This window comes from Porites lutea, chromosome 9 (genome assembly GCF_958299795.1).
Source record: "Porites lutea chromosome 9, jaPorLute2.1, whole genome shotgun sequence".
Classification (NCBI taxonomy): domain Eukaryota; kingdom Metazoa; phylum Cnidaria; class Anthozoa; order Scleractinia; family Poritidae; genus Porites; species Porites lutea.
In genome coordinates this window covers 23,207,386-23,279,474 of record NC_133209.1, presented here as the reverse complement: position 1 = coordinate 23,279,474, position 72,089 = coordinate 23,207,386, and the positions used below count along the sequence as shown (strand labels likewise).

The 72,089-nt window shown below is 40.0% G+C and overlaps 1 protein-coding gene and 5 long non-coding RNA genes across 6 annotated transcripts; all 6 read left to right on the top strand.

The window, feature by feature from the left end:
• Window positions 1-15,987: 15,987 nt before the first annotated feature.
• LOC140949059 (protein mono-ADP-ribosyltransferase PARP14-like) lies at window positions 15,988-18,968 on the top strand. Its single transcript, XM_073398306.1, has 3 exons — window positions 15,988-16,205; window positions 16,837-17,058; window positions 17,421-18,968. The coding sequence occupies exons 1-3, from the start codon at window positions 16,146-16,148 to the stop codon at window positions 18,966-18,968; spliced, it is 1,830 nt and encodes a 609-aa protein (XP_073254407.1). The 5' UTR covers window positions 15,988-16,145.
• A 1,239-nt stretch (window positions 18,969-20,207) lies between these two features.
• Window positions 20,208-26,303, top strand: LOC140948198 (uncharacterized). Its single transcript, XR_012167018.1, has 2 exons — window positions 20,208-20,524; window positions 22,320-26,303. It is a non-coding gene; the product is annotated as an uncharacterized lncRNA (long non-coding RNA).
• Window positions 26,304-27,303: 1,000 nt separating this feature from the next.
• Window positions 27,304-28,722, top strand: LOC140948673 (uncharacterized). The gene is made up of 4 exons (XR_012167072.1): window positions 27,304-27,557; window positions 27,726-27,790; window positions 27,900-27,933; window positions 28,248-28,722. It is a non-coding gene; the product is annotated as an uncharacterized lncRNA (long non-coding RNA).
• A 1,118-nt stretch (window positions 28,723-29,840) lies between these two features.
• Window positions 29,841-31,856, top strand: LOC140949256 (uncharacterized). The gene is made up of 4 exons (XR_012167104.1): window positions 29,841-29,965; window positions 30,262-30,327; window positions 31,096-31,117; window positions 31,552-31,856. It is a non-coding gene; the product is annotated as an uncharacterized lncRNA (long non-coding RNA).
• A 4,206-nt stretch (window positions 31,857-36,062) lies between these two features.
• Window positions 36,063-38,473, top strand: LOC140948263 (uncharacterized). Its single transcript, XR_012167021.1, has 4 exons — window positions 36,063-36,187; window positions 36,485-36,550; window positions 37,359-37,380; window positions 38,169-38,473. It is a non-coding gene; the product is annotated as an uncharacterized lncRNA (long non-coding RNA).
• A 20,737-nt stretch (window positions 38,474-59,210) lies between these two features.
• LOC140949223 (uncharacterized) lies at window positions 59,211-60,120 on the top strand. Its single transcript, XR_012167096.1, has 2 exons — window positions 59,211-59,380; window positions 59,816-60,120. It is a non-coding gene; the product is annotated as an uncharacterized lncRNA (long non-coding RNA).
• Window positions 60,121-72,089: the final 11,969 nt, after the last annotated feature.

Here is a 72,089-nt window from a genome sequence, read left to right as displayed (position 1 = left end):
AAGTATGATTTCCGGGACTTTCGACTTTAACACGTGGAAGATTATAAAGGTCGCACACTTTTTAAAACCTTATAAGTTAAGGTTTTAGTAAAGAGGGCCTACCATCAAAAGTCAAGAGAAGTAAATCATCTGTTGATGACGTGACCACAAAGTCACGTAGATAAATTCAAAGAACACTTTATGATTTTCCAATTTTCGCCGTAACTCGTGCCTAGTGGAGAAAGTAGGGGTGCGCTGAAAGGTATAGAACTGAACTTCAGGGTCTCTTCCCTTGATACTTCATGCTCAAGAGGAAACTTACTAACCTATACATGAATTGTCACGTGCTGAGTTTTAATTAGCGTTAAGGTCTTTCCCGGTTGAGTTTGTACTTTTGAGATGCAATAAAATTAATTCATCTTACTCGAGTGAGGTAGACAATTTAGCTGGGGACTTAACGAATGTTCTTAACTGCTATTGCGTCTTCTTTTTCTGTCACCCATACATTCACCGTCAGGCTAGTGTTGTTTTCATCCGTGGACTCTCCGATAATACAACTGAAGATGGCCTGTGGAACTATTTGGAAAACACGAGGCGTTCAGGTGGAGGGCCAGTGGAGGAATTGGAAATAACTGGAAATTCAGCAAGAGTCAAGTTTGAGTCATCAGAAGGTAATCACACCTTTTGCAAGGACGGTAGAAACGTGAATTAAGGAAGACGTGACTTAAGATGCAAGTAAACAAGTTTGGTGTTCTAGAAATATCTCTTGTAATTCACAAACTGAAATTAAACTGCTGTTAAAGGGTAAAACACGTCAGTAAGATGCCTTGCAGTGCGATGCAAGAACAATAGTGACCTTAAGAAAGGGATAAGCATGAATAAAACCCTGTTTTTCAGATCCTGAGTTTATGTCTCATGAAGTCACACATGAGCTTGTCAATTTTGTGATCAGCGGGGAGGTTAAAATATACTTTATTCAAAGCCACTCTCGGTAACTAGTGTTAGAGTTCCGAAAATCAACATCACATTCGATCATTGAGCCAAGAATATCGGCTACGCAAAGTCGGTCACGTTTCTTGCTACCCTTTATGAAGGTTTAGAGGTCCTGGTTATTTGAAGCGGAATAAAGATTGTAGTAGTAGTGTAACAGGTATCTAGGAAGTTTAAGTGATAAAGAAAACACACTTGTGGGAAACAAGTAATTTTGAGTAAGTAGAAGGAGCTGTGTCACGAAATTTATCATAATTCAAACAGTGGAAATTTTCCACTAAATTGAGTGAAACGTAAAACAACTGCTCAAAAAGCTGGAAGAAGGGATTAAATAATACCACAAATAAAGACGGATGTGCGGATGGACAAACTTGAAGACGATTAAAACAGATTGTATTTACGGTTTTTGAAAACTTGTTAGCCGATCAGTTTTCCAAAGTGATCTCTTTTGGTGTTCGTAACATTTTGATACAATGCTATGGGAGACATACTAGTATGACACAAGGCTGTAATTTTGTAATTCACTAGTGATTTCTCAAGTTCAGTATCTAAAAAGGACATGTAATTGGGATTATAAGCAAAATGAACTAGCCATAAATGACACAACCCCTTAAGCAAAAGGCGATAATAATTGCATTTCTTTCTTGGTAGTTGCTAGAGAAGTGACTCTCAGAACACATACGGTCAATGGAGTACAAGTTGAAATGTCATCCCATCCGTTTACCGAGGAAAACTCTCAATTGTCGTCAAGTCAGGTTAGCCACTGAAGTGAAATCTCTTGTAAAAGCAATAATGACTCCATGATTGCCCTAACTTGGTTTCCAGGCCAAGGGTAATAATGGGTCGGGTTAGTCACTCAGGAGCAATCTCAACAGTGCTGACTCTACTGAGTAGGAAGTACAACGTTCTTGTGAAAAGGAGAAGGGTTCGGGACAGGAAACTCCTTTAATAATCAACCCTTCTGACATACAATGCTCCAAAATTAACGCAATTATAAATTATTAATTTTGAGGGAGTTGCCAGTAGCTCATCTGAATGGCTATAAGGTTTTTTCTACTTTGGATTTGCTTTTGGCCAATGCAACGCATCATCAAGTCTTAACGTGTAACACTTTGACTCAATAGATATGATCACTTAACCCTCGGACTTACCAGGGGGGTGGTTGGCACCCCCCCCCCCCCCACCTTCCTCCATCTGAGGTTTTTCGGAGTTTTTTTCCTAGACGATAAAACATCAGCACTTGACGTTTTCAATAGCTGTTCGTTTATCCCTCGCACGCAATTTGAGACCAGTTTAGTGATGGTCAGTTGCTATGGTTACGAGGCGTGACGTCACAAGTAGCCGATTGTCAAGCCATTTTTGAGTGAAAATGCATGTTTCCTTAACTTGTTTCAATAATAAAAGTAAAGATTGTGGATAAAATGATGCAAAATGCTTATTTATGTTATTTTATATGTCAAGCACAAAAAATTACCATTTCTTGCGGTTTTAACCAGATTTCTGATTCTTGGTATAGTCCAAGATGGCGACCCCTGTTGGTGACGTCACAGGCTTCCAGCAGCGCCACCACCCATAAAAATTTACCTTATCTTGTTTGGAAGATTAAAGGCTTTCCACTTAAGGGAAAATCGTTTCGAAATACTGCAACAAATCAAAAAGAACTCTGGGGAGGGGTTCCATCAAGCGCCCCTTGTACCACGGTGGGGGTATGAATTTGCGTGTACGTCCTAGGGTTAATCGACCAGAATCCGTAAGGTAGATGATTTAGCTGAAACGAATATGTCTCAACCTCGTTAATATGTTCACTGTCACCCAAATTTACCTTCAGTCCAGTGTTGTTTTTATCCGTGGACTCTCAGAGGTTACAACCGAAGACGGCCTGTGGAACTATTTGGAAAACACAAGGCGTTCGGGTGGCGGGGCAGTGGAGGAAGTCAAAATCACTGGAGATACTGCAAGAGTCAAGTTTCAGTCAGCAGAAGGTACTTTCACCTTTTGATTTTAAAAATGACTGGAAAATAAACTATCACGGACACAAATTTTGGAAACAATCCGTTACTTGAGCATAAAGGCAAACATGGACATTTGCCTCAAAAATCTTCTAAACAAGTATTGGATGAGATTTTTGTGATAACCGGAATAATAAAGGTCGAGGAAGTTTTATCAGCAGAGCCGAAGGCCGAGGCCGATAGCTCTAACCAAGACCTTGATTTTTCGGGATATCACAAAAAAAACGAACCTGATAATTGTTTTATTATACATTGTTTTGAAGAAAATAAGGCAAACACAGCATCGCATGGAATACAGTTTGACATTGCTCTTTGAAATCATGCATTGCGCGCACAACCTGCAGATTAGTCACTAATCTTCTAGCTAATATATAGATTTAGCCAGGGCTAAAAGCGATGCTCCCATTAATAAATTCATAATTTAAATCAAACAATAAACTTGTATTCCACAATTCAGTTAACTTTAGAGCACATTCATGTGACTTTTCAGGGAAAAGCAAAGTGATTTTAGAGAAAAGTAATTTGCAAACAGGCCAAGAGTGAATCAAATCTTACATCGATTTGATAGCCTCATATGTACACCCAACAACTGGCAATCATCTTCGATCACATTTATTAAGAGCCATAATGGCTTTTGTCACCGTAGATTAATTAGGCGTGGAAAAAGATTTCGACCGAATTTTTTGCGTTCGACAAATTTACTTTACAAAATCTTGCCAACAAATCTGGGTGCGTGTAAACCAACCTCACCGCTTTTATATCATTTATACATCACATCTGAGGTGAAACCGTAGAGTACTATGAGGCACTGTTTTTATCATACAGACCTCGGACAACGGAATGTAGTATTTCACAATTTTGCAATACAAATTGCTATCATTCAATATTCAGGACGATCGAAGCACGCGTGGGCTTTAGCTCATGTTACCCTGAAATTCATCCGATTGCCTCGAGTCGTTTTCTCCTCTCAACAACGTCGTTACTGAGGGAGTAATAACGACTCGAAGTAATCGGATGAAAATCAGGCTATAGTTCGTGTAAGCCGTTAACAAAAATTCCAAATCACCTATACGGCCAGCCGGTTCTGACTTTTCTAGTGCTAGCTGTGGCGAGTGTTTGAATGAACATTAACAGAGTTACGCTCCAACATAATAAGGAATTTATTATGTTTATTTGTTATTTTAACATGGTTTAACGCGCGGCATTTTGAGTACTCCGGGAAGCGCTGTTCACTGAACAACTGAAAAGAATCGGCACAGCGATTAAATTACAAGAGAGACTAGTACGCATGCGTTAATTTTTGGCGCGCCACGTTGAATTGCCGTTACTACGGGTAACATTCACATGAAAACGAGTCAAGACAGAAATAAGACGCGAACCATTTATACGACTGTTTACGTCTTAGATAAGACATGCTCGTATAAATGGTACAGTTCGCGTCTTATTTAAGACGCGTCTTATTTTGTCTCGTATAAGTGGCCCTATTGTCTCAAATCTTACAAACGTGCGTAAACAAAATAGCCGCGTAAACTACGCTCGAGATAGAAAACAAACATCAAATACAATAATTACTCAGGCTTACCACTCGAGATGCAGCTCCTGAAAGGTATCAAGGAAGGCGCTTCAGACTTTGCAATCCTCTTACGCGTTAAGCAAGGTGAAAACGAAAACGATGCAATCCGAAATCGGATTTCCGACTTTGACAAGTGACGTATTTTTCAACCAAAACCCCAATAAACAAACTAGTCATGAATGACAGAAGACTCCTGAGAGCAGCTGAATTTCATTTTGTACATCCAGTGGAAAAAGACAGTTAAAAACACCACAAGTTGACACAAAACTCTGCCAGCTTCAGCTGTCGAAGTAAACAAGATTCAAGATGCTGCATAAATTTTCCACATGAACTCACCTGTCAAATTTTGACCAATCAGAGCATAAAAATTGGACGTAGAGCGTGACCAACGCGTGAACATGGTGAGAAAAGTCAAAAGCAACTGTCTTCCCGGCCCGTAGCAGCTGGCTTAATTTTCGCGTCCGAGGTCAGTCAAATTTTAATTGTGCGGCACATAAACACAACATATTTCATATGAATTTTAAAAAAAATAAACTTGAGCCTGCGATCATTTGGAAACCAGTACGTTGTCAGCGGATAACTTCCAAAAAATACTTGACCTCGATGGGTCGACAATGAGCCTGCGATACGGTCACGTGATACTGCTCAGCGGATACCTTGTTTTGACAGATATCAATTGATCACAACATTGATGCCCAATATATGTATCAGTTTTCCTGTGCTCCGATCCCAAACTAGCTAGAAAGTATGAGATCGAACATTATATAGTAAAACAATTAACTGGTCAGCGGACAGCTTCCAAATAAATCACGTCACCTCAATGAGTTGACAAATGAGCCTGCGATATGGTAATGGGATACTGGTCAGTGGCTATCCTGTTTTGACAGCTGTCAATTGACCATGTTGTGAATGTCCAATGTAAAGATGTGGACTTGCCAAGACACGCCTAAGACACCCCTCCCTTCCTTTTGATAGTCTCCCCTACCCCACCCGCATAATCCGTAGACGCGTACCTACGTACGTACGCTCGGTCAATCACGTGACAACCAAACGAAAAGAGGTTGACCATATTCTATGAGTATGGGGCTCTGTCCCACGCGGGCGAAGCGCGCGTGGGAGCCCCGCTATAACTAACTAATCTGAAGGTTGCGCTGATTTCCAAAATTAACTGTAGAAGAAGACAGTTAGTGAGTACGATGTATAATACATACACCTTATTCGATGGTTTAGCATATAATACGTGCGGATATTTTGCGAGTTGCGTTGTATTTTTCCGAGCCCCGCAGGGGTGAGGAAAAAGACGAGCAATGATAAGAGGTTTATTATTCCACTACAAAAAATTGTTTTTTTGCAATTGGCTTCTATTTTTTGGTAAGAGTATTCAGAATCATCCTGATTCCGTCTGTGAGAATGATGTTAATAATGAGCAAAATCTTTGCGCGTATTATATGCCAAACCGTTGAATGAAGGGTTAATTATTCTACTGCAAAAATATGTTATTTTGGCTTCTATTTTTTATATTATATTTTGGTCCGCCAGTTCGTCCAGTTCAGCCATAGTTGCTTCTTTTGCACCCGCCGGTATTCGCCCTGTTGTAAACAGGTTAAACCAGGACACTATATTGTATTACGGCCTCGTATTTTGCGCGTTCTCTTAACCTTATTTGGTAAAATGACATAATAGTGGAATAATAATAACAGATATCTGTCAAGTTTCACTGAGGGCAGCAACCAATAACATGGAACGATATTGTCTTCTTCTCTTGGCAGATGCAAGAAATGTGACTCTCAGAAAACATACTATTAATGGTGCGCAAGTTGAGATGTCGTACCATCCGTCCCCTAGTGAGGAACCTGAATTACAGGTTGGTCGCTGAGATAAAATCTCCGGCTCGCAAGAAGTCGTAGCCCGGTAAAAATAGTAATGGGTTTGGAAGAGAACATTTTAATGCACTATAGAGCTACATGTAAATTGCATTTTTAATGCTGAGTTAACAAGTTAATGAATCAATATTTTGAACGGTTGTGTTTGTTTGTAAAATGAAGTTTTCTCCGCTTGCGTCGAAAGAGATTCGTAATTGCTGGTATCTCGGAATACACGCGTTGGAGCTCTTTAATTCAGCTTTTCTCGTTTATCAGAGTCGCTTTTAAGACAAAAATTGTGCCATACAGTAGAGCAATAATTAAGCTACAAAAGAATACAGCGGGTTTTTAACTCAAAGAGCTTAGAGTCACTACTAAAGAATAAGACGTTTAAATATTATTATCAAGTTCTTTGTCAACCGCTTTAAACTTCGATCTGTAGATGAAGATCTTCGAAGAGCAAGACCAAAACTTTGAAACCTTTAAATCTGAACTTGTAACTTTTTAAAATCAAATCAGTATACAAAACGACGTCATGCACGAGGCCCCTATGGCTTCATCTCCGCTTTGATAAAGCCACTGATGCATCTGCCAGTGTGCCAAGGTGAATCGTCAGACCGGCAGTTTTGCACGATTGGCATAGGTCTCTCGTACCTCGTAGGTGTTTCTCAAGTTATACTAAGATCGAGTTATTAAAAATCCGTGTTCTTTTTTATTATACAGCAGACAGGCTCTAATTATGTTTACTGGTCTTAAACCTCGGAGAAGTAAGGATTTCACAGCGTTGAATTGTTTACTTACCTTCACTTGCAGTCCAGTGTTGTTCTCATCCGTGGACTCGCTAAGAATACGACTGAAGATGGCCTGTGGAACTATTTGGAAAACACTAGGCGTTCATGTGGCGGGCCAGTTAAGGAACTGAAAATCAACGGAAATTCAGCAAGAGTCGAGTTTGAATCATCAGAAGGTAATTTGAAACACACAATTTCCACAAATTTAAGACAGTTTTATTGTCCGAGATGAGTCTACTTTAAAGGTAGCTTCATAACTTTAACTGAAGCTTAAAACTGTAACTGTAACGATTCTAAAAAAAAAGCAGCAACGATAAAGAGAAAGTCATAAACTCAATTTAAAGAATCGTATTCTAAATTCGTATTCTATCTATTAAATAGTATTCTAATAGTATTATCGTATTCTATTTATTAAAATCGTATTCTAAAAGGCAACAGCTTTATTTGTGGCAATGCGTAATTGAAACATCAATTTGCTTAGAGAACTAATTTAAATTTCAAATCGTAACTCAACAATAGTGTATAATTTATCAGGGTACAGACAGAACGAGTTTATTTCTGTAAAATCACAGTTGTTTTTCGTTTTCTTTTATTTGTCTTTTATATTAAAGTAGTCCCAAAAACTTTTTCTTGTTCCTGATAATAATTTTATGGATGTGTTAATTGACCACCAACCGCAACATAAAATCTTGTTGTTCTAGTGGCCAAACGTGTTGTTGAAAAAGACAAGCACATTTTTAATGGAGCTAATCTCGAAGTCACCAAAGAGATGGCTGAAAAACTCAAGGAAGCTTCCAGGACCATCATGGTCACTTGCCTTGCAGCAAAAACCACTGAAGACTCCCTTTGGAACTACTTTGAAAACCAGCGGCGATCTGGTGGTGGAGCGGTAGAAAGTGTAAACATTCAACATGACACAGGCACGGCTTTTGTGACCTTCGAGGATGCAGATGGTAAGTCATTCTGTTGTTTACCCTGCTCCAAGACCCCAGTTAGCCAGGAAGAGCGAAAACAGGAAAAAAGTAACAAAAGAAACATTGTGTGCTATTGAAAAGATGTGAAACTGTTAGTAGTTATAGGAGCATGAAGACACTACTGGGCGTGGCCGCATTTCGAACCTACTTTGAAATGTTTCCATTGATTCATCCATTTTAAACCACCTAATTTCCTCATTTGTTGGTCTTGTCACTTATTGGCTTTCTTCCGTTCAACCCTCAGATGTACACTCTACCCTCTTAACAATTTTTCCTAGGATTTTTGTCAAAATGTCTTTAAACGAGACCTTTCTCTTTTCAGCAGCTAGTCATTTTTTTTTATTTTCCTCAAACACATTTTGCACATGTAAAAATTGGGGTTTTTAAATTTTATCAAAATCTAAACTGGCGACCATCCTGATTGACGTCAAAGGTCCAGCCCCAGCATCGCAATATACAGTTGCGTTAAAGAACTCCTACTGTGAGGAATTTCTTTCATAAAAGACCGTTTTCTTTGCCGTGATAAAAAAATCTATAAGCTTCCTTTTAAATTATAACCCGCTTATTATAAAGACAACGTTTGATATCCACAACGAACACGCTACTGTGACACTGACAACCTGGCCCCTGTTTCAAGCTCAGATCGCCTGTCAGTCTTGAAGAAAGGTCCAGCTTTTAATAGAATCCAGTCTTTCTGGCTGACATCCTCAAATCAAACGACAGTGTAAAGAAAATGCCTTACTCCTCTTCCCCACACACACATCTTACCGTAATAACAGTTTGCAGTTTTTTGACAATCTTTCGTAAAAGGACACCGTCTGACTGAGTCAGACCCTTCCAAAATTTCACCCTGTTGAAACCTGAACGGAGAAAGAAGTGAAAAATTGAAGTAATTACGGTACACGTTCTGTATTCACTACCTAAAAGTGAAAAAAAATCTAACAACCAGTCGTTGGATTTCTTCACTTCTAGTTCTGAAGACTGTGTTACAACGTCGACAGCATTGCTTGGACGGAGCTTCCCTAGCCGTTAAAGTAAGCGTTCTGGCACCTGAGCAGAAAGACCAAGAAGATATGGAAGAATCTCTTACCATTGAATTAAATGGCCTTGCTCCGATAACAACCAAAGATTCTATCAGAAACTTTTTTGAAAACAATCGGCGATCCGGCGGCGGAGATATAGATAGCGTGGAATTCAATCCTGAAGAAGGATTTGCTGTCATAACGTTTAAGTCAGCTGAAAGTGAGTTTGTTGATATCCCAAACTAGGCCCTACTAAAAAATTATTAGCCTATTTTCTTTTTTGTCCTTTTTTTTTCTATCCCTTAATTGATCAACCAGAAACGAGGTGCACTTAATTTTCATACGATAGGCGAAAATGTTCATAAAGAAGAAAATGGGACCTGATTTCCTTCCTTATTTTCTACAATACATCCATTGGGCAACCTGGTAATCCCGGCCCTACAAGACAGCTCAATGTCTCGAAAAGAAAATAAGGTACTCACGATGGTCAAAAAATTCCTGTGCTAATTTTTTTTAAGAGGAGTTTGAGGAATAATATGAATAAAAAGCTTCTAAATACAAGGAGTTCTGGCTTTTGTATGTCCCGTGGTCTAATATTATCACTCACGTAGTTATTTGTTCCCTAGTCGTCGATAATTCGTAGTTACCTATCATTCATGATCAAGATCGACATGCATTTCTGTGGCGGAATTTGTTCATTAACGATTTTTTTAATGTTATATTTAAGGTGCACGAGGAGTTTTGAATAAAGAAATTCTCACCCTTGACAAAGCAAAGCTGACGGTCACACTGCGCAAACCAACCAAGAAACTGCCAGTTGATACTAAGAGGCTTTTTGTGAAAGGTCTGAGTGAAAAAACTACCAGGGACGGCTTAGAGTCGTTCATGGAAGTAGCGAGTCGACTGGAAGTATCAGATATACAATTTGGAGAGCAAGGCTGTGCACTGGTTGTATTCAAGGAAACATATAGTACGTTAGTTTATTTAGTTTAATAATTAGTTGTTGGATGAGGCTGAGTATTACGTAACTGATTGAAAAAACACATTTTCGCTTTAAAAAAAGTATAAGCCATGAATGATGAGGCTTCAAGGATTTATGGGTATACGTTCAAGCAGATTCAAAGTTCGCCCTTCTCGTGCGGCTGCAAATCCCTAGTAAAGTACTTTGTAAGGCATGCCGTTGTCTTTTTATGTCTTCCAAGATGAAAGCTTTTGTGTCCTATCTTATGATTTTCATATGGCTATGTACAGCTCCTTGATGTGCCCTGCACAGGTGAAATTGTGAGCTTACCTCCAAGAAAACTTGAAACCATTTGACCTTTTAGGAATGCATCATCGCGAAAAGCTTGGATAATGTAAACCTTTTTCTAGCCTTTGAACGGCAGACGTTTCTCCTCGCTCATCGCCGCTGAGGGACGTTTCAAGAGATGGAAAGTCTGCGACTCAGCGACAGAAATTCCATGCTGATGACGTAAATCAATGTTTACATAATAAATCAAGTAGTCATGGGGTTCCAAATGCTATTTTCTGAAATTTGTTCAACTTTACGTTTCTCCTGGTCGATTTTGGTAAAGTGTAGGGTTGATCTGCGAACGAGCTCCAGCAAAACTCAAATGCTTCTTTTAGAGGAAACTATATTCCACAGATATTGATTCTTTTGTCTGAGAGATTCATCGCGTTTACATTTGACCTTTGCGGCCTTTTGTCTTTTTTCTGTCATTAATAAACAATAGCTAAAACAATGAAACTACTCCTTCGACCAATTAGCGCTTCTGACCGGATTCCGGACACATTTTGCGTCATCAGTATGGAATTTCTGTCGCTGAGTCGCAGACGTTCCTCCTTCGGTCAACGTCCTTCACCGGCGATGAGCGAGGAGAAACGTCTGCCGTTCGCAGGCTAAACTGTTTCTGGAAAAAACATTAAATTTTCAATGCAATAATTAATGTTCTACCCATAAATCCATTAGGTCTCATCGTTGATGGTTTATACTTTTAAAGAGACAACGTTTTTTCAATCAGGTGTGTAAAACATTATGTAGTTCAAGGGAGATGGGATCGTCCGAGGTGAATAGCACTCTAAGATCTGCAATTAAACATTTCCAACTTCAGCAAAAACGTCTGTTACCCGGCAGGTTAATGATATGCAGGGTTGTGTATTCCTGTGAAAGGTTTGAACCCAGGAGTCTTTTTAAAAGTAGGTTGAGTTTGAACGTCCGGGTGAACGTAGTCCTGAATAGGACTGTTGTTGTTAACAGTGACTGACGTTTCGACAACCTGTGTGGTAGTCATCTTCAGAGTCAAAGTGAGTTGTATCACGTCAGTTGATGGTATTATACTCTGGTTATTGATCTGATTGGTCAATTACGTCGCGATGTTATTGGTCGTCTGTCAGTTAAGCCGTGATTTTATTGGCTATGAAGTCTCGTAATCAGTAATTAGTGCGTTTCGATCCGTCTATTGTCACATTGTTTATTCCGTTGAAGACATCGTGTTAAATAACAGTAGTCATCCGTTGAGTGTTTTTGCTTTAGTTTTGTTGTTGTTGTTTGCTTTTTCCATTTCCGTGCTATGTTTTTAGGCAGCAATTTAGCTATTTCTTCTTTGTATTACGTGTGAAGTCGTGTACCATTTTCCCCAGTCCTGCCAAAAGTGGCTTAGCTACGTTTTCTTCTGCTGTTCTTTTTTTGTTTACATTAATACAGTGGACGTCAATTGCTTAATTCATATCGTTAAATATCTTTCAAATTTGGTCAATGCTACCAGCGTCTGTAGAAATATCCGGGGGAGTTTAGCTAATCAGAAACGAAGAAATATTTTCAATGAATAATTACCAATCTTAAAACACAGTTGATAAGTACATATGTTATATATTACTCCTGTTTGTTCCAGTTTAAAGTAAAAAGTATAACCTCTACTTTCTTCCTCTTTCTTGCGCCCAATGCACCCAACGTCTTCGTACACCGGTTAAAAATAGAGGCCTAGCTGGTCCTGTTTTAGGGGAAACATTTTTTATAACAAAATGTCTTAAGTAAATAATAGAGGATTCTCTCAAGATTATTTTCACAGCCCATCCAAAAACAAGGAAGGGAAGGTACTGCGAAATACGAAATATTCCCTCTTGTCAAACGATTTGCCTAATCTCTGAGCATAAAAAAATTATAATTAGGAGAACAAGTTCAAGTTACACCGGCTTGTTTTTGTGAAAACCACAAACAAAAACTTTACACCCAAGACAAATAAGAAGAGTACATATGAAAATTATGCCACTCTCAGTTATTAAGAAGTTTGAAACGTTAGTGAAACATCTATTTGAAGAAGGCTAAGGGCGTTGCAGAGATTACAAGTCTTATTCAAAATATCTACTCTGGAAACATTGAAAGAGACTGCATGCACCAGATGTTATTTTTTTTTACACTTTCAGGCTACGACACTATTACTCAGGAAGTAGCCAAGAAACCTCTTGATGGCAATATGCTGGCAGTAGAGCAAGTGCCTGTCTGTCACTGCGTGCAAGTAACAGGGGTGAACAGGGAAATCACGACAGAAGATGCCCTTCGTTACTACTTTGAGAATCCCAAGAGCAGTGGCGGTGAAGTCAGCAGCGTAGAACTGAATATAAAGGATGGCTGGGCTCTAGTTTATTTCGAGAACCCAGAGGGTATGTAACGTCATCCAAAGAGGAGGGTCTCAATGGGGTGGTGGCTTTTACGGTTATCGGCTAAAATTTTGGTTCTTTTACGGCTATCGGTTAATATTTTTCAGTTACGATTAACAAAAAAGTTAAAGACCTCTAAAAAGTTAAAAACCTTTATTTTGTTTCAAAGAGTTAAATATTAATAAACCTGTATTTTTCGTATCTTTAAAGCAAAATAAAGGTCTTAGGATCATCTCGCGATGAAATGCTATGTTTTTGAAAAATTTTAACATTTGATAGATCATCACCTCATTATTCCGCGCGGCTAATGCGTTTCGGTTCACGTGGTCACAGCGAGTAGCTTTTCTCAGATACGCCACCGAAATGCCTTGAACGACATTGCGTGGGAAGACGCCTCACAGGGATTAGGCATGACAATGTCTAACGTAGCGTCAGAGAAAAACAGGGAATTTTTGTTTATCAGTGACATATCTCTGCGTGTTGTTTCACTAGTATTTCGAGGGCTCGACCTCCTGAAAATCGCAAATATTAATCTCCAACAAAAAGCCAGATTTTCGCTATGGAAAAAATTAGTTCTTCGAGAGAGCGGCGAAAATGGAGTTTAGGTCTAAGCTACATAAAAGGCTTGGCCTAACGTGCATACGGAGTCAAAGTAGCCGGGAAATAAAAACGTAACCATAAGTGAGTTTAGCATCTTTCTTAAATTAACAAACCTAGCTAGGGAACAATTTACTTTACGGTTAACTCTTTTTACCCTATCAGTTACGGCTAACGGTTAAATTTTTTCAATTTTTACGTCTATCGACTAAATTTTAGGCCGTTTTACGCCTATCGATTAACCCCATTGAGACCCTCAAAGAGCACAGTCATTGCAGCCGTTTTCAGAGCAGCTCAGATATCTTTCGTAACCTGTTACCAATCGAATTGTTGCTTGTGGAAATCAAAACAAGGAGTTGTTATGTTTCTTGTTTTATTGCAGTTGTTAATGGCGTTGTGACCAAGGAGCATACTGTCGACGGAGCGCGGCTGGAAGTTAAGCGCCACAACCCAGTCCTTGGTAAGCCTGCCTCTCTACCTGATGCAGCTATTGAGCTTCAAAAACAAATCCCCGTGGAAGGAAAAGTCATGCAGTTTATTTTTGAGCGCCATAAAACTGATTTTGCCCAACTCCAAGATAAACGTGGCGTCAAGGTACGCTGGGAAGATGGGTCCAACAATATAACTGTCCACAATTTGAGAACCGAAACTTCTGAAGATGAGTTTGAAGATGTGTGCACAGAAATTGTGTCCTTTGTCGCTGCGTTTCACACATCCGTCATACATGTCACGGCAGAAGCTTGGCAGACCGTTATGGAACATCTCAAGGAAAATAAAAGCTCCTTGAAAGACAGCATTAATGTGGAGTACCTGGATGAGCAGTGTAAAATTCTTTTAGCTGGGAAAAGGAAAGACGTAGAGGCGTTAAGTGGCGTATTGAGTGATTTGAAGATCGAGGTAGAGAAACAATTAGCACTGGAAGCATCTAAAGTAACAATCACCGTTAAAGAAGTTCCGCGACAACGCTTAGCGTTCTTGAGTGACTTCGACTTTCACAAAAAACTGGAAGTGAAATATGAAAACACAAAAGTGGACATTTTTGTGGACAAACGCGAAGTCCACATTCGAGGGCCCTCTGTTGTCGCTGAAAAAGCAAGAGCGGATATGTGGCAAGTAATTTCTAGCGTGAAGATAATAACCCTTGAAATGTCTCAAAATGCGATTGAAGTGCTTAAAGGTAAAGCTTGTCAGTCATTCATGAAAGAGCGATTTAAAGCCAACAATTTGCAGGCCCTTGTAACCTTTGATGTTGAAAAAGATGAAATATCCCCAGACACTGCAGCCGTCATGGGGATGAGTTCTGAGATAGCTCAAAAGGCGTCATGCTTAGTGAAAGCGATGATTGTCGAAGAAAGCCTTGTCTTAGAGGATGGTCAGGTTCAGCTAGAGAAAAGTGAAAAATGGCGCCTTTTTAGGGATGAGCTCATTGAAAATAACATTCTTAGCATCATGTTTGATAGAAGCAGCAAGAAGGTACAACTTGCAGGGAAAAAGGGGGAAGTTTCCGTTGCACTGGAAAGTGTCACGCGTTTCCTAAACGAGAACACAATTATCAGCCAAGTTTTGGAACTTCCAATGGGCTGTAGGCGGTTTCTGGCGAAGTACAGGGAACAGAACCTTCGCCAGATACAGGAAGAATTAAACAAGAATTCTACGATCTTTAAGGGGATAGCTGAGTGTGACGAAGATGGTGTCATAGTTACTGGAACAAGCGATGGAGTTGAAAAGGGAATGAAAATGATCAAAGACCTAGCTTCAACTGTTGAAAAAAAGAAGATACCACTTAACAAACCTGGAATGCGAAAAAATCTTCATCGAAGTAAGGGAAAAAAATTGTTGGCCCTACTGGAAAGCGAAAGCACGTGCGTGATTGAGTATTTTGATGTCGAGAAAGACATATCGTTAAGTAGAGTTAACGAAGAAGAAAAAAAAGACGCAAAGATATTAAAGAAGGATTACGAGTGCAGCTTCCTTACGCCAGAGGGTAAAACCATCAAGGTGTTTAAGGACAACATCTGCAATCGTGACGTAGATGTTATTGTTAATTCAGCCAACAAAAATCTCAAACACGACTCGACTGGTGTCGCAAAAGCTATACTTGATGCTGGTGGAGAAGCCATCCAGGAGGAATGTGACAGATTGGTAAAGGACCTAAGTCCCATTTTGGAAGGTCATGTTGTCTCTACGACTGCCGGAAAGTTGCCTTTCAAGAAAGTCATTCATGCAGTGGGGCCATTTTGGACACAGGAAGCAGCGCGGCAAAAGTCAATGGGAAAAACACCAAATGAGGAAAGGTTCCTTCGCTATGCAGTGACTAATGCCTTGAATGCTGCAATACAGTTCAGATCAATAGCCTTCCCTGCTATAAGTACAGGGGCCTATGAATTTCCACGTGACCTGTGCGCAAACATTACGGTCGATGCAACATTGTCGTTTTTTGAAAAAAACCTAGGCTGCCGGTTGTCCGAAATTCAGTTTACCAGTACCGACGATGCAGTTGTCAAAGCTTTTGTTACCGAGATGACAACCAGGTTTGGGGAAGATCCCAATTTTCAACATTCTTCGAAAGGGAAAGTCGCATTAGAAGTAAGCGGAAAATTAAAACGCAAAAGCAGGAAAGAGAAAAAGGAAAACCGTTCAACGCCGTTAGAAGTCTAGGATAATACCCCTAAAAAAACTCAATCAAATGAAATGATGTCAGCAGAAGGTTTAAAAGTAGTTGTTGTGCCTGGTGACATGACTCGTGAAGAGGTGAGCCATTGCTCCCTACTTAATTTAAACAGCATCTATAAAATTCACAGCTCGAAAGTTGAACTGCCTTGGGGAAAAAAGAAAAGTTGTACTTGCAAATAACCTAGGATTAATTATGAAATCAGTTTAATAAACATTCAGCTTAAGTTGGTACTCAATAACCACCACTGAACAGACAGTTAGACATCGCTACTACAAGCACTGCAAAATACAAATTGCTACTTTTTTACACCATAGAAGAAGTAGTGCTTCATCCGGTAACCTAAGACATAGTAGAGGGTTGAAAAAACGGAAAATGACGTTTGATAGAGCTTTTCAAATTATCCATAATTATTATTCGCAACATTGTATGGTAATTATTAGTATATTAGTATCGTGATTTCAGATCTTCTTTTCATGAAAAATGTTGAAAGAGAAGAATACCCAATTGTTTAAAGAAAACTGCTATTTTATTGCAAATGATTGTAGTCTTGCTTTTTATCTGGGTTGCATTTAGCACGCCCCATTCAACCCGGCAATTACGACTTTGTACCTTCTTCGTCGTTGCCTCTTTATACATTAGTAGACAATAACTTGACAAAATTGAGATAAATAATGATTGAGTATCGATGTTTTTTGTTTCCTTTGATAGGTTGACGCCATCGTAAACTCTACCTCTTCAGAGTTAAATCTCAGTAGAAACGCAAGTTCGAAAGCTCTAAGTGACGCGGCTGGCCCAACGCTACAGCTGGAATGTAACGCAATTGGTAAAGTAGAAACTGGTAATATTGTGGTGACCAGCGGAGGAAATCTGGGATGCGAGCATGTATTCCACACTTCGTGTGCTGGGTGGGAAAATGGAAAGGGTGAACAGGTACAGTATTCTTGTTTTTATTCGCTAAAAATCATTCATAATGCCAGATTTCGTTTTATGTAATGCCCCAATTTATGGTTACAATGTATCATGACTAACGGTAAACTTTTATCAAGATTTTAGTAAATGAGAGAAATTCAGTGTATACCCGTCCAAACAAAGCTGTATGAATAAATAAAAAATATATCATTAAAAAATTTTACAACAAATATCGTTGTATAAAATACAAAATACACTTCTTTCTTATCCCGAGCTGCTCTTCAGACAGCTGTTCAGACGCCATTTTCTCTGAGGGTAATATGACAACTACCTACACAAACAGTCTATCCGGTATATTAACGTTTTACCATCTGTTATTTCAGGTATTGCGCGATATCTTACAGAAGAGCTTGATGGAAGCACAGAAACGAAATCTTCTAAGTATTGCCATACCTGCCATTGGAACTGGAAACCTTCAGTTTCCTCGCGATCGAGTTGCTGCTATTTCCTTTGATGAGGTACTCACATTTAGTAAAAACAATCGAAGAAGCTGCGTGAAAGAGGTCCACTTGGTAGTTTATGACCAAGACTTGCCCACAGTTCAAGTCTTCCAAACTGAGCTGCAAAGTCGCAAAGGAAACTCTTCCCACACAGTAACACTGGCAACAGCGGTAAGTGAAAAGAAGAAACCCAAAACGTTGCGTGGATCGGCTGCAAAAAAGTCTCAAACTGATGAAACACCTGATGAAGTTGATATCAAAATACAAAGTGTCACTGTTCAAGCTGAGACTGGTGACCTCACCGAAGAGATAACAGATGCAATCGGCATATTATCAAGAAGATATTTAGATTATAGAGGAGGTGTCGGTAAGGCAATTATTTCTGTTGGAGGAGAAGAAATTCAAGAAGAATGTTCTTCTTTGGGAATCCAGCCACTAGGTTCAGTCGCAGTCACCGGGGCAGGCAAATTAAAAGTCAGAAAAATTTACCACATGGTGCCACAAGAAAGGACAATGGCTTCTATTAAAGGTTGCGTCGTGAAGTGTCTAAAATCAGCTGATAATGACGGGGTGACCTCCATATCTTTTCCAGCAATAGGAACTGGACATTTCAAAGTAGATGTACAAGAAGCTTTCAAAGAGATGCTAGCTGCAATTACAAAATTTGCTCAGGGACAGCCACAATCACTTCATCTCATTAGAATCGTCATCTATCAAAAGCACATGTTTCACGATTTGCGACAAGCAATGCAATCATGTGTCTCTTCGGAAGAGGGAGGGAAAAGTCTTTTTTCCAGGGTTGCTAATATCTTTGGATTTGGAAAAAGTGGCTCGTCTGCCGTTTATTCCCCTGTGTCAGTAAAACCGGGGCTTCAAGAAGTTGCCAGCTACCTAGAAATATTTGCCGGAACCGAACAAGACATCAAAAAAGCTGAAGAAGAAATACAGAGAGATTTGGCCGATAACTGCACTACGAAAGTGATTTTAAACGATGCCATTAGCCACCTGTCCGAAGAACAGACAAGTAAAATACATAACCTGGAAGTAACAAACGACGTTAGAATCATGATAGAAGATAGCGTCGGTCGTATATCCATAAGAGGCGACGCAGAAGACGTGCTAGATGCGGCCACCACTATCCTGAAAATTTTGAATGAGTACATAGAGGAAGAGCACCATAGAGGAATAGGAGAACTCCTGTGCAAAAACACGCAATGGTACTATCAAGATGACGATGAGGAGGATTGGCTGCCATATGACCCAAGGGTAAACTTTCAGATAGAGACCGCGCATAAGAATGGTCAAAAATCAGTACTTTTAATCATTGATGACGTCAGCTGTGAGATTGTTTTCGAAGACATGAAGGAAACTTGTCTGGAAGATGGAGAAGGGAGGAATGTGAAAAGGAAGGAGGTCGGAAAAGGTAATTAGTTCACTTGATTACTTCCTGGAAAGAACAATCGAGGATTGGGTTCAGTGAAAGTGATTTTAAATTGCTCTAACAAAAGTCCAAAAAATAGCAGCAAACAAAAAAAAGGGCACTCTTAAATAAAGAAACAAACAAACAGTGTTGATATTTAAACAAAAAGCGAGGAAAAACACGTAGCTTCGCGAGTTTCGCGCAAAAAATCATCGCAATGTTGCGATGTACCTAATAGACTGCAAAACAGTCGTTTTTTTTTCTCAAAATCAGTAAAGAAATTGGTAAGGCATGGCGTAAGAGTCATACACGCGCGAAGCGCGCGAGCCTCACACCCCCGTAGGGTGTGTAAGGCAAGAGAAAAAAAAACATATTTATAGCGTCTCTCCCCAGTCTCACTCTCCGTTTTCAGCCTCGTTCTAGACCTTTTGTTTGACCGCTCGCGCTTACTTGAATACGCCAAAATACGGGTTGTTTTGCAGTCTGTGTACCTAATTTTTGGAAGTTTGATACATTTTACTGAAAAAATACTTAAGAATTTTTGAGATACCTTTTAGACGGGGGGAGTTAAATATCCTTCTTATGGACAGAATTCGTCCCATAAACAACAGTGAAATTAGAGGAAAGGCATATTATGCGCGGCTTCAACAGACGATACGTGGACGGATTAACAAACTCAAAGTGTAACAATAAAGACTGCGCTTGCCGCTAAAAGATAGCTAATGATTTTACAGAGCAAGGGAGAACAGTGCTATATAAATCCAAGTTAAGTTCTGAAGGACTTTATCCAAGTGGAGAAAGAGAAAGAAAATCTCGTGATCGTGTGTTGCCGTCCTCCATGACGACTCATAACGAGGTCAGACGCCAAGGAAAATGTGCTAAAAAGGTGTGATGCACGAGCAGAGATGTTATTTCAGACATTAAACCCTGTAAGGATCAGGGGAAAGCTTCTCCGTGCAGTCCTTGCTTAAACTCCCCTAATCATTGCTGAAAAACGATGTCGATAGCCTACTTTAAGTCTCTTTATCTGATGCATATTACAGGCTAGCACGCATGCGTGCATAGCAAGTGACTAAGTTTAAGTTTACGTGCATGGCTAAGGAACTAAGTTCGATTTTATTTCTATGCATAACGAAAACTGAAATAACTGCGTTACCACCTAGAAAGGATGCGTTGAAATTAAGTGATATTGGAATAACTTTATTGTCTTCTATTTTACCTTTATTTATTTTTTTGTTTTACACAGGTGTTCCTCTACCTCTTAATTGGTGTGTACAACCAAAGGAAAGTTCAGGCAATGAAAAAGAAGTTCATTTAGTCGAGCTTGATCCTACTAGCAACGAATACAAAAAAGTAGCAGAAGAAATCCGCAAAACTGCTTCGATCTCGATCACTAAGATCGAGAGAGTGCAAAATCCTGGCCTTTACAAGGCATACTTGGTCAAAAACGATCAGATGGAACAAAAGAATGGTGCCAATGAAAAGTTGCTTTTCCATGGTACTGCTCAAGAAAGTTGTTCAAGCATTAGCACGTTTGGTTTTAATAGAAGCTACTGTGGGAAAAACGGTAAGTCATCAATCAATCAAAACCTTTATTTAAACACGATGAGCGTTAAAGTTTGGTAGCTTGAGTGGTCGTGTATAAATAGAGTGACTAGTTAAAAAGAGAGGATATATAATTACACTAATGTTTCGACTAAAATAAGTTTAAAAAAAAGCTAGAATAAAACAGTAAAAATATCTTGAAATACTTTGGAATTAACTCTTCTAAACAATTTCACAGAACATTCGACAGTGCAACTAATAGAAGCTTCTAAAACGTCTTACGGTACAGGTTACTAAAATCCAGCAATATCTATAATTGTATTCGACTCGTGTACGTGAATGCTTTTAATAAAACTACCCAGGAAGACTGCTTTGCGGCACTCTTCCGGTAAATCATTTAGGCTATTGAAGATTTCATGGTATTTGTTCAAAAAGACAAAATAACTATCAGATGGCTTTTTCTTAAACTATACAAGCACAAGCGCAAGCACATTCATGTTTGTCTTTTCCATCCTAAGGTTGTCCAGGAATGCTATTGAATGGCAAACAGTGTCATAAAAATGTTAATGAATAGTGTTAGCACTTTAATGTTTGTTTCTTGTCCTTATTGACTTTGAAGATGGTGTTAACGACTTTGATGTTGGCGTTAATGCAAGTTTATTTTTCTCTTTGTATGCCGATCCAAATGACGCATATGAATGCCCAAACGTGTTATTGAATGTTGATTAAAATGCGAAAATCGTAATTGGGTCTCATTTATGCGCAAATGTTCGTATTTTCGCGCTAATGAATGTGTCTTCGCATTATTGGTAGCCGTTTCACGCAAATGATTGCGGATTTTCTCGTAATGAACAGCAAAAGGAGTATGTAATTCTTAATGTTGTATAATGCTTTTAAATTCTTACATCAAATATTTATGAAAATTATGGACATATTTTTAAAGTTGAATAAAATTATTATTATCATTATTATTATTATTATTATTATTATTATTATTATTACTATTATTATTATTTTTGATATTATTATTATCGCAAGGCGAAGTAGAAACACGAGTCGACTTTATACACCTATTTCCATTAAGGTTGCTCCCGTGAACCATGTTTCATGGCCTGCAGTGCACCATGGTAAACCCTTTTGTAGCGGGAAGTTCAGTCTTGCTCACGTTCATTGAAATAATGGAGACCATTTGTGAGGAGGCGTTCAAGAGAACTTTCAACTCAAACGGTTGCGAAAATGCTTAAGCATGAGCGAGCTAAATAATTTCATTTTTAGAATCTCACAGCAAGAAATTAGAAGCCTCTTCCTTTAGCAACATTAATCGAATAGGGTTTTACCGCCCGATTAAGCTGCGCAGTTTTCGATGGGCAAGAATGCTGGCTTTTTTTATTCAGTTTTAAAAAACTTGCCTCAAAAATAAATAAACGCGTGATATTGAGTTATTTATTGTAGTTCAATAATCTTTTTTACAGAATGATTTTAAATACAAAAAGAAATCACAACTCCTTTTGAAGAAATCTCCCTGCAAGAACTAAACAAATGACTTCAAAAGTTTTATTTGTCGGCAACAAAAAGCGACGGGCTGCGGCCGCTTGGTCATTGCGCGCCAAAATTGTAATCGTTGGCAACAGTAAATGAGTTTAGAAAAACTTTTGCGTAACCATTGTTTTCGATTTTTCTTAGTACTTACACCATAGCCCCAAGAGAAACTGAAAACAATGCTTAATTGGCAAAATTTTTGAAAATAGTATTTTTAAAAAATGGTACCTTTGAAGAAGGCCTATTGCTGATAAGTGAATGATAAAATCTTCTTTCAGCCACTGTCTATGGGAATGGCGTATACTTTGCTCGAGATGCCTCCTATTCCACACAATTACGATATTCTCCAGCAGATGCAAATGGCGACCGCTATATGTACCTTGCTCGTGTTCTGGTGGGTGAATATGCGGCTGGACGACAGGGGATGATAACTCCCCCACCCAGAGGAAGCGACGCTACTGATGCATACGACAGTGTTGTAGACAACACCTCAGATCCAAGCATATTTGTTGTCTTTTATGATAACCAGTGCTACCCAGATTATCTCGTTACTTTTAAATAAACCTGAGAGTTCACGGTGCGTATACATTACTATTGTAATAGGGCAAAAGTGGAAGAAGTAGTTGCGATAGTCTCGATATAGTGAATGGTTTTAGAGATATGTAGATGGTTTCGCGGCAGCTCTCAAAACAGGCGCCTTCACAATGAAGCACGAGTGAGACTGCCACATTTTTAACTCCCATGATGTTCTTTTGACGTTCTTTTTTTCGGTGCTAAGCAAACAGTCTGTAGTTTGTACTGTAGTTCTTAAATGAACAAATTCTTCCCCATCGCTTGGCACCACAAAATGACTTCCTAAAATGCGAGGAGTAACAACTCTAAGTCGCCGTTTTCAAATGATGAGCAGGTCCTTAAAATACTGCTAGTGACTAGCTGATGTAAATGCAACGATAACAGTAGATTGCCTTGTGTCCAGTATCTGGAAGGTCCACAGAACAACTGAAGTGGCGTCACATGATGAGCTAGCGCACCCTTTTTTTGCTTGCTTGTAAGTTACTATTGCTTTTCATTTTTATACTCTTTCAGATAGAAGAGAACTTTAAATAATTTTTCCAACCATGGGAAAAATTGCCCTTCAATCAAAGTTTTGTCTTCTGCAATGTGTAACCTTCAACTTCGACTTGATATTTTTTTTGTATTCTTTTCGCTGTTTTTGCTAAACTCTCAGCGAACGACCTATGACTTTCTGAGAATCAGAATATACCATCTGATTCAGTAATTTCAGTTTTTCAGGCGGAATTTGCAAAGTTTCATTATCTTTGTCTTTTTTTTTATTTTATAAAGAGTCTCTGCCAGTTTACATAGTTGCGAGTGACACCACCTCACATATTTTGGGTTTTGATAACATTAACTTTGAATTAAGAAATAATTAGGAATGCCAAGTGTTATTATACAAATAGCTGCTAGTTAACGTCGTTTGCTTAACCATTATATTCCATCTTCCTTTATGGTATAGTCGAATAACTCCAGACCGGCCACCATGAGGATAATGGAAAGTGGCCTTTGCAGAGAGCTTTTCAAGCAATTTAGACGGCGAAGGTGGCGGATATGTAACTTAAAAAGTGTATTCGCGCTATTTCAAACCTCAGTGCCGTTATTCCAAATCGGTCAATTTATCAAATGTCGGTGAATTTTTCCAGAGTTAAGTTCTTAAAGACATTGGGGCCGTTTATACGAGAGAAAATAAGCCGCGGCTTACGTAAGACGCAAAACGAACCATTTCTACGAGTACGGCTTACATAAGACGCGAACTGCTCGTATAAATGATTCACGGTTTAGTTCGCCGCTAGACCGGTCCAATGAAGACGTAGTTTGTTTTTTTACCTCGCATGACTTTCAACAAGGGCTCGAGCGACCAAAACTGCGAAACGATTGGCTTCGATCAGGAAACCGCCATATTTTACACCATTTTTTTCTTTCAAATTTATATTTCGATCCCGATTACTGTGCGGGGCTGTTCAGCTAAACTTGTGCGGAAAACTCGACGAAAATTTCGTCAGCGATCAATCGGGTGGTCTGAAAGAGATGTTCCAGCAAATGGATGAGGTGGAGTTTAGACAATATTTTCGGCTCTCTCTCTCTCATTTTCCCGCCACTGCAGCGCGTGTCTCTCGGCTAGGAAGGTCTGGGATATAATTAAAAAGAGAGCATGCGCAGCATTTGTTCACCTCTTCAGTAAAGTCGCGGACAACGATTGAGTGCATTAACGAACACTTTCAAGTCCAAGGAAAGCCGTGACCTGGATAAGCCCAGCCCAAACTCCTCGGCCAGGATACCCCGCGGCTTGATCTGGCCGTGGGTTGAATAAGCCGTGAACCTAACGGATTTTGTGCCATTTACACGTGGTTTTCGCGTCTTATGTAAGCCACCGCCAGGGTAAGCCGCGGCTTATATTCTCTTGTATAAACTGCCCTATCATCTGATTTAAGAAAAAGAAAGAGAAAATTGTCGCCTTGTGTACTCGTTCTCCATAAAACGTGAAATTAAGAAGTTCCACGTCGTGGTCGTGCAACGAGAGCAGAGAAATGTACACAAAAAGCGTTATGCAAGTGCAAAATTGTTCTTCTGTTAATCTAAAGCTATCTCTTTCTGCGGTTATTTTTGCCGTCACCTTTGCCGTAAAGCTGTCCAGGGTAGAACAGTAACCCTTCCAGTAGGGTCAACTTAAGCGTGCTTTTGCAGTTATTTCGAGAAAGGTTGTCGGAAAAAGTGAGCAGACGACAATCCCGAAAGGTAATATGGGATATGATCAATACACTGTTCCTGACACTGTCACTGTCAAACCTACGTTTTCTGCTTTCCTTAAGCACTTGCAAACATAATTCCATGGCCTCTCGTGCCATTCTTTCAAATTTCTATCAAGAACAGAGAGCTCAAACCAACCAACAATACCTATCGGAATTGTCACGGGCACTTTTTCCGACAACCTTTCTCGAAATAGCTTAAATGCAAAAAACTTGACCACATTGACGAGCTAACAATGCTCGCGCATGCTCCATATGTCTCGCCTTGACCGAGTAGACCCGGCTGGGTGAGCCAAAGTGTTTATGTGGAGAAAAGTAAGCCCGGCTAGGAGTTTAACCCTACCTCCACAATAGGGTGACCCGCCTAGCCGGGTCACCCTTCTAGCCGAGCAAACTTTTTTGTTTCTCATGTAAACTGTTCGCCACGTTTTGTAAGGAAATGAATGAAAAGTTGGCTCGCCCAGGGGAGCTCGGGCAGGCGGGTGACTTAATGCTTCTTTTTTTCAATACCTTTTAATTATTGGCCATTTATTGACTTTTACAAATTGTTAGCCTCCGTTGTATTTTTGTTTCACGACAATGACGGAGCAAACAAGTTTGCAACTTAATTTACCCTGCAACTATTACAGTAGAAGCTCTCTTAACCGGACACCCTCAGGGATCACAGACCGCAACTGGAGCTGCTAGCCAATTAGGGAGTGGTTTTGTAAAGCGGAGAGTTCAAACGGAGTGTTGTGAAGGCAGTTGTGAGTATAGCAAGGGCTGCAATTAATTTTTCATTTTCAGAAAGGATCTATGTCTGACCAGCTCAGACAAACCAGAAAGGTTATGGGCTAACTCTAAGTTAAAAACATTGACATTTTACAGCTATAAATATGTTCAAGCTCAAAAATTGGCGAACGGTTCGATCGGTCCGGTCATCATATCCGCGTCCTACCCCGAGGAATTTGGTTGGATATGACCAAGTTGAGTCGTACATTATTCGATGATCGACTTTTAGTTACAGCTTGATGAGCCCGTTGCAGTACTTGGATTGGTCACTTGACTGCATACCACTTAGCAACGGCTCGCTGGATAGCAAACCATCCAAGCGTTCATTTAAGATCACAAACCTTTTAGTGCGATTGGGTGGAACCTTAATACATGTAGGTTAATTCAAACGTCATTTGGGTTCATTATCAACAAAATAAATTAGGGATGCTTCGCTCGATCACAATCAAAGCTTGGATGGCTTGCCATTCAGCGACACGTTGCTAAGTGGTATCCAGACACATGGACACGGCCAGGTTATTCAAAGGGCTTATTTGGAAACTGTCCACTCACGAGGGTGTTCGTAATGAGAGCATAGGCTGCATCTCTATAACCAAATTAGTGGTGTCCTATTGCATGCAGTTGTCAGTGAATACTCATGTAAATTTTAGTTCTTGGACATCCAAATAAAGTCATTGTTTAGTTAAATTTTTGTATTAATTTTGTTGACTGAAACTGAAAATCGTTACTGAATTTGTCAGCAATACGTGGCTTGACATGGTCGCTTGCAACCTTGGGGGAGGGTGATTGAAATTATGAAAAAATGCAAAATGTCAGTTGAATTTGGGGGATTTAAAATTATGGGAATAATTAGTAGCAAAATATCTCTGAGCTCATTAGCGGACCTAACTGGTTGAAGGGTATATCTTCTCTACTCTAATAAGCCCATTTCCTCCAAAAAAAGAACCCGTCCCTCCTTAAATGGCCGTTGTGGAGAGACTCGGCACTTAAGTAGCAGTTGCCGTTGTGGATAGATGGCTGTTGGCTAAAACAGACTGAGGTAAAGGTATGGAGCCCGTAAGCCACCGCGATCGACCACTTATGGGGATGACAGTTTCACAATTTTCAATTGCGTTTTTAACCTCTTGTAAGCGATCACCGAATGGATGGTCTGATATCTATTTTCGATGTATGTGCAATGCTGCTCACAAACGTTTATTGATAACAGGGAGCTACACATATATGGGAATATAGAAAATGATGTACTATAAAGTATATTAACCTGGATTTCCGGCTCGGAAGAGACTCCTGTGGTTCGATTCTTGTAACTGTAAATCAACCTCGTCTTCAGCGTGCTTTTCCAAGCCAGGGAGAAGCGCCCTGGGGACGATTTTCCTTGTAAATCTTTGCATTTTTGGTGGTCGCTTACTGATGGTTTGACTGTATTTTCATGTCTTTAATGATTTAGTAAGTAGTTTCCCTACATTAACTATGGTATTCAATTGGTGCCGGAAACTGTTTCTGTTTTAACTGCTTCTTCGTCACAATAAAGCGCTTTCCACAAAAACCTTCTTCAATTAAGGTTCAGAATTACAATAGAGTATAGTTAGTATATAAAGCAAAGAAAAATATTTGGCTCGAATTTTTAAAATTCGCCTTGAAGTTTAATGCAAGGATAAATTGTTGACTTTTCCGTGTGATTTTAGCAGCTGGATGCATTGGTTTTCCAAATGCAGCTGGAGGAGAAAATTTATACATAAACAAACAATTTGCGAAAACTAGTGGAAATAACTTGAAGTGTAATTATTGATTTTAAGACTTCTAAGCTATTAGCAAGTAACTGCAATTAGGGTGTGGCTTCCAAAGATCGAAGAACTGAAACCAACCCAAAGTCCATCGCACTGGTGAGGGAAAGGTTTAAATCCTTCAATGAAAATTTTAGCGGAAAGTTTAACTTTTCAAGTAGATTATGTACTGGCTACTTAAAATGGTTTTTAAGTTATTATTTGGGGGTGACATGATATGATCTAATCCTCTTTTGGCAGTAAATCCTACACTATGCTTCCATTATTTAACAAGTTTAGCATGATCTGCAAGCACTATCCGACAATATTATCTTATTTCATACAGGTTAAGACATGAAGCTCTTGATTTTGCTTAATATACTTTGCATCTTCTCTCAAGACCTTGGGGAGGTACGGCTATAGTCTGAGCAGTTTTTTCATTTTTGGGAGTAATATTTTTTCCTTCTTAACTGCTAGTGTTTACGTTTTCATTTTTTGCTGGTTTGACTCATTTTTTTAGGTTGAAAGCAAGTCTGTCGGAAAAGTGCCCAAAGGTACGTATTTACTGAGTTCCCTTCAGTCTCTTTCCGACTCAGCTGAGATGGGAAGAGACTCAGTCTCCGAAGAGAGGATCAGTGGAAGTTTCGATGAGAGGTTTTCTGGAGTCAATGAAATGGACAAGCGGTTGTTAATTCGTTTCTGTTTAACTTCTGACACCACCATCCAATCATAATTAACGTATGTCCACCCAAACGATACCTAAGTTTTTTTCCCCAAATTATTTTCCATGTTGTTTTTTGAGTGTAGATTTCCCTTTGCTCTATTTTCTTTTGTTCGGCAAAACTAATCACTTCATTGTTTGCTTCAGATTTAAGCTGCCTAACACCATGCCCAAGACACTAGCAGGTTAAATGCTTTGTAGACCCCTGCATGTTTAAGTATTGTTCTCCGACCGAACGCTGCATCCCTTGCAACTGTAAATGGTGTTACCCCGTCTGTGTCCCAGCTTATAAAGGATTGGCTCCAGGAGGTTAACAGTCTCAGACGAACTTTTTAAAAGGCGGTTATACACTGTAATAAGCTATGAGTGTGAAATAAAAGTGGAAGCAAATCGAGAAAAAAATGTTTTTTCTGTTTTTCCTAATACAGTACATGACTTGTACCTTTCCGATGAATAGTAATTTGTAAGGTGGATAGCCTAGCCAGCGTTTGAACAACTTGGGAAACTGGCCGTTTTAAAACGATAAAAACAATAGTGAATAATGGAATGTAAGTGTAACAATCATTATGATGACGAATTATCGGAAAGTGGTTTGTACGAACGCGTTCATTTCGCCATGATAGAATTTGAATCAAAGCATCCCTTAAAATATGATTATGGTGCTTAAAGGAGCATGGAATAAATAATTTTCTCTTAAAGGGTACATTGAAATGTTTTTCCTCGTAGCACTTATTGCAACAAAAGAATGGAACAGAGACAAAGGTAAACAGAGCTTATAGAGATGACCCATAAATCCCACTTAGCGTTAATCTTGCCAATCGTAATCAGGGAACCACGCGAGACAAAGAAAACAAATCTTTGGATTTCCTTGGGACACAAATCCACAACCTCCGGTCTTCTGACTGATCTACAGAAGCCTAATTTATTTTATTATTATATTTATCATTATGCAGTATCAAACGTAATAATACAAACTGCCTGACAACGTAGGGTGCAAAGCGTAGCCCGACGTGGCCTAAAAGGATTAGCTGGTTTCTCGGCAGCTCTTCTCTGGCTTCGGGTAACAACAAGTTGCCTAGGGTAGCCAAGGAACACTGTCTAGTGTTTGATTTCCTCTTCTCAATATCTCGAGCACTTTCCTTAAAAAGTTTTTGCTGGCCCCAGCATTGCACATTTCTGGATCAGTTTCACCATTTCACCATTTCAACATCAATAACCATTGGTACTGATCCTAATCCCCTTATTAATTACCACCGGAATCACCTTTGCCTTTACATCCCACATTTTTCGAACTTCTCTCGCAAGATCTTGATATTGAAAGACTTTATTAAATCCTTAATTAACATGGTAGATTAAAAATTCTAGCACTGAAATTAAAGCGGCTCACAGATGAACTACTACCATAAGCGACTCTTTGTTTACAGTTTTTGCCTCACTGGCATATGCTCATCATTATCTGAGGAAGCTAATAAAATAAAACTTCTGAATACTGAAATAGCATAACAGTTTCAATCCCAGCCTCTAAAAATTTGAGCCCGACGAGCCTTCCTTTAAAGTTTTGAGATCAATTTGAGGTTATGCCAGACCTCTTTTCCTTCGTCAAGTTTGCTTTTAACTCAAATCCCAAGTAAATTGGTACGAGTTTTGTTTTCTTTAATTTGAAGTGATCTCCTGTCAAGTTAAATGTAAGGACAATATTTTGACTTTTTCGAGTTATTTCAGCTGCATTGAAGTGCCATATCCAACTTCAATTTGTAATTAACATTTAACAACGGTTTTTGAAAATAAGACGAAATAAAGGTTTGTCGAGACTCTTCATAAGCTATCGGCAGGTAACTACGATTGGGCGAGGCTTTCAAAAGACGGTAAATTACACCATCATCTAAGTTAACTCTAATTTATTTTAAGCAAATAATTAGTCTCGCTTGCTTTTATAGCAGCGAGACTCTAAAAATGCAAGCGACTCTTTTATATGTCGTGAATACTCGATCGTCGATAACGTAGAAAGTAAAATACTTTTAGCGAGGAAATCCTTTTTAAGGTAGAATTAATCGCCTCCTCATTTCTTAGCTAATCTCCAAGCAAGCGAGACTTAACTTATATTTAAAGGTGTTCTTGTTTTACTTAAAACTGCTCGAAAATATCATTTTATTTCATACAGGTAAAAGACATGAAGTTCTTGATTTTGCTGAGTATACTTTGTATCTTCTGCCAAGACCTTGTGCAGGTACAGCTTTTAACAGAAACATATAATCCTCTTAGGATTATATGCTTCTGCTATTAATCAGTAAGTTCGCGCTTTCCGATGAATGTTAGTGTTTTGGATGATTTAGGACGTTTTTATCTCCTTGCGTTTAACTGTTAGCTAATAAAAAAAGCGTAAACACCTCTGTCAATTAATTGTTTTTTTCTCGTTGTGGTTTGTTCTTGCTTTTTTTGCCGTTCAAGAGCGTATTCACATGACGTCACGGCGCCCATATTAGTGTTCCAAACAAATCCTGTGGGAGTTGGATTCTTTTCTTATATATGTAAGAAATTCTTTAGTTCTCAAAAATTTCCATAGATTCTCGCCACGTGAGTGAATATGCTCTCCCCACGTTCCGATAAATTGCATAGATACTGAACACGTGCGTGAATAACTCTCTTTTGTTCTCATAAATTTGCATATATAGATGCTGGACACGTGAGTGAATACGCTCTATATCGGGTAATTTGAATTACACTTTTTATGTAACTTTCTGTTTGTTTGTTTGTTTGTTTGTTTGTTTGCGTTTTTGTTTGTTTGTTGTTGTTGTTGTTTTTTTAGGGGCAACAGAGAACACTAGTTTCCCCAATACTGTCAAAATCCGTTAATAAAGCACCTTCGAGATTCCAGCACTTCAAATGCTGTCCAGATGTTTATTGAGGCGAGGCTTGGTACAAAAAAGTTTTATCATTATACATTTTTTTTGAAGAATCTAACACAGTTACTTCTTTTTATTTTGGATGCACTCAGGTCACAGGCAGAGAATTGAAGGGTAAGTTATGTTTTTTGTCTTCTGAAACATATATAGAACATTTCTGAAAATCCTACTAACAAATCCCAACACACCTCTGAGGTCTAGAGATCGTAAAACCACATTTGCACTGAGTAAATTTGGTGTAAATCAACTTTTTCACACAGCCAGCATTTTTACGTCGCACTAAGTGTGATCTAATTGTAGTGTCCAACTTGAAAACAGATCGTATGCCATCCTGTTGTAGGCAACGACGAACTGCTTCAGGTGACCCTTAAATGTATGGCAGAATCGTAGATTGTAGATTTAATTTCGGTTGTAGATTCTTTATCAGATGTCTGGTTCCTGGATTATTAATGTTACCAACAAACTAATAGGGGTATAAGATATTTAGAAATTTCGCTTTTACAGGTTTGTTCGTTTGTTGGTTACTTGTTGGTTTTTCTTTCACATAGATTGTCCCAAATGCAAACTTCCAGTGCAGTGTGTTGTGCATCCTTGCAGGTTTAACCCTTGTGGAGGGCAAACAATTTCTAGGCTCCTGGAAAGGAGGAATACAGTGTGTAAGCCTTGCTACTGTTTTGGCTGTGACTTCACTTGTGAACAGCAACTAAAAGGATAACGCGCACGCGTGCTTTTTTGGCACTGCGGACCAGCCACAATCACAGTTATACAGTGAATCTGTAATCAGGAAAATACTTCTTATACCCATGAAAATGTTTATGATTTAATGAATGAAATAAAGGTGTCCGTGAATATATTAAGTTTCCTTTATTTAATTATGTATTTATTCTGTTGTTGCTGTTTTTGTTCTCAATAGTCCATTTTACAGTTACGGGTGCAAACGAGGCTGAAGATGACCTTGTTTTGATACAAACTTTATCCTCCTTTATTGTGTAAATCATGTTGCTCTAAGTGCTAACTAGTATTTTTTAGCATGGTTTTCATAAGAAAAGGAAAGAGGTTTGTATCAAAACAAGGTCACTATCAGCCTCACTTTCATTCAGAGGCTAGGGTACTAAGCTCATTACTGTAAAATGATCTATTGCTGTTTCATTTCCAACAACCCGTCACCCTCCCCCAAAATACAAACATGAGAGGATGAAGTTTTGTTTCGAAGGTTTTTCTTCAAAAGAATGAATTGAAACGAAACCAAGTGAATATCACTGGAATGTTGTTTATGAATTGCTAATTTTTCTGGCCGAGAATGGAAAAAGCGAAGGTTGCACTCTTAGTTTTCATACTCTGTAATAGCTCTCTGAACGACGCAAATTGGAATGCGAGGTTTATACTCTCTAGTTTAACCTTCATAAGCCGCAGCAGAAAGTAGCCACTTACAGTTCCAGAAAATGAATTGGGGCTAAAAATCGCAACAAATCACTACGATTACTGCTGATTATAACGCGCCATTTTACATTACGCGCAAACTATTTGAACGATCAGGGGCACCCAACGTCAATTTTCGTATAATATCTGTTCGGGAGACGGTTTGAGATCTAGAATTTTCGGAACATTTGTTCTAAAATTTCTTGGTTGCCTGCCTCTCCTAGGATTTTCGAACATCTAAATAATTGTATAATTGCCCATTTTTAACGGATTTTTACCCTAAAAAAGTTACCTAGAATTTTCGAGAGCCTTTTTTCTGGCTGAAATTTTCGAAAAGGTCAGTTTTGATCCCTATAATTTTCGGATCACTAGACTTTCAGCTAGGAAATCCGAACGGATGAAAAACTTTTAGGGGATAAAAATATGCCTATATCTACCGCTTAAATACTAAAAACGTTTAACAATGCTAGGGTGCTCCTGAACGATGAAATCTACTCGGATCCAACGTTAGCAATGATGTCGCCATGTGTGGTACGCAAGATACTCAAGAAACTGATCCGCTGCGTTTCTCTGAGAAAAGAGAATCTCTTACCAGTCATGATTTATCTTTAACTGAGAAAACTATCGTCGCTCATCAGATATCAGGTGCTTGTCAGTGATTATTCCGTTTTACACTAACCATAACTGAACAAAAAACCCGTTAGAGTTACTTGTCATTACCCGCTTGGAACAGATTTTCATTTTTATAATAGTGATCATTCATCGGAATTTCTCGCTAAAGTGTCGAGAAACCACTCAAAATGGCCGGCTTTAAATCGCTTAGCTATCTTGAGTAGAGGTAACAAGATAATTTAGTGCCAGGTGTCTGACTTCTATAAAGCTCTTTTTCAGCAGAGATTTTTCAAGATGGATAAATTACCTATAGCCAACTATCGTCAATAAAATACTGTTTAGAAGGTCTAGAAGCAGCGTTATATTTTCACCATGACCAAGTCAACTCGTAAACAATCAAGCGCTAGTGTGTCTATTTCGGAGGACAGCATGAGAACTGAACCAGAGCAATATTTAAATGACCGGCCCATTCGCTAAACCAAAAACTGAAAGGCAGTATTAGTAGTCAATAAAAAACAGGCGAACAATCCAGCAGTCAGCCAATTAAAGCTTGGTGAAACGGCATCAAGCTGATGATAAGCTCGGCGGATGATCCCAGCTTTGGTTTAGAACTGATTGGACTTTTCTTAATCATTTCTACAGGCTTGCTATGGGCAGGTGGCAGTGGAAACCAAATCAATAACCTAAAGTTCCATTCACAACGAGGAAGTTCTTTTGATTGAAGTTCAATTTAATCAGCACTTTTAGAGGTAAAAAAATTGTTTGATGCCATGTTTTTATTCCACAAACATAAGCACTGCGAGTTAACGGGTGACCGTAGTAAACTGTTTTAATCTAGTAAATAAATAATAATTCCCCTCAAACTCTATTTTTTAACTTTATTCATATCCCGCGAATTATTTCTATTTTTTTTTTCTAAAACTAAATAAACAAAAAGTTTAATTCAAAGACGTGGAGGAAGTACGGCTATAGTCTTGCAGTTCTTTTGTTTTGGGGGGAGTAATATTTTTTGTCGTGGATTCTTCCTTCTTAACTGCTAGTGTTTATGTTTTTATTTTTTGTTGGTTTGACTCATTTTTTTAGGTTGAAAGCAAGTCTGTCGGAAGAGTGCCAAAAGATACGTATTTACTGAGTTCCCTTCAGTCCCTTCCCAACTCGGCTGAGTTGGGAAGAGACTCAGTCTCCGAAGAGAGGATCACTGGAAGTTTTTGATGAGACGTTTTCTGGGGTCAATGAAATGGACAAGCGCTTTTAAATTCGTTACTGTTTGACTTCTGATACCACCATCCAATCATAATTAACGTATGTCCACCCAAACTATACCTATTAGTTTTTTTCCCCAAATTATTTTGCCATATTGTTCTTTGAGTGTAGATTTCCCTTTGTTCCATTTTTTTTGTTCGGCAAATCTAATCACTTCATTGTTTGCTTCACATTTATGTGGCCTAACATCATGCCCAAAAGACCAACAGATTGAATGCTTTGTAGACCCCTGCATGTTTAACCATTGTTCCCCGAGCGAAGGCTGCATCCCTTGCAACTGTAATTATAAAGAATTGGCGCCAGGAGGTTAACAGTCTCAGACGAGCTTTTTTAAAGGCGGTTATACACTGTAATAAGCTATGAGTGTGAAATAAAAATGGAAGCAAACCGAGAATAAATGTAGATAAGGCGGTCGTTTTTCCTAATTCAGTACACGACTTGTTTTTTTTTCCGAGGAATAGTAATTTGCAAGGTGGACAGCCTAGAAAGCGTTTGAACAACGGGAAAACTGGCCGTTTTAAAACGATAAGACAAGAGTGAATAATGGAATTCAAGTGTAAGAATGATGACGAATTATCGGAAAGTAGTTTGTACAAACGCGTTCATTTCGCTATAGTGTTTGAATCAAAGCATCCCTTAAAATATGATTATGGTGCTTAAGGAGCATGGAATAAATAATTTTACTCTGAAAGGGTACATTGAAATGTTTTTCCTCGTAGCACTTATTGCAACAAAAGAATGGAACAGAGAAGAGGGTAAATAGAGCTAGATAGAGATGACCCATAAATCCCACTTAGCATTAATCTTGCCAATCGTAATCAGGGAACCACGCGAGACAAGGAAAACAAATCTTTGGATTTCCTTGGGACACAAATCCACAGCCCCCGGTCTTCAGACTGATCTACAGAAGCCTAGTTTATTTTATTATTATATTTATCATTATGCAGTATCAAACGTAATAATGCAAACTGCCCGAAAACGTAGGGTGCAAAGGGTAGCCTGACGTGGCCTAAAAGGATTAGCTGGTTTCGCGGCAGCTCTTCTCTGGCTTCGGGTAACAACAAGTTGCCTAGGGTAGCCAAGGAACACTGTCTAGTGTTTGATTTCCTCTCCTCAACATCTCGAGCACTTTCCTTAAAAAGTTTTTGCTGGCCCCAACATTGCACATTTCTGGATCAGTTTCACAGAGATTTCAGCATCAATAACCATTGGTACTGATCCTAATGCTCCCATTACCACCGGAATCACCTTTGCCTTTACATCCCACATTTTTCGAACTTCTCTCGCAAGATCTTGATATTGAAAGACTTTATTAAATCCCTAATTAACATGGCAGATTAAAAATTCTAGCACTGAAATTTAAGCGGCTCACAGATGAAATACTACCATAAGCGACTCTTTGTTTACCGTTTTTGCCTCACTGGCATATGCTCATCATTATCTGAGGAAGCTAATAAAATAAAACTTCTGAATACTGAAATAGCATAACAGTTTTAATCCGAGCCTCTAAAAATTTGAGCCCAACGAGCCTTCCTTTAAAGTTTTGAGATCAATTTGAGTATACAGCGGCCAGTCTACAGTTAAACAAGCTACATGTAGGTCATGCCAGACCTCTTTAACTTCGTTAAGTTTGCTTTTAACTCAAATCCCAAGTAAATTGGTACGAGTTTTGTTTTCTTTAATTTGAAGTGATCTCCTGTCAAGTTAAAGGTAAGGACAATATTTTGACTTTTTCGAGTGATTTCAGCTGCATTGAAGTGCCATATCCAACTTCAATTTGTAATTAACATTTAACAACGGTTTTTGAAAATAAGACGAAATAAAGGTTTGTCGAGACTCTTCATAAGCTATCGGCAGGTAACTACGATTGGGCGAGGCTTTCAAAAGACGGTAAATTACACCTTCATATAAGTTAACTGTAATTTATTTTAAGCAAATAATTAGTCTCGCTTGCTTTTATAGCAGCGAGACTCTAAAAATGCAAGCGACCTCTTTTATATGCCGTGAATACTCGATCGTCGATAACGTAGAAAGTAAAATACTTTTAGCGAGGAAATCCTTTTTAAGGTAGAATTAATCGCCTCCTCATTTCTTAGCTAATCTCCAAGCAAGCGAGACTTAACTTATATTTAAAGGTATTCTTGTTTTACTTAAAACTGCTCGAAAATATCATTTTATTTCATACAGGTAAAAGACATGAAGTTCTTGATTTTGCTGAGTATACTTTGTATCTTCTGCCAAGACCTTGTGCAGGTACAGCTTTTAACAGAAACTTATAACCCTCTTAGGATTATATGCTTCTGCTATTAATCAGTAAGTTCGCGCTTTCCGATGAATGTTAGTGTTTTGGATAATTTAGGACGTTTTTATCTCCTTGCGTTTAACTGTTAGCTAATAAAAAAAGCGTAAACACCTCTGTCAATTAATTGTTTTTTTCTCGTTGTGGTTTGTTCTTGCTTTTTTTGCCGTTCAAGAGCGTATTCACATGACGTCACGGCGCCCATATTAGTGTTCCAAACAAATCCTGTGGGAGTTGGATTCTTTTCTTATGTAAGAAATTCTTTAGTTCTCAAAAATTTCCATAGATGCTCGCCACGTGAGTGAATACGCTCTCCCCACGTTCCCATTAATTGCATAGATACTGAACACGTGCGTGAATAAGCTCTCTTTTGTTCTCATAAATTTGCATAGATACTGAACACGTGCGTGAATAAGCTCTCTTTTGTTCTCATAAATTTGCATAGATGCTGGACACGTGAGTGAATACGTTCTATATCGGGTAATTTGAATTACACTTTTTATGTAACTTTCTGTTTGTTTGTTTGTATGTTTGTTTTTTTGTTTTTTTGTCGTTGTTGTTGTTTTTTTTAGGGGCAACAGAGAACACTAGTTTTCCCAATACTGTCAAAATTCGTTAGTAAAGCACCTTCGCGATTCAAGTACTTCAAATGCTGTCCAGATGTTTATTGAGGCGAGGCTTGGTACAAAAACGTTTTATCATTTGACATTCTTTTTGAAGAATCTAGCACAGTTACTTTCTTTTTATTTTGGATGTGCTAAGGTCACAGGCAAAGAATTGAAGGGTAAGTTTTGTTTTTTGTCTTCTGAAACCTATATGGAACATTTCTGAAAATCCTACTAACAAATCCCAACACACTTCTGTGGTCTAGAGATCGTACCTGCCACTTGCAAAACTAGCGGGGGCATTTGGAAAATTGTGCGTACCCCTGAATAAATCTTGGCTACGCCCCTGTAAATTCCAAAGAACTCTAAATAGTTCGCGAAAGCCATACACACCTATCGTGCTCTGTAATCCGTTCATGCATACCGCCTCCCATTTTGCCAATGTATACTTAACCGCATTTCCAAAGAACCTTACAAACTGCTCCACCTGCACGAAAAGTTGGATTCGTGTAAAAAAAGTCCAAATTAGGGGGAAATCAAGGGCAAAGATGGTAAATACCGCACTTGCATGCTAGTTTACATAGGGTTGTAAATTCCAGGGCTTGATTTAACCGTAATTTGTACTTTTTTGCACAAAATTTGTAAGTAAATTTGGTATAAATCAAATTTTTCACACAGCCAGCATTTTTACGTCGCACTAAGTGTGATCTAATTGTAGTGTCCAACTTGAAAACAGATCGTATGCCATGTTGTTGTAGGCGACGACGAACTGCATCAGGTGACCCTTAAATGTATGGAAGAATCGTAGATTGTAGATTTAATTTTGGGTTGTAGATTCTTTATCAGATGTCTGGTTCCTGGATTATTAATGTTAGCAACAAACGAATAGGGGTATAAGATATTTAGAAATTTCGTTTTTACACGTTTGTTCGTTTGTTAGTTACTTGTTGGTTTTTCTTTCACATAGATTGTCCCAAATGCAAACTTCCAGTGCAGTGTTTTGCGGATCCTTGCAGGTTTAACCCTTGTGGAGGGCAAACAATTTCGAGGCTCCTGGAAAGGAGGAACAGAGTGTGTAAGCCTTGCTACTGTTTTGGCTGTGACTTCACTTGTGAGCAGCAACTAAAAGGATAACGCGCACGCGTGCTTTTTTGGCACTGCGGACCAGCCACAAGCACAGTTATACAGTGAATCTGTAATCAGGAAAATACTTCTTATACCCATAAAAATGTTTATGATCTAATGAATGAAATAAAGGTGTCCGTGAATATATTAAGTTTCCTTTATTTAATTATATATTTATTCTGTTGTTGCTGTTGTTGTTCTCAATAGTCCATTTTACAGTTACGGGTGCAAACGAGGCTGAAGTTGACCTTGTTTTGATACAAACTTTATCCTCCTTTATTGTGTAAATCATGTTGCTCTAAGTGCTAACTAGTATTTTTTAGCATGGTTTTCATAAGAAAAGGAAAGAGGTTTGTATCAAAACAAGGTCACTATCAGCCTCACTTTCATTCAGAGGCTAGGGTACTAAGCTCATTACTGTAAAATGATCTATTGCTGTTTCATTTCCAACAACCCGTCACCCTCCCCCAAAATACAAACATGAGAGGATGAAGTTTTGTTTCGAAGGTTTTTCTTCAAAAGAATGAATTGAAACGAAACCAAGTGAATATCACTGGAATGTTGTTTATGAATTGCTAATTTTTCTGGCCGAGAATGGAAAAAGCGAAGGTTGCACTCTTAGTTTTCATACTCTGTAATAACTCTCTGAACGACGCAAATTGGAATGCGAGGTTTATACTCTCTTGTTTAGCCTTCATAAGCCGCAGCAGAAAGTAGCCACTTACAGTTCCAGAAAATGAATTGGGGCTAAAAATCGCAACAAATCACTACGGTTACTACTGATTATAACACGCCATTTTACATTACGCGCAAACTATTTGAACGATCAGGGGCACCCAACGTCAATTTTCGTAAAATATCTGTTCGGAAGACGGTTTGAGATCTAGAATTTTCGGAACATTTGTTCTAAAATTTCTTGGTTGCCTGCCTCTCCTAGGATTTTCGAACATCTAAATAATTGTATAATTGCTCATTTTTAACGGATTTTTACCCTAAAAAGGTTACCTAGAATTTTCGAGAGCCTTTTTTCTGGCTGAAATTTTCGAAAAGGTCAGTTTTGATCCCTATAATTTCGGATCACTAGACTTTCAGCTAGGAAATCCGAACGGATGAAAAACTTTTAGGGGATAAAAATATGCCTATATCTACCGCTTAAATACTAAAATACGTTTAACAATGCTAGGGTGCTCCTGAACGATGAAATCTACTCGGATCCAACGTTAGCAATGATGTCGCCATGTGTGGTACGCAAGATACTCAAGAAACTGATCCGCTGCGTTTCTCTGAGAAAAGAGAATCTCTTACCAGTCATGATTTATCTTTAACTGAGAAAACTATCGTCGCTCATCAGATATCAGGTGCTTGTCAGTGATTATTCCGTTTTACACTAACCATAACTGAACAAAAAACCCGTTAGAGTTACTTGTCATTACCCGCTTGGAACAGATTTTCATTTTTATAATAGTGATCATTCATCGGAATTTCTCGCTAAAGTGTCGAGAAACCACTCAAAATGGCCGGCTTTAAATCGCTTAGCTATCTTGAGTAGAGGTAACAAGATAATTTAGTGCCAGGTGTCTGACTTCTATAAAGCTCTTTTTCAGCAGAGATTTTTCAAGATGGATAAATTACCTATAGCCAACTATCGTCAATAAAATACTGTTTAGAAGGTCTAGAAGCAGCGTTATATTTTCACCATGACCAAGTCAACTCGTAAACAATCAAGCGCTAGTGTGTCTATTTCGGAGGACAGCATGAGAACTGAACCAGAGCAATATTTAAATGACCGGCCCATTCGCTAAACCAAAAACTGAAAGGCAGTATTAGTAGTCAATAAAAAACAGGCGAACAATCCAGCAGTCAGCCAATTAAAGCTTGGTGAAACGGCATCAAGCTGATGATAAGCTCGGCGGATGATCCCAGCTTTGGTTTAGAACTGATTGGACTTTTCTTAATCATTTCTACAGGCTTGCTATGGGCAGGTGGCAGTGGAAACCAAATCAATAACCTAAAGTTCCATTCGCAACGAGGAAGTTCTTTTGATTGAAGTTCAATTTAATCAGCACTTTTAGAGGTAAAAAAATTATGTTTGATGCCATGTTTTTAGTCCACAAACATAAGCACTGCGAGTTAACGGGTGACCGTAGTAAACTGTTTTAATCTAGTAAATAAATAATAATTCCCCTCAAACTCTATTTTTTAACTTTATTCATATCCCGCGAATTATTTCTATTTTTTTTTCTAAAACTAAATAAACAAAAAGTTTAATTCAAAGACGTGGAGGAAGTACGGCTATAGTCTTGCAGTTCTTTTGTTTTGGGGGGAGTAATATTTTTTGTCGTGGATTCTTCCTTCTTAACTGCTAGTGTTTATGTTTTTATTTTTTGTTGGTTTGACTCATTTTTTTAGGTTGAAAGCAAGTCTGTCGGAAGAGTGCCAAACGATACGTATTTACTGAGTTCCCTTCAGTCCCTTCCCAACTCGGCTGAGTTGGGAAGAGACTCAGTCTCCGAAGAGAGGATCACTGGAAGTTTTTGATGAGACGTTTTCTGGGGTCAATGAAATGGACAAGCGCTTTTAAATTCGTTACTGTTTGACTTCTGATACCACCATCCAATCATAATTAACGTATGTCCACCCAAACTATACCTATTAGTTTTTTTCCCCAAATTATTTTGCCATATTGTTCTTTGAGTGTAGATTTCCCTTTGTTCCATTTTTTTTGTTCGGCAAATCTAATCACTTCATTGTTTCCTTCACATTTATGTAGCCTAACATCATGCCCAAAAGACCAGCAGATTGAATGCTTTGTAGACCCCTGCATGTTTAACCATTGTTCCCCGAGCGAAAGCTGCATCCCTTGCAACTGTAATTATAAAGAATTGGCGCCAGGAGGTTAACAGTCTCAGACGAGCTTTTTTAAAGGCGGTTATACACTGTAATAAGCTATGAGTGTGAAATAAAAATGGAAGCAAACCGAGAATAAATGTAGATAAGGCGGTCGTTTTTCCTAATTCAGTACACGACTTGTTTTTTTTCCGAGGAATAGTAATTTGCAAGGTGGACAGCCTAGAAAGCGTTTGAACAACGGGAAAACTGGCCGTTTTAAAACGATAAGACAAGAGTGAATAATGGCATGCAAGTGTAACAATGATGACGAATTATCGGAAAGTAGTTTGTACAAACGCGTTCATTTCGCTATAGTGTTTGAATCAAAGCATCCCTTAAAATATGATTATGGTGCTTAAGGAGCATGGAATAAATAATTTTACTCTGAAAGGGTACATTGAAATGTTTTTCCTCGTAGCACTTATTGCAACAAAAGAATGGAACAGAGAAGAGGGTAAATAGAGCTAGATAGAGCTGACCCATAAATCCCACTTAGCATTAATCTTGCCAATCGTAATCAGGGAACCACGCGAGACAAGGAAAACAAATCTTTGGATTTCCTTGGGACACAAATCCACAGCCAACGGTCTTCAGACTGATCTACAGAAGCCTGGTTTATTTTATTATTATATTTATCATTATGCAGTATCAAACGTAATAATGCAAACTGCCCGAAAACGAAGGGTGCAAAGGGTAGCCTGACGTGGCCTAAAAGGATTAGCTGGTTTCGCGGCAGCTCTTCTCTGGCTTCGGGTAACAACAAGTTGCCTAGGGTAGCCAAAGAACACTGTCTAGTGTTTGATTTCCTCTCCTCAACATCTCGAGCACTTTCCTTAAAAAGTTTTTGCTGGCCCCAACCCTCTTTAGGACAAAGAACAAAATGCACGCCGTCTTGTTTTGGTAATTGCAGTAGAGCAAAGTTAAGTTATAGTAATTGTTTTTGCATACTTGGAGTACAAAGAAATTTCATCTAGCGATTCGATCATGAAGGAAGGCAGACGTGCGATTCTGAGCTCGCGAGTTATTGGACTTGTACTTATTTTGTGTCTTGTTCATACCTTGAGGAAAGATAAACAAGATTATTCTTTTACCAGCGAGTACTTTGGTCTATGTTTCCCGCATTCCTCGTCGGTTAAAGAGGTAAACTGGGATACGAGACACTGTACAAAATGGCGGACACACGTGCATGTCACTATCAGTATGAGAGTGAAACGAGCAAGCGCTACTACAGCCTACTACGCCAACTCAACCTCTACCTTTAGACCTGTTATACAACTGCTACATGATGTGGAACTTAACCCTGGACCTGCAAACTGCTCTAGTGGAGACAAGTCAGAAAAGTCAAATGGCAATGTTTAAACCGCACATCTTAATGTTCGCTCGCTCAAATGCCGTGAGCATTTCGTTCTTGTAAAGAATGCGGTACTGGAAAATAAGTTTGATATATTTACCGTATTGTTAGCGGCGCGCGTAAATTTGACCATGTTACACCAATTCGCAAGGAGCTAAATTGGCTTTCAGTTCCCAGTCAGCTTTATTACCGGAACGCTACAATGGCTTTTAAATGTATGACCGGTCAAGCCCCTGAATACCTTACATCAAAATTCATAAAGCGAGCAGAGGTTAGCCGACGTAGCACCAGAAATTCACAGCTTTTACAAATTCCCTTTTTTAGAACAGCTGCCGGTCAGAGAACATTTTTCTATAGAACTGTGAACTTATGGAACTCCCTAGACAATTCCTTTAAACTGTGTAACTCGATTGATGTTTTTAAAACTCGTTTACGTACTAAATTACTTAAAGAATTGTAATTTTATATATATTTTAAAACATTTCTTAATTGTAAATAGGATCATGTATTGTCTTTGAAAAGCCCCTTGGGAAAGTCAATAAAGTATGTATGTATGTATGTATGTATGTATGCACATTTCTGGATCAGTTTCACAGAGATTTCAACATCAATAACCATTGGTACTGATCCTAATGCTCCCATTACCACCGGAATCACCTTTGCCTTTACATCCCACATTTTTCGAACTTCTCTCACAAGATCTTGATATTGAAAGACTTTATTAAATCCTTAATTAACATGGTAGATTAAAAATTCTAGCACTGAAATTAAAGCGGCTCGCAGATGAACTACTACCATAAGCGACTCTTTGTTTACCGTTTTTGCCTCACTGGCACATGCTCATCACTATCTGAGGAAGCTAATAAAATAAAACTTCTAAATACTGAAATAGCATAACAGTTTCAATCCGAGCCTCTAAAAATTTGAGCCCGACGAGTCCTCCTTTAAAGTTTTGAGATCAATTTCAGTATGCAGCGGCCAGACTACAGTTAAACAAGCTACATGTAGGTTATGCCAGACCTCTTTTAATTCGTCAAGTTTGCTTTTAACTCAAATCCCAAGTAAATTGGTACGAGTTTTGTTTTCTTTAATTTGAAGTGATCTCCTGTCAAGTTAAATGTAAGGACAATATTTTGACTTTTTCGAGTGATTTCAGCTGCATTATTGCCATATCCAACTTCAATTTGTAATTAATACATTTAACACCGTTGTCACCGTTGTCACCGTTCTCAGCGTTGTCACTGTTGTCACCGTTGTCACTGTTGTCACTGTTGTCGCCGTTGTCACCGTTGTCACTGTTGTCACCGTTGTCACCGTTGTCACTAATCACCGTTGTCACTATTATAATCGTTCTCACAGTTGTCACCGTTGTCACCGTAGTCATTGTTGTCACCGTTGTCACCGTTGTCACCTTTGTCACTGTTGTCACTATTGTCACTGTTGTCACCGTTGTTACCGTTGTCACCGTTGTCACTGTTGTCACTGTTGTCACTTGTCACCATTGTCACCGTTGTCACCGTTGTCACCGTTGTCACTGTTGTCACAGTTGTCATCGTTGTCACTGTTGTCATCGTTGTCACCGTTGTCACTGTTGTCGCCGTTGTCACCGTTGTCACTGTTGTCACCGTTGTCACCGTTGTCACTAATCACCGTTGTCACTATTATAATCGTTCTCACAGTTGTCACCGTTGTCACCGTTGTCACCGTTGTCACTGTTGTCACTATTGTCACTGTTGTCACCGTTGTTACCGTTGTCACCGTTGTCACTGTTGTCACTGTTGTCACTTGTCACCATTGTCACCGTTGTCACCGTTGTCACCGTTGTCACTGTTGTCACAGTTGTCATCGTTGTCACTGTTGTCATCGTTGTCACCGTTGTCACTGTTGTCGCTGTTGTCGCCGTTGTCACCGTTGTCACCGCTGTCACCGTTGTCACCGTTGTCTTCGTCGTCACTGTTGTCACTGCTGTTACTGTTGTCACTGTTGTCACCGTTGTCACCGTTGTCACCGTTATCACTGTTGTTACTGTTGTCACCGTTCTCACCGTTGTCACTGTTGTCCCTTGTCACCGTTGTCACCGTTGTCACTGTTGTCACCGTTGTCACCGTTGTCACCGTTGTCACCGTTGTCACAGTTGTCACTGTTGTAACTGTTGTCATTCTTGTCACCGTTGTCACCGTTGTAACCGTTGTAACCGTTGTCACCATTGTCACTGTTGTCACTGTTGTCAACGTTGTCACCGTTGTCACTGTTCTCACTGTTTTCACCGTTGTCACTGTTGTCACCGTTGTCACCATTGTCACCGTTGTCACTGTTGTCACCGTTTTCACCGTTGTCACCGTTGTCACTGTTGTCGCCGTTGTCACCGTTGTCACCGTTGTCACTGTTGTCACGGTTGTCAACGTTGTCACTGTTGGCAGCGTTGTCACCGTTAACACCGTTGTTACTGTTGTCACCTTTCTCACCATTGAAACAGTTGTCACCGTTGTTACTGTTCTCACTGTTGTCACCGTTGTCACCGTTGTCACCATTGTCACCGTTGTCACTGTTGTCACTTGTCACCGTTGTCACCGTTGTCACTGTTGTCACCGTTGTCACCGTTGTCACCGTTGTCACTGTTGTCACTTGTCACCGTTGTCACCGTTGTCACCGTTGTCACTGTTGTCACCGTTGTCACCGTTGTTACCGTTGTCACCGTTGTCACAGTTGTCACTGTTGTAACTGTTGTCATTCTTGTCACCGTTGTCACCGTTGTAACCGTTGTCACCGTTGTCACTGTTGTCACTGTTGTCACCGTTTTCACCGTTGTCACTGTTCTCACTGTTTTCACCGTTGTCACCGTTGTCACTGTTGTCATTGTTGTCATTGTTGTCATTGTTGTCACCGTTGTCGCTACTGTCACCGTTGTCACTGTTGTCACTGTTGTCACCGTTGTCACCATTGTCACCGTTGTCACCGTTGTCACCGTTGTCACCGTTCTCACAGTTGTCTTCGTTGTCACTGTTGTCACTGCTGTTACTGTTGTCACTGTTGTCACCGTTGTCACCGTTGTCACCGTTGTCACTGTTGTAACTGCTGTCATTCTTGTCACCGTTGTCACCGTTGTAACCGTTGTAACCGTTGTCACCATTGTCACTGTTGTCACTGTTGTCAACGTTGTCACCGTTGTCACTGTTCTCACTGTTTTCACCGTTGTCACTGTTGTCACCGTTGTCACCATTGTCACCGTTGTCACTGTTGTCACCGTTTTCACCGTTGTCACCGTTGTCACTGTTGTCGCCGTTGTCACCGTTGTCACCGTTGTCACTGTTGTCACGGTTGTCAACGTTGTCACTGTTGGCAGCGTTGTCACCGTTAACACCGTTGTTACTGTTGTCACCTTTCTCACCATTGAAACAGTTGTCACCGTTGTTACTGTTCTCACTGTTGTCACCGTTGTCACCGTTGTCACCATTGTCACCGTTGTCACTGTTGTCACTTGTCACCGTTGTCACCGTTGTCACTGTTGTCACCGTTGTCACCGTTGTCACCGTTGTCACCGTTGTCACAGTTGTCACTGTTGTAACTGTTGTCATTCTTGTCACCGTTGTCACCGTTGTAACCGTTGTAACCGTTGTCACCATTGTCACTGTTGTCACTGTTGTCAACGTTGTCACCGTTGTCACTGTTCTCACTGTTTTCACCGTTGTCACTGTTGTCACCGTTGTCACCATTGTCACCGTTGTCACTGTTGTCACCGTTTTCACCGTTGTCACCGTTGTCACTGTTGTCGCCGTTGTCACCGTTGTCACCGTTGTCACTGTTGTCACGGTTGTCAACGTTGTCACTGTTGGCAGCGTTGTCACCGTTAACACCGTTGTTACTGTTGTCACCTTTCTCACCATTGAAACAGTTGTCACCGTTGTTACTGTTCTCACTGTTGTCACCGTTGTCACCGTTGTCACCATTGTCACCGTTGTCACTGTTGTCACTTGTCACCGTTGTCACCGTTGTCACTGTTGTCACCGTTGTCACCGTTGTCACCGTTGTCACTGTTGTCACTTGTCACCGTTGTCACCGTTGTCACCGTTGTCACTGTTGTCACCGTTGTCACCGTTGTTACCGTTGTCACCGTTGTCACAGTTGTCACTGTTGTAACTGTTGTCATTCTTGTCACCGTTGTCACCGTTGTAACCGTTGTCACCGTTGTCACTGTTGTCACTGTTGTCACCGTTTTCACCGTTGTCACTGTTCTCACTGTTTTCACCGTTGTCACCGTTGTCACTGTTGTCATTGTTGTCATTGTTGTCATTGTTGTCACCGTTGTCGCTACTGTCACCGTTGTCACTGTTGTCACTGTTGTCACCGTTGTCACCATTGTCACCGTTGTCACCGTTGTCACCGTTGTCACCGTTCTCACAGTTGTCTTCGTTGTCACTGTTGTCACTGCTGTTACTGTTGTCACTGTTGTCACCGTTGTCACCGTTGTCACCGTTGTCACTGTTGTAACTGTTGTCATTCTTGTCACCGTTGTCACCGTTGTAACCGTTGTAACCGTTGTCACCATTGTCACTGTTGTCACTGTTGTCAACGTTGTCACCGTTGTCACTGTTCTCACTGTTTTCACCGTTGTCACTGTTGTCACCGTTGTCACCATTGTCACCGTTGTCACTGTTGTCACCGTTTTCACCGTTGTCACCGTTGTCACTGTTGTCGCCGTTGTCACCGTTGTCACCGTTGTCACTGTTGTCACGGTTGTCAACGTTGTCACTGTTGGCAGCGTTGTCACCGTTAACACCGTTGTTACTGTTGTCACCTTTCTCACCATTGAAACAGTTGTCACCGTTGTTACTGTTCTCACTGTTGTCACCGTTGTCACCGTTGTCACCATTGTCACCGTTGTCACTGTTGTCACTTGTCACCGTTGTCACCGTTGTCACTGTTGTCACCGTTGTCACCGTTGTCACCGTTGTCACTGTTGTCACTTGTCACCGTTGTCACCGTTGTCACCGTTGTCACTGTTGTCACCGTTGTCACCGTTGTTACCGTTGTCACCGTTGTCACAGTTGTCACTGTTGTAACTGTTGTCATTCTTGTCACCGTTGTCACCGTTGTAACCGTTGTCACCGTTGTCACTGTTGTCACTGTTGTCACCGTTTTCACCGTTGTCACTGTTCTCACTGTTTTCACCGTTGTCACCGTTGTCACTGTTGTCATTGTTGTCATTGTTGTCATTGTTGTCACCGTTGTCGCTACTGTCACCGTTGTCACTGTTGTCACTGTTGTCACCGTTGTCACCATTGTCACCGTTGTCACCGTTGTCACCGTTGTCACCGTTCTCACAGTTGTCTTCGTTGTCACTGTTGTCACTGCTGTTACTGTTGTCACTGTTGTCACCGTTGTCACCGTTGTCACCGTTGTCACTGTTGTTACTGTTGTCACCGTTCTCACCGTTGTCACTGTTGTCCCTTGTCACCGTTGTCACCGTTGTCACTGTTGTCACCGTTGTCACCGTTGTCACCGTTGTCACCGTTGTCACAGTTGTCACTGTTGTAACTGTTGTCATTCTTGTCACCGTTGTCACCGTTGTAACCGTTGTAACCGTTGTCACCATTGTCACTGTTGTCACTGTTGTCAACGTTGTCACCGTTGTCACTGTTCTCACTGTTTTCACCGTTGTCACTGTTGTCACCGTTGTCACCATTGTCACCGTTGTCACTGTTGTCACCGTTTTCACCGTTGTCACCGTTGTCACTGTTGTCGCCGTTGTCACCGTTGTCACCGTTGTCACTGTTGTCACGGTTGTCAACGTTGTCACTGTTGGCAGCGTTGTCACCGTTAACACCGTTGTTACTGTTGTCACCTTTCTCACCATTGAAACAGTTGTCACCGTTGTTACTGTGCTCACTGTTGTCACCGTTGTCACCGTTGTCACCATTGTCACCGTTGTCACTGTTGTCACTTGTCACCGTTGTCACCGTTGTCACTGTTGTCACCGTTGTCACCGTTGTCACCGTTGTCACCGTTGTCACTGTTGTCACTTGTCACCGTTGTCACCGTTGTCACTGTTGTCACCGTTGTCACCGTTGTTACCGTTGTCACCGTTGTCACAGTTGTCACTGTTGTAACTGTTGTCATTCTTGTCACCGTTGTCACCGTTGTAACCGTTGTCACCGTTGTCACTGTTGTCACTGTTGTCACCGTTTTCACCGTTGTCACTGTTCTCACTGTTTTCACCGTTGTCACCGTTGTCACTGTTGTCATTGTTGTCATTGTTGTCATTGTTGTCACCGTTGTCGCTACTGTCACCGTTGTCACTGTTGTCACTGTTGTCACCGTTGTCACCGTTGTCACCGTTGTCACCGTTCTCACAGTTGTCTTCGTCGTCACTGTTGTCACTGTTGTGACTGCTGTCACTGTTGGCACTGCTGTCACTGTTGGCACTGTTGTCACCGTTGTCACCGTTGTCACCGTTTTTACCGTTTTCTCCGTTGTCACCGTTGTCACTGTTGTCGCCGTTGTCACCGTTGTCACCGTTGTCACCGTTGTCACTGTTGTCACGGTTGTCACCGTTGTCACTGTTGGCAGCGTTGTCACCGTTGTCACTGTTGTCACCGTTGTCAGCGTTGTCACGGTTGTCTCTGTTCTTACCGTTAACACCGTTGTTACTGTTGTCACCTTTCTCACCATTGAAACAGTTGTCACCGTTGTTACTGTTCTCACTGTTGTCACCGTTGTCACCGTTGTCACCATTGTCACCGTTGTCACTGTTGTCACTGTTGTCACTGTTGTCTTCGTCGTTACTGTTGTCAATGCTGTCACTGGTGGCACTACTGTCACTGTTGGCACTGTTGTCAAGGATGTCACCGTTGTCATCGTTGTCACCATTGTCACCGTTGTCCCCGGTTTCACTGTTCAGTTCGGGAGTATGCCAGTTTTGGAAGAAGCGAAAACAATGGTCTACGTCACCAACCATAACATGATCACCATGGCGATGGTCGTTTTCAAAACATACAAAATGGCGGACAAGGGAGAGAAGAGGAGTGTTTTATCGAGCCTTTTATTTGTCTTTTCGTTACTATGAATTGGGAAGTACCTTGAGGACAGGGAGTAACCATTCTTGCGCTATAGTTCTTCGCTTATCGCGCGCTTAGTAGGCACTGCGTACTCACTGCGTATGTAATCAGTACATCGAAAATAGGTAAGCACGCTAACAAGTTTGTGCCTATTTATTTCATTATTTTTTTATATCATAAGGAAAAAAGAATGCTTTGGAAACAACTAAAAAGTGAGTTGTTCTATAATTCATTTCCTTATGTTTGCTTTCACAGTAAGTTTTAATGTACTTTTCCCGTGCTTCTGTTGCTCTCCCGCGAGTGAGCGACTGGCCGGAGAAGACGGCTGTATTTCAGGTTATTGTTTTGGTGCAAGCGAGTCATTTGTGAGTAAAATATCTGTTTTTTCGAATATGATGTTCTGTTGGTTTATGTCTTGAAGTGGTTCCGTCCAGGTATGCAACAGGTTTACAAGGGATTTCTGAGGGTATTGTGCCCGCGTTTTCTTCTTGAAAACCCACAAAGTGAAAATCTTACTTATCATCCCTGATCATTTTTTTTGTCCCGCTTCAAAAAAACCTATTGCTTTCAATTATTCCACTTTCTGAAGTTCACTGATTATTTGGTCAAGCTTAACAAATGCAAGAGGCTCTTTAGAATTTAATATACCTATTGGAAAACTAAGAATTATGCTTGTTACATGCTTATGGATCTATTGATTAAAATGGTATTCTATAGTCTTGTAGTCCACTGGATTTCACCAGAGGTCAGAGATCAACAAGGTTATGGTTTGTTACAAAATATCCTCTTGTATCGGATTTGATGTTACATCCGAATAATACTAAATTATTGTTTTTAACTCTGGGGTTGCCTTTAAACCAAAGGCATTGTAACTTTGAGGAGCACTTTTCTCCAAGTCTTCTCTTTGGGGACCCTCAAACAATTCTACAAGACAAGGTTTGGCCCAAAAAAATACTGATTACTGCACTTGGCATGGACACAACATAAGTTCTTCATGTTTCTATTGAACAGCACTTTCAAGAAAACAAAGCTCACACATCAGAGTAAAGATACAATAAAATTTATTTAGTTACATTTTGTTTTTTTGTAAATAAACATTTTATTTTAGGTCCTGACAGTTAATTCTTTCCGTATTACTGTTTTTGATTCTGACCTGCATGACTCGCTGCCATGGCTCGCTGGCTCGCATATTATACACACTCTTTTATCTCAAAATCTTGTTTTTTTAACACCTTCTTGGACATGAAAACCAAAAACCCAAAACTTAATTGATATAATGAAGACAGTAGCAGCTGACATCGATTTTCAATAGTCATCTTGTGAGATGTCTCTCATGTATTATTTATTAGAGAGGATGATTTGTTGAAGACGATGCATTAACATAGATGCTTTTTCATCAAGAGAATCTCAATAATTTAGGATTTATTCAAATACACACATATTCGATATTATGACATCAAATGTGGGCTTATTGCTCATGCACAGGGATTGACGGGGCAGAGTGTGGCATTTTTCATGTTTCAGATTGACCTTTTGCACAGGACAGGGACTGAACATATTATGTATTTGGCATCTGTAAAGTATAAACAATATTTGACGCGAGCGATTGAACATTATGCAGAGAAAATCTTCACAAGCGTCCACTTCCATGACTCCTTCCTCATCTATCTCCTTTAAAGCTCCTTAAATAAGGGCCACAGTCTCTTCTACGGTTGAATGGTCATTGAGTGTGAGCTTCCACTCACAAGGTATATAAGCCCCCCCTGCAACCTATTTCCCTCTTACCCATTTTTGAAAGGGTCAAAGGAGGGGCTTTTGTGGGGGTAAGCCTGTGACCACACTACAAAGAAACAAAAAAAAACATGTTTAATTTTATTGAGGTAGGGTTGAATTTGGACATTAAATTTTTCATTAGAGTGGAACATAAGGCGAACCTAAAGCAATATTTTGCCCTCAGAGCACAAATATGACGTTCTAAAGATATTTAGCATTTTGTCTTCCTGGTTCCTTTTCCCAGCTTTTTGGCACAAACGCGACAACATGTTTGTAATATGTCCAGATGTTTGTCTACATTTTGGACGGAAATCCTGATCAAAATAAAAGAAATTAATATAAGAACCTACTCACAATGATTTAAAACTCATTCCACACACATGATCTGGATCAATAAAGTGATTTCTAGATGAGAGTCGCATACATTGCCGGTGAACACGACCAAAAACAGACATGATCGATTATAACTAAAACTACATAGACAGACTAAGGCATAACCATCAATATCAGTAACTCTTCCTGTCCGTTGGCAATTTTCAATGTGTGGTTGCCATTTTTACTAGGTTGTTGCCATCGATGAAACTTTACCTGAACACACTTTAAACGTTGTAGTTTTGAGGAAAATTAGTCTTGATTTCGTAAAAATGCGGCAAGATACTGAAAACTAAACATAAAGTCATGTACTTACATTCGATACCCGTCAAGATGGCGGCGGAGGCATCGAAGGCCATTTAAAATCTGTCGCTTTTAACTACCGAAATGTGGCAGGAAACTCCCCTTGAAATTCAAAAAGCAAGGAGAACGCTTCTTCGTCGGTACTGCTAGCTCCGAAGTCCCGGATATTGAACGAGGAGACCTGGAATAGGCTTTGAAAAAAGCTCCATTGTTTATTGCGATTATTTATTCCTATTTTTGCGTGTTTTTAGCAGAACAATGGAATCATGACGTAATCGCTTCTTCCAAAACTGGCATACTCCCGAACTGCTGTTGTCACTGTTGTCACGGTTGTCACCGTTGTCACTGTTGTCACCGTTGCCTCTGTTGTCTTCGTCGACACTGTTGTCACAGTTCTCACCGTTGTCACCGTTGTCACTGTTGTCTTCGTCGTCATTGTTGTCACTGCTGTCACTGTTAACACTGCAGTCACTGTTGCACTGTTTTCACTGTTCTCGATGTAGTCACTGTTGTCACCGTTGTCACAGTTGTCACTGTATTCACCGTTGTCACAGTTGTCACTGTATTCACCGTTGTCACAGTTGTCACTGTTGTCACCGTTGTCACCGTTGTCACTGTTGTCACTGTTGTTACCGTTGTCACTGTTGCGCCGTTGTCATCGTTGTCACTGTTGTCACAGTTGTCAATGTTTTCATTGTTGGCACTGCTGTCACTGTTGGCACAGTTGGCACTGTTTTCACCGTTGTCACTGTTCTCACTGTTGTCATTGATATCCCTATTGTCACTGTTGTCACCGTTGTCACCGTTCTCACTGTTGTCACCGTTGTCACCGTTGTAACCGTTGTCAAGGTTGTCACCGTTGTCACTGTTGCTACTGTTATCAAGGTTGTCACCGTTGTCACTGTTGTCACCGTTCTCACTGTCGTCACCATTGTCACCGTTGTCACAGTTGTCACTGTTGTCAGCGTTGTCATCGTTGTCACTGTTGTCACTGTTGTCACCATTGTCACCGTTGTCACCATTGTCACTGTTATCACAGTTGTCACTGTTGTCACTGTTGTCACCGTTGTCACTGTCGTCACCATTGTCACCGTTCTCACCGTTCCCACTGTTGTCACCGTTGTCACCATTGTGACCGTTGTCACTGTTGTCACCGTTGTCACCGTTGTCACCGTTGTCATTGTTGTCACCGTTGTCACTTTTGTCACGGTTGTCACGGTTGTCACCTTTGTCACCGTTGTCTTCGTTGTCACCATTGTCACCGTTGTCACAGTTGTCACTCTTGTCACCGTTGTCATCGTTGTCACTGTTGTCACCATTGTCACTGCTGTCGCCGTTGTCACCGTTGTCACCGTTGTCACCGTTGTCACTGTTGTCACCGTAGTCACTGTTGTCATCGTTTTTACCGTTGTCACCGTTGTCACGGTTGTCACGGTTGTCTCTGTTGTTACCGTTAACACCGTTGTTACTGTTGTCACCTTTGTCACCACTGAAACAGTTGTCACCGTTGTTGCTGTTCTCACTGTTGTCACCGTTGTTACCGTTGTCACCGTTGTTACCGTTGTCACCATTGTCACCGTTTTCACTGTTGTCACTGTTGTCACTGTTGTCTTTGTCGTTACTGTTGTCAATGCTGTCACTGGTGGCACTCCTGTCACTGTTGGCACTGACGTCAAGGATGTCACCGTTCTCATCATTGTCACCATCGTCAGCGTCATCACCGTTGTCACCGTTGTCACCGTTCTCACCGTTGTCACCGTTGTTACCGTTGTCACTGTTGTCACTGTTGTCACTGCTGCCACTGTTGGCACTGATGTTACTGTTGGCACTATTGTAACCAAGGGCCCCTTGTCACCATTCTCACCGTTCTCACCGTTGTCACCGTTCTCACTGTTGTCACGTTTGTCACCGTTGTCACTGTTGTCACCGTTATCACCGTTGCCTCTGTAGTCTTCGTCGTCACTGTTGTCACAGTTGTCACAGTTGTCACCGCTGTCACCGTTGTCACTGTTGTCACTGTTGTCAGCGTTGTCACTGTTGTCGCCGTTGTCACTGTTCTCACCGTTGTCACCGTTGTCACTGTTGTCAGCGTTGTCACTGTTGTCATCGTTTTTACCGTTGTCCCTGTTGTCACTGTTGTCACCGTTGTCACTGTTGTCACCGTTGTCATCGTTGTTACCGTTGTCACCGTTGTCACTGTTGTCACTATTGTCACTGTTGTCACGGTTGTCACCGTTGTCACTGTTGTCACCGTTGTCACGGTTGTCACGGTTGTCTCTGTTGTTACCGTTAACACCGTTGTTACTGTTGTCACCTTTCTCACCATTGAAACAGTTGTCACCGTTGTTACTGTTCTCACTGTTGTCACCGTTGTTACCGTTGTCACCATTGTCACCGTTTTCATTGTTGTCACTGTTGTCTTTGTCGTTACTCTTGTCAATGCTATCACTGGTGGCACTCCTGTCACTGTTGGCACTGATGTCAAGGATGTCACCGTTGTCATCATTGTCACCATCGTCAGCGTAATCACCGTCGTCACCGTTGTCACCGTTGTCAGTGTTGTCACTGATGCCACTGTTGCCACTGCTGTTACTGTTGGCACTATTGTCACTGAGGCCCCCTTGTCACCATTGTCACCGTTGTCACCGTTGTCACCGTTGTCACTGTTGTCACGGTTGTCACGATTGTCAGTGTTGTCACCGTTGTCACCGTTGCCTCCGTTGTTTTCGTCGTCACTGTTGTCACAGTTGACACAGTTGTCACCGTTGTCACCGTTGTCACTGTTGTAACTGTTGTCACCGTTGTCACTGTTGTCGCCGTTGTCCCTGTTGTCACCGTTGTCACCGTTATCACCGTTGTCACCGTTGTCACCGTCATCATCGTTTTTACCGTTGTCACCGTTGTCAATGTTGTCACTGTTGTCACCGTTGTCACCGTTGTCACTGTTGTCACTGTTGTCATCATTGTAAAGTTGTCACCGTTGTTACCGTTGTCACTTTTCTCACTGTTGTCACCGTCGTCACTGTTGTTACCGTTGTCACGGTTGTGACCGTTGTCACCGTTGTCACTGTCATCACCATTGTCATTGTTTTCACAGTTGTCGCTGTTGTAACTTTTGTCGTCGTTGTCACTGTTGTCACTGTTGTCCCCGTTGTCACCGTTGTCACCGTTCTCACTGTTGTCACTGTTGTCACGGTTGTCACCGGTGTCACTGTGTTCACAGTTGTCTTTGTTTTCATTGTTGTCACCATTGTCACTGTTGGCACTGTTGTCACTGTTGTCACCGTTGCCACCTTTGTCACTGTTGTCCTTGTTGTTTACCGTTGTCACCGTTGTTACTGTTCTAACTCTTGTCACTGTTTTCACTGGTATCACCGTTGTCACCGTTGTCACTGTTGTCACCGTTGTCATTGTCGTCACCATTGTCACCGTTCTCACTGTTGTCACCTTTGTCACTGTTTTCACCGTTGTCACCGTTGTCACTCTTGTCACCGTTGTCACTGTTGTCACCGTTGTCACCTTTGTCACTGATGTATTCGTTGTTACCATTGTCACCGTTGTCACAGTTGTCACTCTTGTTACCATTGTCATAGTTGTCACTGTTGTCACTGTTGTCACCGTTGTCACCGTTGTCACTGTTGTCACTGTTGTCACCGTTGTCACCGTTGTCACCATTGTCACCGTTGTCACTGTTGTCACTGTTGTCACCATTGTCACCGCTGTCACTGTTGTAGCTGTGTTGCTGTTGTAACCGTTGTCACCGTTGTCACTGTTGTCTTTGTCGTCACTGTTGTCACTGCTGCCACTGTTGCCACTGCTGTTACTGTTGGCACTATTGTCACTAAGGCCCCCTTGTCACCATTGTCCCCGTTGTCACCGTTGTCACCGTTGTCTCCGTTGTCACTCTTGTCACTCTTGTCACCGTTGTCACTGTTGTCACCCTTGTCACTGTTGTCACTATTGTCACCGTTGCCACCGTTGCCACCGTTGTCACCATTGTCACTGTTGTCACTGTCGTCACCGTTGTCACTGTTGTCACCGTATTCACCGTTTTCACTGTTGTCACTGTTGTCACCGCTGTTACCCTTGTCACCGTTGTCACCGTTGTCACTGTTGTCACTGTTGTCACTGTTGGCACTGTTGTCAATGTTGTCACTGTTGTCACTGTTGTCAGGGTTGTCACTGTTGTCACCGTTGTCACCGTTGTCACTGTCGTCACCATTTTCACCGTTGTCACAATTGTCACTTTTGTCACCGTTGTCAACGTTGTCACTATTGTCACCGTTGTCACCGTTGTCACTGTTGTCACCGTTGTCACTGTTGTCACTGTTGTAACGGTTGTCACCGGTGTCACTGTGTTCACCGTTGTCTTTCTTGTCATTATTGTCACCATTGTCACTGTTGTCACTGTTGTCACTGTTGTTACTGTTGTCACTGTTGTCACCGTTGCCACCTTTGTCACTGTTGTCCGTGTTGTTTACCGTTTTCACCGTTCTAACCGTTCTCACTGTTGTCACCGTTATCACCATTGTGACCGTTCTCACTGTTGTCACCGTTGTCACCGTTGTTACTGTTGTCACCGTTGTCACTGTAGTCACAGTTGTCACCGTTGTCACCTTTGTTACCGTTGTCTTTTTTGTCACCATTGTCACCCTTGTCACAGCTGTCACTTTTGTCACCGTTTTCATCGTTGTCACTATTGTCACTGTTGTCACCGTTGTCACCTTTGTCACCGTTGTCACCGTTGTCACCGTTGTTTTCGTTTTCACCGTTGTCACTGTTGTCACTGTTGTCACCGTTGTCACCGTTGTCACTGTTTTCACCGTTGTCGCCGTTGTTACTGTTGTCACTGTTGTCATAGTTGTCACCGTTGTCGCTGCTGTCACCGTTCTCACTGTTGTCACTGTTGTCATCGTTGTCACCGTTGTCATTATTGTCACCGTTGTCACCGTTGTCACCGTTGTCACTATTGTAGCTGTTTTACTGTTGTAACCGTTGTCACCGTTGTCACTCTTGTCTTCGTCGTCACTGTTTTCACTCCTGTCACTGTTGGCACTGTTGTCACAGTTGTCAACAGTTCTCACTGTTTTCACCGTTGTCACCGTTGTCACAGTTGTCACAGTTGTCACAGTTGTCACCGTTGTCACCGTTGTCACTGTTGTCACTGTTGTCACCGTTTTTACTGTAGTCGCCGTTGTCGCCGTTGTTGTCATCGTTGTCACGGTTGTCACTGTTGTCACCGTTGTCACTGTTGTCACCGTTGTCGCCGTTGTCACTGTTGTCACTGTTGTCACCGTTCTCACTGTTGTCACGGTTGTCACTGTAGTCACAGTTGTCACCGTTGTCACCTTTGTCACCGTTGTCTTCGTTGTCACCATTGTCACCGTTGTCACAGCTGTCACTTTTGTCACCGTTGTCATCGTTGTCACTGTTGTCACTGTTGTCACCGTTGTCGCCTTTGTCACCGTTGTCACCGTTGTCACTGTTGTCACTGTTGTCACCGTTGTCACCGTTGTCACTGTTTTAACCGTTGTCGCCGTTGTTACTGTTTTCACTGTTGTCATAGTTGTCACCGTTGTCGCTGCTGTCACCGTTCTCACTGTTGTCACTGTTGTCATCGTTGTCACCGTTGTCATTATTGTCACTGTTGTCACCGTTGTCACTGTTGTCACTATTGTAGCTGTGTTACTGTTGTAACCGTTGTCACCGTTGTCACTCTTGTCTTCGTCGTCTTTGTTTTTACTGCTGTCACTGTTGGCACTGTTGTCACAGTTGTCAACAGTTCTCACTGTTTTCACCGTTGTCACCGTTGTCACAGTTGTCACAGTTGTCACAGTTGTCACCGTTGTCACCGTTGTCACTGTTGTCACTGTTGTCACCGTTTTTACTGTAGTCGCCGTTGTCGCCGTTGTTGTCATCGTTGTCACGGTTGTCACTGTTGTCACCGTTGTCACTGTTGTCACCCTTGTCGCCGTTGTCACTGTTGTCACTGTTGTCACCGTTTTCACTGTTGTCGCCGTTGTCACCGTTGTCACCGTTATCACCGTTGTCACTGTTGTCACCGTTGTCACTGTTGTCACCGTTGTCACCGCTGTCACTGTTGTTACCGTTGTCACCGTTGTCACCGTTGTCACTGTTGTCACCGTTGTCACCGTTGTCAGTTTTTTCAATGAAAATAAGACGAAATAAAGGTTTTTCGAGACTCTTCGTAAGCTATCGGCAGGTAACCACGATTGGGCGAGGCTTTCAAAAGACGGTAAGTTACACCATCATATAAGTTAACTGTAATTTATTTTAAGCAAATAATTAGTCTCGCTTGCTTTTATAGCAGCGAGACTCTAAAAATGCAAGCGACTCTTTTATATGTCGTGAATACTTGATCGTCGATAACGTAGAAAGTAAAATACTTTTAGGGAGGAAATCCTTTTTAAGGAAGAATTAATCGCCTTCTCATTTCTTAGCTAATCCAAGCAAGGGAGACTTATATTTAAAGGTGTTCTTATTTTACTTAAAACTGCTCGAAAATATCATTTTATTTCATACAGGTAAAAGACATGAAGTTCTTGATTTTGCTAAGTAAACTTTGTATCCTCTGCCAAGACCTTGTGCAGGTACAGCTTTTAACAGAAACATATAACCCTTTTAGGATTATATGCTTCTGCTATTAATCAGTAAGTTCGCACTTTCCGATGAATGTTAATGTTTTGGATGATTTAGGACGATAAAAAAAGCGTAAACACCTCTGTCAATTAATTGTTTTTTTTTCTCGTTATCGTTTGTTCTTGCTTTTTTTGCCGTTCAAGAGCGTATTCACATGACGTCAAGGCGCCCATATTAGTGTTCCAAACAAATCCTGTGGTAGTTGGACTCTTTTCTTATGTAAGAAATTCTTTAGTTCTCAAAAATTTCCATAGATGCTCGCCACCTGAGTGAATACGCTTTCCCCACGTTCCCATAAATTGCATAGATACTGAACACGTGAGTGAATACGCTCTATATCGCGTAATTTGAATTACACTTTTTATGTAACTTTCTGTTTGTTTGTTTGTTTGTATGTTTGCGTTTTCGTTTGTTTGTTGTTGTTGTTGTTGTTTTTTTACGGGCAACAGAGAACACTAGTTTTCCCAATACTGTCAAAATCCGTTAATAAAGCACCTTCGAGATTCCAATACTTCAAATGCTGTCTAGATGTTTATTGAGGCGAGGCTTGGTACAAAAAAGTTTTATCATTTGACATTCTTTTTGAAGAATCTAACACAGTTACTTCTTTTTATTTTGGATGCACTCAGGTCACAGGCAAAGAATTGAAGGGTAAGTTATGTTTTTTGTCTTCTGAAACATATATGGAACATTTCTGAAAATCCTACTAACAAATCCCAACACACCTCTGTGGTCTAGAGATCGTAAAACCACATTTGCACTGAGTAAATTTGGTGTAAATCAAATTTTTCACACAGCCAGCATTTTTACGTCGCACTAAGTGTGATCTAATTGTAGTGTCCAACTTGAAAACAGATCGTATGCCATGCTGTTGTAGGCAACGACGAACTGCTTCAGGTGACCCTTAAATGTATGGCAGAATCGTAGATTGTAGATTTAATTTTGGGTTGTAGATTCTTTATCAGATGTCTGGTTCCTGGATTATTAATGTTAGCAACAAACGAATAGGGGTATAAGATATTTAGAAATTTCGTTTTTACAGGTTTGTTCGTTTGTTGGTTACTTGTTGGTTTTTCTTTCACATAGATTGTCCCAAATGCAAACTTCCAGTGCAGTGTTTTGCGGATCCTTGCAGGTTTAACCCTTGTGGAGGGCAAGCAATTTCTAGGCTCCTGGAAAGGAGGAATACAGTGTGTAAGCCTTGCTACTGTTTTGGCTGTGACTTCACTTGTGAGCAGCAACTAAAAGGATAACGCGCACGCGTGCTTTTTTGGCACTGCGGACCAGCCACAATCACAGTTATACAGTGAATCTGTAATCAGGAAAATACTTCTTATACCCATGAAAATGTTTATGATTTAATGAATGAAATAAAGGTGTCCGTGAATATATTAAGTTTCCTTTATTTAATTATATATTTATTCTGTTGTTGCTGTTGTTGTTCTCAATAGTCCACTTTACAGTTACGGATGCAAACGAGGCTGAAGTTGACCTTGTTTTGATACAAACTTTATCCTCCTTTATTGTGTAAATCATGTTGCTCTAAGTGCTAACTAGTATTTTTTTAGCATGTTTTTCATAAGAAAAGGAAAGAGGTTTGTATCAAAACAGGTCACTATCAGCCTCACTTTCACTCAGAGGCTAGGGTACTAAGATCATAACTGTAAAATGATCTATTGCTGTTTCATTTCCAACAACCCGTCACCCTCCCCCAAAATACAAACATGAGAGGATGAAGTTTTGTTTCGAAGGTTTTTCTTCAAAAGATTGAATTGACACGAAACCAAGTGAATATCACTGGAATGTTGTTTATGAATTGCTAATTTTTCTGGCCGAGAATGAAAAAAGCGAAGGTTGCACTCTTAGTTTTCGTACTCTTTAATAGCTTCTTTGAACGACGCAAATTGGAATGCGAGGTTTATACTCTCTTTTTTAGCCTTTATGATCCACAGCAGAAAGTTGCCACTTACAGTTCCAGAAAATGAATTGGGGCTAAAAATCGCAACAAATCACTACGATTACTACTGATTATAACGCGCCATTTTACATTACGCGCAAACTATTTGAACGATCAGGGTCACCCAAAGTCAATTTTCGTAAAATATCTGTTCGGAAGACGGTTTGAGATCTAGAATTTTCGGAACATTTGTTGTAAAATTTCTTGGTTGCCTGCCTCTCCTAGGATTTTCGAACATCTAAATAATTGTATAATTGCCCATTTTTAACGGATTTTTACCCTAAAAAGGTTACCTAGAATTTTCGAGAGCCTTTTTTCTGGCTTTTTTCGGATCACTAGACTTTCAGCTAGGAAATCCGAACGGATGAAAAACTTTTAGGGGATAAAAATACGCCTATATCTACCGTTTAAATACTAAAATACGTTTAACAATGCTAGGGTGCTCCTGAACGATGAAATTTACTCGGATCCAACGTTAGCAATGATGTCGCCATGTGTGGTACGCAAGATACTCAAGAAACTGATCCGCTGCGTTTCTCTGAGAAAAGAGACTCTCTTACCAGTCATGATTTATCTTTAACTGAGAAAACTATCGTCGCTCATCAGATATCAGGTGCTTGTTAGTGATTATTCCGTTTTACACTAACCATAACTGAACAAAAAACCCGTTAGAGTTACTTGTCATTACCCGCTTGGAACAGATTTTCATTTTTATAATAGTGATCATTCATCGGAATTTCTCGCTAAAATGTCGAGAAACCACTCAAAATGGCCGGCTTTAAATCGTTTAGCTATCTTGAGTAGAGGTAACAAGATAATTTAGTGGCAGGTGTCCGACTTCTATAAAGCTCTTTTTCAGTAGAGATCTTTCAAGATGGATAAATTACCTATAGCCAACTATCGTCAATAAAATACTGTTTAGAAGCAGCGTTATATTTTCACCATGACCAAGTCAACTCGTAAACAATCAAGCGCTAGTGTGTCTATTTCGGAGGACAGCATGAGGACTGAACCAGAGCAATTTTCAAATGACCCAGTCGCTAAACCAAAGACTGAAAGGCAGTATTAGTAGTCAGTAAAAAACAGGCGAACAATCCTGCAGTCAGCCAATTAAAGCTTGGTGAAACGGCATGAAGCGGATGATCCCAGCTTTGGTTTAGAACTGACTGGACTTTTCTTAATCATTTCTACAGGCTTGCTATGGGTAGGTTGCAGTGGAAACCAAATCAATAACCTAAAGTTCCATTCACAACGAGGAAGTTCTTTTGATTGAAGTTCAATTTAATCGGCACTTTTAGAGGTAAAAAAATTATGTTTGATGCCATGTTTTTAGTCCACAAACATAAGCACCGCGAGTTAACAGGTGACCGTAGTAAACTGTTTTAATCTAGTAAATAAATAATAATTTCCCTCAAACTCTATTTTTTAACTTTATTCATATCCCGCAAATTATTTGTATTTTTTTTTTCTAAAACTAAATAAACAAAAAGTTTAATTCAAAGACGTGGGGGAAGTACGGCTATAGTCTTGCAGTTCTTTTGTTTTGGGGGGTGTAATATTTTTTGTCCTGGATTCTTCCTTCTTAACTGCTGGTGTTTATGTTTTTATTTTTTGTTGGTTTGACTCATTTTTTCAGGTTGAAAGCAAGTCTGTCGGAAGAGTGCCAAAAGGTACGTATTTACTGAGTTCCCTTCAGTCCCTTCCCAACTCGGCTGAGTTGGGAAGAGACTCAGTCTCCGAAGAGAGGATCACTGGAAGTTTTTGATGAGAAGTTTTCTGGGGTCAATGAAATGGACAAGCGGTTTTAAATTCGTTACTGTTTGACTTCTGATACCACCATCCAATCATAATTAACGTATGTCCACCCAAACTATACCTATTTGTTTTTTCCCCAAAATTATTTTGCCAAATTGTTTTTTTGAGTGTAGATTTCCCTTTGTTCCATTTTTTTTGTTGTTCGGCAAAACTAATCACTTCATTGTTTGCTTCACATTTATGCGGCCAAACATCATGCCCAAAAGAGCAGCAGATTGAATGCTTTGTAGACCCCTGCATGTTTAACCATTGTTCCCCGAACGAAGGCTGCATCCCTCGCAACTGTAAATGATGTTACCCCGTCTGCGTCCCAGCTAAGGTTAACAGTCTCAGAAGAGCTTCTTAAAAGGCGGTTATACACTGTAATAAGCTATGAGTGTGAAATAAAAATGGAAGCAAACCGAGAATAAATGTGGATAAGGCGGTTGTTTTTCCTAATTCAGTACACGACTTGTACTTTTCCGAGGAATAGTAATTTGAAAGGTGGATAGCCTAGCCAGCGTTTGAACAACTGGGAAAACTGGCCGTTTTAAAACGATAAAAACAAGAGTGAATAATGGCATGCAAGTGTAACAATGATGACGAATTATCGGAAAGTAGTTTGTACGAACGTGTTCATTTCTCGATAGAGTTTGAATCAAAGCATCCCTTAAAATGTGATCATGGTGCTTAAGGAGCATGGAATAAATAATTTTCTCTGAAAGGGTACATTGAAATGTTTTTCCTCGTAGCACTTATTGCAACAAAAGAATGGAACAGAGACAAAGGTAAACAGAGCTTATAGAGATGACCCATAAATCCCACTTAGCGTTAATCTTGCCAATCGCAATCAGGGAACCACGCGAGACAAAGAAAACAAATCTTTTGATTTCCTTGGGACACGAATCCACAGCCTCCGGTCCTCTGAATGATCTACAGAAACCTAGTTTATTTTATTATTATTATCATTATGCAGTATAAAACGTTATAATGCAAACTGGCAACAACTTAGAGTGCAAAGCTTAGCCTATGTGGCCTAAAAGGATTAGTTGGTTTCTTCAGTTCTTCTCTGGCTCCGGGTAACAACAACTACTTGCCTAGGGAAGTCAAGGAACACACGTCTGTTTGATTTCCTCTCCTCTGTATCTCAAACACCTTTCTTAAAAAATTTTTGCTGGCCCCAACATTGCACATTTGTGGATCAGTTTGACAGAGATTTCAACATCAATAACCTTCAATTTTTTTTTTCAAAAAACCTGGTAGTGATCCTAATGCCCCATTACCACCGGAATCACCTTTGCCTTTACATCCCACATTTTTCAAACTTCTCTCGCAAGATCTTGATATTGAAAGACTTTATTAAAAATCCTTAATTAACATGGTGGATTAAAAATTCTAGCACTGAAATTAAAGCGGCTGACAGATGAACTACTACTATAGGCGAATCTTTAATTTCTTTACAGTTTTTGCCTCACTGACATATGCTCATCATTATCTGACGAAGATAATAAAATAAAATTTCCGAATCAGATACTGAAATAACATAACAATTTCAGTCCGAGTCTCTGAAAATTTGAGCCCGACGAGCCTTCCTTTAAAGTTTTGAGATCAATTTGAGTATGCAGTAGCCATTGTACAGTAAACAAGCTACATGTAGGCTATGCTAGACCTCTCTTACTTCGTCAAGTTTGATTTTCACCCAAATCCCAAGTAAATTGGTACGAGTTTTGTTTTCTTTAATTTGGAGTGATCTCCTTTCAAGTTAAATGCAAGGACGACATTTGACTTTTTCGAGTGATTTTAGCTGCATTGAAGTGCCATATCCAACTTCAATTTGTAATTTACATTAAACAAAGGTTTTTGAAAATAAGACGAAATAAAGTTTTGTTGAGACTCCTCATAAGCTATCGGCGAGTAACTACGATTGGGCGAGGTTTTCAAAAGACGGTAAGTTACACCATCATATATATTAACTGTAATTTATCTTAAGCAAATAATTAGTCTCGCTTGCTTTTATAGCAGCTTGACTCTAAAAATGCAAGCGATTCTTTATATATTCTGAAGAATACTAGACCGTCGATAACGTAGAAAGTAAAAAACGTTCACCGAGGAAATCCTTTTTTTTAGGTAGAATTAATTCTTGTTTAACCTAAAACTGCTCGAAAATATCATTTTATTTCATACAGGTAAAAGACATGAAGTTCTTGATTTTTCTGAGTATACTTTGTATCTTCTCCCAAGACCTTGTGCAGGTACAGCTTATAACAGAAACATATAACCCTCTTAGGATTATATGCTTCTGCTATTGATCAGTAAGTTCGCGCTTTCCGATGAATGTTAGTATTTTTGATGATCTACGACGTTCTCTTTGTGTTTAACTGTTAGCTTAAATAAAAAAATCGTAAATACCTCAATTATTTGCTTTTTTCTCGCTGTGGTTTGTTCTTGCTTTTCCGCCGTTCAAGTTGTGCTATTCCATGTATAGAGCGTATTCACATGACGTCACGGCGGCCATATTCGTGTTTCAAACAAATCCTGTGGGAGTTGGACTCTTTTCTTGTGTAAAAAAATTATTTTGTGTCCATAAATTTGCTGAATGCTGGCCACGTGAGTGAATACGCTCTCTTTTGTTCTCATAAATTTAATTAGAATTAAACTTTTTGTGTAACTTTCTTTTTGTTTTTTTTTTGTTTGTTTGTTTGTTGTCATTGTTGTTTCTTAGAAAAAAGAATATCAGGGCAACAGAGAACATTAGTTTTCCCAATCCTGTCAAACCTTCAAGATTCCAATACTTCAAATGCTGTCCAGATTTTTATAGAGGCTTGGTACAAGAAAAGTTTTATCATTTCACATTTTTTTTTTCGAAGAATCTAACACAGTTGCTTTCTTTTTATTTTGCATGCACTCAGGTCACAGGCAGAGAAATCGAGTGTAAGTCATGTTGTTTGTTGTCTTCTGAAACATATATTGAACATTTCTGAAAATCCTACTAACAAATCTCAACACATCTCTGTGGTCTAGAGATCGTAACTGCCACTTGCAAAAATAGCAGGGGCGTTTGGAAAATTGTGCGTACCTCTGAAAAGATCTTGGCTACGCCCCTGTAAACTTCAAGGAACTCTAAATAGTTCGCGAAAGCCACACATCCCTATCTTGCTCTGTAATATGTTCATGCATACCTCTTTCCCTTTTGCCAATGTAAACTTTACCGCATTTCCAAAAAATCTTACAAACTGCTCCACCTGCACGAAAAGTTGGATTCGTGCAAAAAGGTCCAAATTAGGGGAAATCAAGGGCAAAGATAGTAAATACCGCATTTGCATGCTAGTGTACATGGGGTTGTAAATTCTAGAGCTTGATTTAACTGTAATTTACACTTTTTTGCACCAAATTTGCACAGAGCAAATGCCACTCTCCGTTGTAGGCAACGACGAACTGCTTCACGTGACCCTTAAATGTAAGGCAGAATCGTAGATTGTAGATTTAATTTCGGTTGTAGATTCTTTATCAGATGTCTGGTTAATTCCTGGATTATTGATGTTAGTAACAAACGAATAGGGGTATAACATATTTAGAAATTTCGCTTTTGCAGGTTTGATCGTTTGTCGGTTACTTGTTGGTTTTCTTTCACATAGATTGTCCCATATGCTCAAACTGGCAAGTGCAGTGTCATGCGGATCCTCCTTGCCTGTCTTACCGTTGTAGAGGGCCGAATACAGTGTGCAAGCCTTGCTACTGTTTTGGGTGTGACTACACTTGTGAGCAGCTACTACCTAAGTACTAAAAGGATAACGCGCAGGCGTCCTTTTTTGGCACTGCAGACCAGTGATAATCACAGTTATACAATGAATCTGTAATCAGGAAAATATTTCTTATACCCATAAAAATGTTTATGATTTAATGAATGAAATAAAGGTGTCCGTGAATATATTAAGTTTCTTTTATTTATTTCTATATTTATTTTGTTGTTGCTGTTGTTGTTCTCAGTAGTCCATTTTACAGTTGCGGGTGCAAACGAGGCTGAAGATGACCTTGTTTTGATACAACCCTTATCCTCCTTTATTTTGTAAATCATATTGTTCTTATGCTAACTGGGATTCTTTTTTGGCATGATTTTCATAAGAAAAGGAAAGAGGTTTGTATCAGAGCAAGGTCAATATCAGCCTCACTTTCATTCAGAGGCTAGAATACTAAGCTCACAACTGTAAAACGGTTTATTGCTGTTTCATTTCCAACAACTCCTCACCCCCCCCCCCCCCCCAAAAAAAAATACAACAAGACAGGATGAAGTTTTGTTTCGAAGGTTGTTGTTCGAAAGATTGAGTTGAAACGAAACCAAGTGAATATCACTGGAATGTTGTTTATAAATCGCTAATTTTTCTGGCCGAGAATGCAAAAAGCGAAGGTTGCACTCTTAGTTTTTGTACTCTGTAATAGCTTCTTTGAACGACGCAAATTAGAATGCGAGGTTTATACTCTCTTGTTTAGCCTTAATATTCCATAGCAGAGAGTAGCCACTTACAGTTACAGAAAATGAGTTGAGGCTAAAAATTGCAATAAATCACTACAATCACTACTGATTATAACGCGCCATTTTTCATTACGCGCAAACTATTTGAACGATATGAAATCGACTCCGACGTTAGCAATGATGTCGCCATGCATGTGTGGTGCTTAAGATACTCAAGATATGATCCGCTGCCTTTCTTTGAAAAAAGAGAATGTCTTTCTCATGATTTATCTTTAACTAAGAAAACTATCGTCGCTCATCAGATATTGTGCTTCTGATTATTCCGTTTTACGCTTACCATAACTGAACAACAAACACGTTAGAGTTACTTGTCATTACCTGCTTAAAACAGACCAGTTAGTTATAGTTATCATTCATCGGAATTTCTTGGTAAAATGTCGAGAAACCACTCAATATGGCCTGTAAATCGTTTAGCTATCTTTAATGGAGGTGACAAAATAATTTAGTGGTACTGAAAAATTTAGAGCTTTATAGAAGAAGGACACCTAGAGATTTTTCAAGAAAGATAAATAACCTATAGCCAACTATTGTCAATAAAATACTGTTTAGATTAAGCAGCGTTATGTTTTCATCATGACCAAGTCAACTCGTAAACAATCAAGCGCCAAGCGCTTGTGTCTATTTCGGAGGACAGCTGAGAACTGAACCAGAGCAATTTTCAAATGAGCGGCCCATTCGCTAAACCAAAAACTGAAAGGCAGTATTAGTAGTCAATAAAAAACAGGCGAACAATCCTGCAGTCAGCCAATTAAAGCTTCGTGCTCTCTGAGCCCATTAGCGGACGTAAAACTGGTTTATGGGTATATTTTCTCCACGCTAGTTTTTTCCTTAGTTCTCAAATCAAGCCCATTTCCCACCCCCCCCCCCCCCCCCCCCCTTCCTGCCACCCCAAAAAAACAACCAGTCCCTCCCCTCCTTAAATGGCCGTTGTGGAGAGACTCGGCACTTAAGTAACAGTTGCTGTTGTGGATAGATGGCTGTTGGCTAAAACAAACTGAGGTAAAGTTATTGAACCCGTAAGCCACCCCAATCGACCACTTATGGGGATGACGGCTTCATAATTTTCAATTGCGTTTTCAACCTCCTGTAACCAACCACTCAATGGATGGTCTGATATCTATTTTCGATGTATGTGCAATGCTGCTCACACACGTTTATTGATAACAGGGAACTACAAATGGAACTACAAATATATGGGAATATAGAAAATGCTGCACTATAAAGTATATTAACCCGGATTTCTTCTCGGAAGAAACCCCTGTGGTTCAATTCTCGTAACTGACCGCCTCCTGTAAATCAACCTCGTCCCCAGGGTGCTTTTCCCTGGCTTTTCCAAAGTCAGGGAGAAGGGCCCTGGGGACGAGGTTGCCTGTAAATCTTTGCATTTTGGGTGGTCGCTTACTGGTGGTTTGACCGTATTTTCATGTTTTTAATAATTTAGTAAGTAGTTTCCCTCCATTAACTATGGCATCTACAGGGTGTTTCAAAAGTTCGTTCCGATTTCTTATTCGCCTAAATTTCACTAATTATTAAAAAAAACCTTTTGTAAAACTTAGTATGTTATTCATTATTTATTTAACATTGAATAACTAAAATATTAGTGACCAGAATGTCTTCCTGTATGTTTTCTGACATTTTCTAAGCGGTGAGGTATAAAATGTACGAGCTCCCAAGGCGTGTCCAAAGTCACATTCTTCCAGCGGAAGCGTAGTCACAGTCTTAGCTCGTCCAGTGTTTTGGTTTTGGGGGCTGGATCTTTGTATGTTGTCTCGTCTACGATAATCCAGATGGTCTCTAGGGGGTTCACATCACATGAGTTTGCCGGCTGGTCCTCCTTTGGTATAAAGTTGGCAAATCCTTCTGACACCATGCTTGCATGAAGTGTGCACCGCCTTTTCCTCTTCAAGGCTTTCCAACTTTTTTTGGTAACTTATCCCCTTACCGTTGTGCTCGAAACTTTGATCGATAATGTGAAGTTGAAATTTTTTTACCTCTCTGTTTTGTGGAATTATTAAGCATATACTTACAGCTTTTTGACCACTCGTTCGGTCATCGTTCAGACTTCTTCAACAATTTGACTTTTTTTTGGACTGAATGGCCAGAGGACCATAAAAATAGATGCCTGAGCTCTAGCACAAACAGTGTAGGCCTTCATTTTCATGAAGGAGTAGAGAAAATGAAAGAAAACGATAAAAATACAAAAATAAAAAACCTACAAAATGGGCAGGAAAAGTATGGCGGGAAAAAGCTCGCGTACGTGTACAAATGGGGCAAAAATTAAAAAAAATTATAATTTCTTCAAATTCTAGTTTGAAATTGCTTTTAACGGTTATTTAAATATATTTCTTACCTGAATCAGTTTACATTTGCCTAAAGAAGCGTTAAATGCTTTGCGCAAAATACAATTTACAATCGGAGCGAACTTTTGAAACACCCTCTAGTTCGTGCCGAAAACTGTTTCTGTTTTAACTGCTTCTTCGTCACAATTAAGGTTCAAAATTACAATAGAATAGTTAGTATATAAAGCAAAGAAAATTTGGCTCAAGTTTTTAAAAATTCGACTGGAAGTTTAATGCAAGGATAAATTGTTGACTTTTCCGTGTGACTTTAGCAGCTGCAAGCATTGGTTTTCCAAATGCAGCTGGAGGAGAAAATTTCTACGTAAACAAACAATTTGCGAAAACTAGTGGAAATAAGTTGAAGTGTAATTATTGGTTTTAAGGCTTCTAAGCTATTAGCAAGTAACTGCGACTAGGGTGCGGTTTCCCAAGATCGAAGAACTGACACCAACACAAAGTCCATCGAACTGGTGAGGGGGAGGGGTTAAATCCTTCAATGAAAATTTTAACTTTTCAAGTACCAAATTATGTACTGGCTTCTTAAACTGGTTTTTTAGTATTATTTGGGAGGGGGAGGGGGGCATGATATGATCTAACCCTCTTTGGTAGAGATTTACGGGTTTAGTAAATCCTGCACTAGGCTTCCATTATTTAACAAGTTTAGCATGATCTGCAAGCACTATCCGACAATATTATCGTATTTAGTACAGGTTAAGACATGAAGCTCTTGATTTTGCTGAGTATATACTTTGCATCTTCTCTCAAGACCTTGGGAGGTACGGCTATAGTCTGAACAGATTTTTTATTTTGGGGGAAAAATATTTTTTGTTGTGGATTCTTCTCTCTTAACTGCTAGTGTTTACGTTTTCATTTTTTGTTGGTCTGACTGATTTGTTTAAGTTGAAAGCACGTCTGTCGGCAAAGTGCCAAAAGGTACGTATTTGCCAAGTTCCCTTCAGTCTCTTCCCAACTCAGCTGAGTTGAGAAGAGACTCAGTCTCCGAAGAAAGGATGAGTGGAAGTTTTCGATGCGAAGTTTTCTGGGGTCAATTAAATGGACAAGCGGTTTTGAGTTTGTACCTGTTTGACTTTTGATACCACCATCCAGTCACAATTAACGTATGTCCATAAAAACGATACCTAGAAAAGTTGCGAAGCTTTTTTCCCAAATTATTCTTCCATGTTGTTTTTTGAGTGTAGATTTCCCTTTGTTCTATTTTCTAATCACTTCATTGTTTACTTCAGATTTAGGCTGCCTAACACCATGCCCAAGACACCAGCAGATTAAATGCTTTGAAGACCCCCCTGCATGTTTAACCATCGTTCTCCACGCGTACGCTGCATCCCTTGCAACCGTCTGTGTCCCAGCTGATAAAGGATTGGCACCAGGAGGTTAACAGTCTCAGACGAGCTTCTTAAAAGGCGTTTATACACTGTAATAAGCTAGGAGTGTGAAATAAAAACAGAAGCAAACCCAGAAAAAATGTGGATAACGCGGTTGTTTTTCCTAATACAGTACACGACTTGACTTCTACTTTTCCGATGCCTGTAGTAATTTGTAACGTAGATCTCCCTAGCCAGCGTTTGAACAACTTGGGAAACTGGCCGTTTTAAAACGATAAAAACAAGAGTGAATAATGGCATGCAAGTGTAACAATGATGACGAATTATCGGAAAGTAGTTTGTACGAACGCGTTCATTTCGCTATAGAATTTGAATCAAAGCATCCCTTAAAATATGATTATGGTGCTTAAGGAGCATGGAATAAATAATTTTCTCTTAAAGGGTACATTGAAATGTTTTTCCTCGTAGCACTTAATACAGCAAAAGAATGGAACAGAGACAAAGGTAAACAGAGCTTATAGAGATGACCCATAAATCCCACTTAGCGTTAATCCTGCCAATCGTAATCAGGGAACCACGCGAGACAAAGAATTCAAAACAAATCTTTGGATTTCCTTGGGACACGAATCCACAGCCTCCGGTCTTCTGACTGATCTACAGAAGCCTAATTTATTTCATTATATTTATCATTATGAAGTATCAAACGTAATGATGCAAACTGTCAAGAACGTAGGGTGCAAAGCGTACAGGCTATGAGGTCTAAAAGGATCAGCTGGTTTCTTCGGTTCTTCTCTGGCTTCGGGTAACAAAGAGTTGCCTAGGGTAGCCAAGGAACACTGTTTGTTTGATTTCCTCTCCTTAATATCTCGAGCACCTTCCTTAAAAATTTTTTGCTGGCCCCAACATTGCACATTTCTGGATCAGTTTCACAGGGATTTCAACATCAATAACCTCCAATTTTTTTTTCAAAAAACCTGGTACTGATCGTAATGCCCCCATTACCAGCGGAATCACCTTTGCCTTTACATCCCACATTTTTCAAACTTCTCTCGCAAGATCTTGATATTGAAAGACTTTATTAATTCCTTAATTAACATGGTGGATTAAAAATTCTAGCACTGAAATTAAAGCGACTGACAGATGAACTACTACTATAGGCGAATCTTTAATTTCTTTACAGTTTTTGCCTCACTGACATATGCTCATCATTATCTGACGAAGCTAATAAAATAAAACTTCCGAATCAGATACTGAAATAACATAACAATTTCAGTCTGAGTCTCTGAAAATTTGAGCCTGACGAGCCTTCCTTTAAAGTTTTGAGATCAATTTGAGTATGCAGTAGCCATTGTACAGTTAAACAAGCTACATGTAGGCTATGCCAGACCTCTCTTAC

Bases quoted from the DNA above. Each gene is read 5' to 3' on its own strand.
- LOC140949059 (XM_073398306.1), top strand. From the start codon at position 16,146: ATGATGTCAGCAGAAGGTTTAAAAGTAGTTGTTGTGCCTGGTGACATG. The intron at 16,206-16,836 runs GTGAGCCATTGC...TTCCTTTGATAG, and splicing joins GTGACATGACTCGTGAAGAG to GTTGACGCCATCGTAAACTC. The intron at 17,059-17,420 runs GTACAGTATTCT...CTGTTATTTCAG, and splicing joins AAAATGGAAAGGGTGAACAG to GTATTGCGCGATATCTTACA.